The sequence below is a fragment of the Rhipicephalus sanguineus genome, chromosome 2 (assembly GCF_013339695.2).
Source record: "Rhipicephalus sanguineus isolate Rsan-2018 chromosome 2, BIME_Rsan_1.4, whole genome shotgun sequence".
In the NCBI taxonomy this organism is placed as follows: Eukaryota; Metazoa; Arthropoda; class Arachnida; order Ixodida; family Ixodidae; genus Rhipicephalus; species Rhipicephalus sanguineus.
The window spans coordinates 154,153,364-154,225,452 of NC_051177.1; the positions used below are offsets into that span (position 1 = coordinate 154,153,364).

Consider the following 72,089-nt stretch of genomic DNA (forward strand, 5'->3'; position numbering starts at 1 on the left):
ACAAAAATGAAACCTGATGCACTGTGCGGCTATGCCTGCGGAGTGATCTCATTGAGCTGAAACAAAACTCATTCCCCCTCCTTGCGAACTGCGTGCCCCTTGTTATGATGATGCCAAAAAGTGGCCTTTCCCAAAGAAAGCAACAAGTATGCACCTTAATTCGTGCGCCCATTAAATCAAGCCACCTGCATTTCCATGGTTAAATCACATGATCAACGTCTCGCACGCACGTAGAGCCACGCTAGCCACCTTAGCCACGGGACTAGGCTAGGTACATCTCGCTTGGAATTTCCTAGGGACAGCACCAAAAAGTGGTCTGGCAACGCGGGCGTGTTTTGGTGGCTTTTTAGTCGCTCCCGAGGAGTCGGCGGAGTAGTCCTAGCAGTCCTAGGCCGCACCCGGCAGCGTCACTTTGTTCCTCGAGCACGTTGTTCGTTCACGCCGTCAAGCCGTCTTATTCCGCATCGAAGTTGCAAGATGCCGCGAAGAAACTACTGCGCGAACACTGTCAAGGAGAAGGTGGAGATTTTGCGAGAGGTTGACCAAGGGAACTCGAGCAAATACGAAATTGCGAGGAAGCACGGCATACCTCCGAGCACGTTGTCAACCTACATACGCAACAGGACGGCCATTGAAAACGCCTATGAAGCCGAGGATTTTGGCGCCAGTCGAAAAAGGCTAAGGACAGCGAAGTTCCCGGAACTGGAGTCAGCTTTGATTATCTGGGTTAAAGAAATGAGAGCCCAGAGTATCGCATTGAGCGGCCCTATCATCATGGCCAAGGCAGCCGATTTGGCCCTGCGCTTGGACATTGAAGACTTTGTCGCCTCCGAGGGATGGTTTCATCATTTCAGGGAGGCGGCACAATCTCGTATTCCGCACGTTATCCGGCGAGGCAAAGGAAGTGGACGCCGAAACATGCGCTACTTGGAGAAGCGACACCCTGCAGCAGTACTTGGAGAGCTACTCACCACAGGATGTGTTTAATGCTGACGAGACAGCGTTATTTTTCAAGTTGCAGCCAGACAAGACGATCACCTACAAGGGAGACAGCTGTGCCGGCGGCAAGCGCAGCAAAGAGCGTGTCACTGTTCTGGTCGCCGCAAATATGACCGGTACGGAAAAGGTCCCCCTTTTTGTGATTGGCAAAGCACTCAAGCCACGGTGCTTCAAAAACATTCGGTCACTGCCGACGGAGTACGCCGCAAACAAGAAAGCCTGGATGACAGGTGACCTATTCAGGAAGTGGCTACTGAAATTCGACAGGCGAATGGAACTGGGCGGCAGACGCGTTCTTCTTGTCGTCGACAACTGTTCGGCGCACAAAGTCGACGTTGAGCTGAGAGCAACAAAGTTAGTGTTCCTTCCAGCAAATACGACTGCGGCCCTACAGCCTATGGACCAGGGTGTGATAAGGAACATCAAGTGCTTTTATAGGCAGTCACATGCTGGAGAGAATGATTTTGTGCGCGGGCGACAGGAAGGACTTCGGCATTACGCTGCTCAATGCCATGCACATGTCGGTGCGCGCATGGGAACAGGTGACCGCGACCACAATCGCAAACTGTTTCCGCCACAGTGGATTTGCAGCTGGAAGTGCGCAGGATAGTTGTGACGTCGACGTGGACGGGGCTGAGGAGCTCATGCCAGTGGCATTGCGCGACACTCTTCGGGGCGTACGTTTTGCCGATTATGTTGAAGTTGACACCGGTGCATCGTGTGTGGTGCCCTGACTGATGAGGACATTATCGCTCAAGTAGCCGGTGCGCAGCCTGTTGCTGAAGAGCCAGAAGGTGAGGAAGACGAAGATGACGAAGCACCTGTGCGCCCGTCAGCTTCTGCGGTGATGGAGGCACTTAATGTGGCGCGTCTCTTCATCAGCTTTGAAGAGGGTGAAGAGGATTCCCTGCGCCGCGTCCGCGCGCTGGAACAGAGAGCCGCAGCTGTGGCATTCAGAGAAAAGAAGCAGATGGTCATCACCGACTTTTTTGGCCAATAAATATTTTTCGTACCCTCACCCCCGAAATCCACCCATTTTTGCTCACTTTCATTATTTCGAATTTCGTTTAATTCGAAATTGCTCAGCGTTCCCGTGGAATTCGAATTAACGAGCTTTTACTGTACAATGCATAATTTGAACTTATAACAAACTGTTAAGCATTTTTTCCCAGGATTTTGCTTGATTTTACTACGAATAAACCATGTGTATGTAACAACAAAAACGATTTTTTTGTCCTTTTACGGTCACGAAAAAAAATTTTGACAATTTTTTCTCAAATAGAATCGTCTGAAGAATTTATTTCAGCAATAAAAAAATGACACATTTTTTAATTGGATTCGGCAAAAAAATTCGACCATCAAAGGGTTAAATATATAAAAGAAGTCAGACTGATTAGACCTAAACATGGTGTTAAATATTTCTGATGTGTACACATCACCCACACTCATGTACAGTAAAAAGGAAAGCTTATAAATGAACTGATGTCATCTTTAGTTCGCTTTTGAAAGGTATTCAAAACAAGAGATTCGCAGGATACGGCTATCTTCATCTTTCCTTGCTAAAACTTTGCCACCTGCTGTCCACACGCTGAGTTCTTTCTTCTTTGCTACTGTTGCTTCAAGCAACTGCTTGTTGTGTCGTGTCAATTGCTTATTGACGAAAATTGCATTGCTAACGCCATCCAGGCAAATATATTTTGTGCCAATTCTCACTTTCTGAGCATTGGTGAATGTCGAGTCTCTCTTTGCATGAATTACAAATGAACAAAAAATGTTCTTGGTTGTTGAGTTACTTGGTGCTGAGTTGTGTTACAGCTACTAGAGTGGCACACTCATCCGGAACACCTTTGTTCTCGAGGTTGTTACTGCACTGATGCTGTTCCAACTCTTGTAATTTCATATTCAACTGCATGTTTTCAGCTTTTAGCTTTTGATTCTCGGAGACCAAGCTTTTTAATTCATCTCTTATTGCCTTTAGGTTCCGTGTCGCATTTTTGGCATCGTCACATGTGTCACTGCAGTGATGAACCGACTTTTTTAGGCCCCCGAGTTCAGCTCGTATTTCTCGATATTCTGGAAATAAGACTTGCTAAATCTCTTTCTCTGGTGACATTGCACAGGTATCAATCCAAACACTTTCATTCAAAGAACACAGAAAAAAGTGGCGTGTAGGCAGCAGCACAGAGTTACCAAGACAATTTGAAAGCAAATCGACACTATTTCTCACCTGCAAAAAAATGCAGTTTGCCGTAAGCGTGCGCGCTGTTCATCGTGCTGCTGCCAAACTGGACGCCTGGGCTCAAGAGGTCCGTACTTAAGCCGTCGGGAGGTACAGCAATGCCCGCAGCAATCTTGGTCACGTGGTAGAGCCTTGGTGGGTGCAGCAGATTTAGTCTGTGGTGCTGCTTATCTTGGCTGCTTCTTGAGATGGCTGCAGAAAGAAGCAGTTGGCTGTAAGCGTGTGCACTGTTCAATGCTCTGCCACCGAGCACTTCATTCTACTAGCTCGGTGCCGCGTTTACCATGCCAATTCAAACCGCTGGTTTCCTCTAAGCACTGTAGAGGGCGTGCCAGCTTTAGCAATATGATCCTCAGGCCACCTGTAAGAGAGTTCCAGAGGATAGGCAGCAGGAGAAGTGAAACTCATTTTCACCACAGTGTCAGCCTCGCGATAGGATGCCCAGGCCACCACACCTGTGGCTATGCCAGAACAGTTTTTTTTCCTCACACTTCAGCTATGCTGCTGTGATTGGTTCGCACTGGAGATTGGGCTCAGGCGATGCAAAGCAACAGGTGTGAATCGGAGCACGGAATCAGCATTTGAGGGGGCAGTTCCTGTTGTAAGCAAACTCTAGCTAGAGATAAGAAGTGTGCCTATATTGCAAGTTTTATGGTTAACAGCTTTGTTCACACCCAAGAAACACAGCATTTGTGAAGACTCCGTGTTTGCCAAACCCCTCTCCCCCCTTTCTTTTCTATTAACAGTGGCCTTCAAATTGTCTCTGTTTGCATGGTGTGCCGGTGTTCTGCATGCCTATTTTTGTGCCACACCTCCTGTCATCGCAGGATGTGTGCTACAGCTCAACCGCATAAAGTTTGCACATTTTAAAAACTACCCAGAAAAAGAGCAACGATTCCTCAATGCATATGGAAATGCCTCCAGTGCTTGCAATAGACTTCAGCAGGCTGTTTATAGCAGTAAACTTTATTTTATATGCTAAAGTTCGTGCACTACAGCAAAAGCATCACTGCGGTAAAGGAACAATACGAATGAGTCAGTTTTCATTCCACAACAGCGTGCACTGATCAGAGACAGGTCGTGCCTGATGCAACCACAACAATGCATGAACACTAATGAGGAATAAACTGCGGCAACTGCCATTCGCACACTATATCATCATAATGAATAACAGCGTGGCTGTCGTGTCTGAAGTGAAAGATCACATAGTGCCATCAGAAAGAACACACAGACTTCTTTTCCATGCTTTGCCACGCAACAGAATGATGGCTTTAAAGGTTTCATTATTTACTTTAAACACTACTCAGTGAGATTTTTAAAACACTTAACGTCTCCCTACACTTAGTGCCATAAACGACGCTGCGTGAACACAAGCTGCAGCATGACAGGACATGTGCCTAAAAAAAAAATGGGCACTTCACATGCTGGTAGCGAGTTTCAAGACAATGGCATAAAGTATCAAAAAACAAATATCTTACACGTGCAAGACCATTCCATTGACTTTCTGTAAGTACACTTGCTTTCAATGAGCGGCAATTTGTACAGTACAAGCAATGCATAAACTTAGAATTACAAAACTATCAGAACCGGTCAAGCAGATCTGGCAAAAAAGCTACACAGTCTGCATTTAACAAGCAAAGATCATATCCTACGACTAGTCACTATCACAATGGCGCTACGCTCGGCACCTGAAACAAACACGATGCCATTCGATGAATTTCAACGTACACGAAGAACAAGTGTTTCTACCAAGCAACAGACGTATCCACAAGTGCTGCCACAAATGAGTGATGTTGCTGAAGCTACCACGATGGAAGCATCCATTTTTTTATCACAGTGGGCAGAAGAGAATTATGCGCAGAAATAAGGACTGCCAGCAAGAGAAAAGCAGGTGTAGTCCTAATTTCGAAGTTTCAAAGCCACTATGCATGCCACCGAACCTGTCACGGCCATTTAGCGAGGCTGTTGTGCAGCTTCTGTTTTCTTAAAAAAATGTTTTTGACGTTTAGAACGATAGTGAATTGAAGCTGTAGATCAAGAGCTGTGCTATAAGAACCCTTTTCCAAAGAACAGGAAAAGTGTTACCGCTTACAGAGTGGCTTCAAACGTTTCTACAAGGACATCACATAGAAAAAATGGCTTAACAGAGACACACACAACACATTGTGGAATGTGGCAAAACACGTTGACATTTTCAAAAAGAGCAAGGTAAATAATATCTGCATACGAATCAAACAGACAAGACATGGTTTAGCAAAGCAATTTGAGATGCACCAAATGGGGCAGAAAAATGGTGCCCTCTATCACTCCGGTGTGGAAATCTGCCTCCGTGTTTAATTATAGACGTACATAGCTCATGGCTTTCCACAGCAAAACACGAATACTGGGTCTGATAAAACTGCTTATTGTACGGTTAATGAACACAGCATGGGAGTGAAAAGGCAGTAAATCTACAAAGACAAGCAATCTCTATTCAATAGAAATACTTCTAGAAAAAAAGGGAGCTGTCAATATGACCTTGGCAGGCTGTTCTAGTTCTCATCAAGGAGAATGGAACAAGTAAAAAGGTGGCAAGGAAACCCCAACCAATGTTGGCAAACACCGTACTTCCCGTGAGCATAAGGAGTAGTGACGTAGCTCATGCCGAGAGAAAGAGAAGTGGCAGGGATTGTTTCTCTACGTGGGGTTCCGAGTAACAGGGGAGAACTACAGGTTTCACAGTGTGACTTAGAGACCGCCCCCACTTCTGTCAACGGTCAGTGTCCTCGAGTACTCCACGTCAACAACCTGGGCAAGCCGACTTCCCGCGATGGAGCCGGTCTTGATGGCATTCATCAACTCCAAGTACTCGCTAAGCTCAATCTGACCGTTCTTATTCAGATCCACCTCGTTCAGCATTTCTCGCAACTGCAGTTCCGACACGGACTCTCCTGCAGCCTTGAGGCTTCGACGCAGGTCGACCACACTAATGTAGCCCTTGCGGTCCTTGTCTATGGCCTGGAACTTCTGGATGTACTGATCCACCTCGGACGTCGTGAAGGTCATGGGGATCTTCTTCTGCGACTCCTTGTTCACGTCACCGCCCATCTCGATGTCGAGGAACTGTTTGGCCTTTTGTAATTCCTGCTCCTTCCTCTCCTTGCTCCAATTCAGCTCCTCAGCCATGATCTCGACGACCCTCGGAAGACACTCGTGGGCCGCTTGGACGTTGAGGAAAGAAAGCCGCATGCGGCGACCAATCACGTCAACAGCCGTGCAGGCGTACTCTCGCACCGCGTAGCGCACCTCCGCCTCGATGTATGGGAACTCTTCGTGTAGTCTCCGTCCCAGGACTGGCCAGCGCTTTCCCGTGAGCGCAGCCAGCTTTGCGACAGACACTGCACGGTCACCGTAGCTCCTGGACAGGTGTTTCGCAACTGCCGGTTCCAGCCCAAAGTCCTGCACGAGGCGGATGTACAATGTCGGCGTCCACGTGTGACCGCCCTCGAGCGTGAAACCCAGGGTCTGAGACTTCTGCTGGGGCTTCAGGCCGCAGGCCTTGATTGCCGCATCCATAGTGTGCTCAGCCATGACACGATACGTGGTCCACTTGCCTCCTGCGATAGTAACAAGGTTAGAGTCGCTAACGTATATTATGTGATTTCGCGCGATAGCCTCCGTCTTCCCCGGTACGCTCTTGTTCAGGTCGACAACAAGCGGCCTGATACCAGCCCACGCAGAGAGGACGTCCCCCCGGCGCACAACCACATCTTGGTTCAAGTAGTGACGAACTTCGCTTAGGATAAACATGATGTCGTCTTCCGTTGGCGCCGGGTTGTGCGTGACCGGACAAGGTCTGTCCGTTGTCCCGGCGATGGTCGTGTTCTCCCAGGGGAGGAAAAATATGACGCGTCCGTCGCTCGTGTCAGGATCGAGCAGGCCCATATTGTCGGGACTGTAGTAGTCGGGCAAGATTATGTGAACGCCTGAGCTGGGCTGGCAAATGGGCTTGCAGTTGGGGTCGTCCATGCGGCGTATGTTGTCGGTAAACGGTCCCGTTTTTGCGTTCACGACGCACTTGCGCCACGTTGAACTCCTCTCCCGTGAGCATGTCCCTCACCTTCGCCCCGCAGACCACCTGCTTCCCGTTCTCGTCGGTTTTCTTGATCACGCGACGGCGCTCGTGTGGTTGGCGATGCTGGCTCCGTTGCGCGCCGCCGTCAGCGCGATGCTCACGTTCATGCGGGCATCGTTGTGTTGACCGTCGTAGTAGACTAGGCCGCCGCAAAGGTGCTCCTTCTTCAGCATGGGAAACAGTTCGAGGCACCGCTTGGCCGAGAGGAAGTAGCTCTTCTTCAGGCACTGTTTCCCCGCGACCACGTCGTACATCTTAATGCCGACCCAGTAGTAAGGGACCTGCCACCAACGGTAGATAGGCAGCATGATGGGCAGCGGGCTGGACAGATGAGGCGCGATGGCGAGCAGGTTCGCACGTTCTTGGAGAGCTTCACGCACCATCCTGTACTGCTCGATGTCGAGGTTCATGATGGCCTTCTGGAGGTAGCGCACTCCGCCGTGGATCAGCTTGGTGCTCCGGCTGCTCGTGCCGGCCGAGAAATCGTACGTCTCCACGAGGGCGGTCCGGAGACCTCGCGTTACCGAGTCCAAAGCGACTCCGGCTCCGGTAGCGCCGCCGCCGATGATGAGAACATCGAATTCGGGCGTTTCACGCAGGCTCTTGAGCTGCGCGGCGCGGGTCGGCAAAGGGATGTGGCCGAACTGGCGTGTCCTTCGGATCCGCAGCTTCGACGACGGCGGCGGTGTCCGCCGGAGCTCGTTGTAGTGAGTAAGCCACACGCTGCGACGATTGAGCCTCCACCGATCCAGGCCACCGTTCGCAGACGTCTCGCTGCCATGTTTTCGAAGTGCAGCGAGCAACCGCGACCGCAGGCGAATACGCGTCCTGCAGCTTCGCGCGAATCGAGAGGCGCAAAAAAATGACCCTTTAAAAATGGCGTCCTTTTTCGTGATCCCATTAACAAAGCCGCGGTTTCGAATTTTGTGTTTAAATATTCACGGTTTAAACTAAATTGTATTTTTGAAGAGACAAGATTGTTTTTAACATATTATTACATAAAAGTTTAAAAAATATTTTTGATACTTCCGTTTGGCAAAGAAGGCGCGACGGTTGTGATCTTGTAGCCGCCATGTTTTAAAAGACCGCGAAGAGATACAGTGTACTAGAAGTACACTGTAGAAGAGAGTAGGGTGCGCATCAGCTGATCCTCCGCCTTGATAAAGGTCAGCTGTCGTCCAAACATAATTTCTGGCGTTATGCATGCTCTCGAAACGTAAGAAACTAATCGTGACGCCAATAAATCCATCAAACTAGCGCGAAGGAGCACTTTTTCGAATGCAGCAGAAAAGGAAATATTGAAGTTGGAGGTTGAGCTGTAAAAGAAGGTAAGTGATGGTTCGTTGTGGGTACAGCGCAAAAAGAGAGAGAGAAATACAGATAGAGTAAAGTGCGCAAGACGTTTTGTGTTCTTTACTTTATCTGGGTTTCGTCCGTATTTTTGCGCAGTACCCGCAATGAATCAATTACCAACCGGCCCAGTTAACCACGCTTGTGATAAGTGATGGTATTCAGTGCCAATCCTAGCTATCGTTGTCCTTCATAACAACCTGTTCTACTAATGCAGAAAGTCAATAGTAAGTCATAACATGAATTCTTTATTAAAATGTGTGTTATGTCTACTTATTGTTTGATGATCAATTAATTAATTATTGGGCTTTTACGTATTAATTTTGACCAGTTAATAATAATAATATGGGGATTTAACGCCCCAAAACCACGATATGATTATGAGAGACGCCGTAGTGCAGGGCTCCGGAAATTTCGACCACCTGGGTTCTTTAACGTGCACCTAAATCTAAGTACATGGGCCTCAGACATTTTCGCCGCCATTAATTTTGACCATTTAGGGTTCTTTAACGTGTACCCCAATTCTAAGTGGATGGATGTTCCTGCATGCAGTTGGGCTCCATCGAAATGCGACCGCCGTGGCCAATCGAACTCGTGCGCCCTCAGGTAGCGACAGTGAACTAATGCGTTATGAATGATTGGTACTTCGTTTGCAATTAATTTGTTTAGTTTTAGTAACTTATTGTTTATCACGCTGTCAGGACCTGCCACTCGGTAACTCACCTCCTGCGATGCGTTGTCACTCGGCAGTCGGGTCTCCACGAGGCTCATGCGTGCCGTGTTGCCCATGCGCTCGCCCTGAATAAGTTCCTGTACGTTCCTGTAATAAGTTCCTGTACGGGCTGCTTTCCCTAATCATCTGAGGGGGGCGCCGAGTCTGCCGCATACCTTTGCATTGTCGGACCTGCCTCTTCGTTGCTAAATGTGCAGGATTATGGCCATGGAGGTTTTTGACAAAAATGGCGGCCGCGAGGACTGATGTCGCATTCCAGGAGCTGCTTACTACACATTTTTACCCACCGGAAAGCCGGGGACAAAAGGCAGGCCGTTGTGGGAAGTATGTCATCGCTTCATTTTCTATCTTGCATCCACTGCAAAGCTTGTTTTCGTTCGCAATCGACCAACGAAAGGGGCGGGGGGGCTGCGGTGGCATTGCGCCCCCCCCCTCCGCCCCACTAAGGAGGAACCCTGCTCACGCCTATGGTACTGAACACATACTGAAGAGGGTACAATACTACACATACGATGACATAACCAGCCAGGACTGATAGCAGTTACAATCTCCTATTCCCGAAAAACCTTTCACACCTAATCCCAAACTGCGGCCCAGCGCCGTCCACTTACTTCCTTGAAATAAAGGCTTCATTAATTCATCCGCGGTAATCTAACCTGACCGCCCTAGGCGTTTTGGACTGTTCCCAGAAGGACTTTCAGTACGCTTGCGATCATATACCTGTACGTAGCGCTCCCGATAATTTCTTCTTGTTTTTTCTTTTCTTGTTTGTTTGGTGACTCGGTATTAATTTCATAATGTTGGAATAGCCACCTTTAGCGCAGCGTATACCTTCCCATGTTTTCACATCTTGATAAAAAAAAAAAAAACGCTCGCTGTGACCTTAGCGAGGCTTTTGAGACGCAGTCAGCCACTCACTGCTTATTGATAACCTTCTACACTTTGATGTTGACCCTTCAGTTCTTGATCTCCTGCATAGTAATCTCCTTGATCGACCATATTTTGTTGCAGTGAATGGACAAACGTCTTTCTTTCGTGGGGCAACTATCGTGAGGAGGGTAAGTATTACGACCCCTCCTCCTTTTCAATTGTGTTAATGAGTTTCTTTTATTATTTGGAATTATTCTTTCCTTCTACATGCCGATGAAGTCAAGATGTTCAGTAAATTGCATTCTCTTAGCGGCTTTCTCATGCCGAGGTCAGATTTGTATTTTATTTTTTTCTGAAAGGTCTAAGAGCAACAGCCTATCCCTCAATACTGCTAGGACCAAACTTATAACTTTGACTTGCAAAACTCCTATAGCATGTAATTTTCATAATCTGTTTATTCTGTATCGTTATGCAAGGTTTGTGAGACCAACTATTTCGATGTTCTCCACTTTTCTGCTCACACTAAGTGCGTTGCCAGGTGGAGTCTTCGCTCTCTCGGCTGCGTTTGCAGAATATCTAGACAAGTCAGCTCTCTTGTGCCCATCCGTTAGTTACGCACAACATTCTGTCTTTCCCAACTTCCACGTGCGTATACGTGATCTGAAATGGCATGTTCAATTCCAGCAATAACACCATTCTGCGTTCCCATAATTCCAAAGCATATACGTACAAGCATGCATCGCTAGAAATAACTCTAGATTTTGTTCTGGCACTGCACTCTAAGAAAAAAAGGAGTCATTTGACTCCTTTCGGGTAGTCCTGATTTGTCACGTATATGAGTCTATTTAAGGAGGCACATCAACTCTCTTTGGGGGTCATTAGACTCTCTTGTGAGAGTCGTGTGACCTACAAAAGAGTTAACGTGCCTCTTTGAAGAGTCATATACGCGGCGAGTCAGGACTACCCGAAAGGAGTCACACATACTCTTTCATTTTTCTTAGAGTGTGTTGGATTATTATAGTTGCCACAACTTCACTGCCGACGAAATCGCGTTGATCTGCTATTTCTTTTCAAGCTTGTTGACAGTATCATATCCCGCCCTGAACTGTTCAGCTGTATTAATATTGAAAGTCCACGCAAGATAACCAGAGAGCATAGCTCGTTTCATTCACCGGCCGGCTTCCTCCAACACAACCATACACAGGATACAATGTTTATAATGCTTATTTTCTTGATATCGACGTTATTAATATGTGAACTTCGTGCTCTTTTAACACAGTGTCGCAGATTGTACAAATCCTTTTCAGCTTTGTCTTTCAGCGTACCTTGTGTTAAATTCTGCGTGCGATTTGTATTTGTCATTGTCCTTCTATATTTCTCGTGCTGTGTTATACTACAGTATTTCTGCCCCGCTGCGCTGACCTTTTGTTTTTCCCTTCCTCCGCCTTTTGAACGCGTTGTCTACTGGAAACTGTCTTTATTGTATTTTTATTAGTATTTTTCTGCGTGCTCCACCACAAGGACTTTACGGCAGTTCCTGGTGTTGTGAACTTGCGATGTCGCAAGGGTAGCGTGTCGTAGTGCGACCCACAAGGCTAACGGGAGGACGTAGCCGAGGTGGGACTTTCGCTTAGTAGCCGGACAAGAAGGTAACCGCTTCGGAAAATGATAACAAGTATATAGCAAGTAGCGGTAACGCTGTACGTAGCCTAGCAGCACGACCGATCGTAAAAAAACAGCGCAGAAACAACGGAAGAACATACAGAGTCCATTGTTTCTGCGCTGTTTTTTAGAATGATGAATAACCATGTAGCCCGATTTACCGCCCTTGTGCAGCACGACAGAGCCAGTTGTTGTGACTGCCCTAACAAAGGGCCGGTACGGCCTTAAATACGTGCGTTCCATCTATTATCTCCCGTTCCCTCCACGGTGGTTCGGAAAGTGGTCCAGTTTGTGTTCCCCACGATAAGGAAGTGCGCCTACGTAGGCGGGGCGTTGACAGTTCGCAGTCATGGCGCGGTCGATGATAGCCCTGTTCCCAAGGGACTACAGCCTAATTGCGTTGGTCGGGAGACGAAAGGCTGGCGACTGATCGATCCCTCCGAGGGAAGAAGGGTTGCATAAAAGCAGGAAATGTGACATAACCTGGGCACGTTGAATAAATTATTGGCTGATTGATCGATTGATCAATATTATTTAGATGTCGATGTCAGTCAGCAGCACAAGTAAGGTTTTGGTGATGGCGCACTCTGAAAGAAAAATAGAAGGACAATTCATGGCAGAGTAAGCATGATACTGAACAACTTGTAAGAGAATAGATATAAACGTTGTCGAAATTAAAGCAGTACATAGAAAGTGAGCGAATTACACACGCGCACAAAAATACAGCGTTTAAACAGACACAGTCAAACACAAACCAAACACCCACCACACACACACACACACACACACACACACACCACACACACCACACACACGCACGCACGCACGCACGCACGCACGCACGCACGCACTGAATCTGTCTCGTAAACTTTTGTCACTGGGTGTACGCGTGCACGTCTTTGGAAGCGAAATGAACGGGAGAGTCAGCTGGTATTAGAAGAAGTTGTATACCTGCAGGTGTCCCCCGTCCGCATAACAAACAGAGGGTGCATCTTGTTTTCACTTTAATTTTAGAGCGAAGCTGTAAGTGGCTAGGCGAAACCAAAATTCGTCCCCCTATGCGCGCAGAAACTTCTAGCGTGTGTGCCACAGAAATTGGGCTAGCCCCACTACTCACCACTGGTTCAATAAAAATGAAGGAGAGCCGGTGCAAATGCGGAGCGAGTGCAAACTAATAAACGAGAAAGAAGACCGGGCAGTAAATCCAAGCCAAATATGCGAAATTGTAATGCGGCACCTTGATCTGCCAGTTACTTCAACTATACTGTTATCATTTGGGGCTTCTGTGCTGGGGCACTCGGACGGGAATATATGCAGTGCTATCGAGAAATTCATATGCGAGTCAAATCGTCTTATTCGACACATCAACCGCTAATAATTTTTAAATTGTCATAATGATATAAACAATTTGGCCATTTGGGAGGTTATGCAACATGGTCCAATCAAAAACTTAAATTCATTAAAAAAACGCTTAATTCTAATTCATACAGTAACGTCTATTAGCTCTTAAATTTTCAGACTTTATGATCCGCCCGACTCTTGGCCGATCCCCCTGAGTGGGTAGGTGCCATCATCCAAGGAGCATCATCATCATCATCATCATGTGTGCAACAACCTCATCAAGAAACACACAACCTTTAGTGAACCATCGGGATTAAAGGGACACCAAAGAGCAAAACGATTTTTCTCATATTGGTAAAGTACTCTTTCACGGCACCAAAAACACTATACGCTTGCTGCGAGAAAACGCTTAGTAAGCGAGAAAAACACGCAAAAACAAAATGTGGGTGGCTACGCCACCTTGAAGTTTTCGTACCATTCGCCGTGACGTCACATATTTTCAAACGCCTGCTAGGGACTACGTAGTTCCTAATCGGTAAAATGACGTACATTGTCCTCTGAGGGGGGGCATAGACTTAACATACCAAGTTTGGGGTAATTTTGTTGAGCCACTGGCGCCAAAATACGATAAATACACTTTGAAATCCGTGACGTGACGCGGGAAGATTTTGGCGCGAAATTTAATAATTAAATTTTGAACTTGATTTTATCCTCTATTAATAAACCGAATGGCTAAATTAACGACATTAGAGTTCTCAGAGCACAATTTATCGATTTAAACCGATTCATTGTTTCTCTTTAGTGTCCCTTCAACACAGTCATAAACACCGGTTCCACACGTTTCAGCTTAGTTGGTTAACCATCTGCACCGAGTGTCTGGGCGGTGATTTTTTTTATCATATCGTTCTGTTATATCGCCGATAGCGAGGAATAGCAAACATGCAGGATGAAGAAGCGTCCAGCGGCACGCATTGGCATTTGCTCCACTGTCCTCGAAACCAGTTCCATCCAAGGCCGGCACGGCTGCCGATTTCTGGCTGGAGACTCTACTCTTCGATGCCACGCAGTATATACCGGAACAGGACCTGCCGAAGATCCTCCTCACACTCGAATAGGCTCGATTCCGTTAAGAGTGTAAAACTATAAACGCAGAGGCAAGCGAGGTGCTCAAAGCGAAACGAATTATAGCTCGACGACCGAAGATACACCGCTGCCGAGAAAGAAAAGAGACAAGTAAGCGTGTTACATTTCCTTTATTTAAGCGTGATTCGTATCTCGTCTGATAACGCGGTGCACGCACTTAACATTTCGTCGCCTGCAGACGTACTTTGCGAAAAACGCATTTCTTTCTTTCAACGTATTTCTAAATGGAATGGCTATAGCCTCTTAGAGACATAATTTTAGAAGACGAGACTCTGGTAGCTGCTCTTAGTGATTACTGTGTTGTTATTATTGCGAGTAGATATCTTTTCTTATAGCCGTTGCTAGCCCCCTGCATTTTGCAGTGCGCTGGAATATTTAGCACATAAAATGAGGCAACTGGAGATTAACAGGTGTCGCTATGCCTTGTAAAATATTTCGTGGCCAGCCAAATGGTAATTTCTGAAAACATAGATATTTTTAAAAAATTTATAACACATGCAACTAAACTGGGATGTATATCCTTCTTCGAAGAAACTCGACGAAATATGAGGTCAGGAGATGTGCTACGGGACAAATAGCGTTTTCTGTATATTTTCTCTATGAGTGGAAGTTATGAGTCAATTATGGCAATTATGACTACTATGAGTCACAATTTCTCCAATTACACGTACGTGTTATCGAGAAATTTTATCAGCCTCACGAGACAGCTTTGAAAAGAAAAAAAAACCGGCAGACCTGAAAGAATTTCAGGAGCTTTTACTTACACGTGGAAGTGCAAATTTTATAACTTTGCTTACTGAGATTACGTCAAAAAGCGCTACGCTGCTTGGTATATGCGTTTTGAAATTAAATTCGCAGATTATAAAAACTGGTATTTTTTCGTATGACATAAGTGATCGTATCTCCATATTCTTTCTTGTATCATTTCTTCCTCACTTCTCTTCTTTTTTTTTAGAAAACACAAGCATTTTTCCATCGAATTAAAAACAGCCATTCTCGGGAAGACTTTTTTTTTCATTTATTTCAGAAAGGGGGTAGATTGGCGCATTGTTTACAGACGAAATAACTCTGACGAAGCTTATATCACACCTCCCTACAGCTCTTACATGCTAATTATGACGCAGAATTTCCACCAGAATTTCTCACGTGATGGAAATAAAAAAATTTAGAAAGCCTTGGATAAATTCTGATCTCTACAGGCACATTCCAATAAAGAATAAGTTGTACCACGATTTTTATCCACTCGCGGGACACAGACGCGGTAATTGAATGCAAAAAGTACAGATATGTTTGAAATTCAGACATAAGGAAACCTCGAATGTCCTATGAAAGCCTATTCGAAAGAATTTACAACGACCAGAGGGAATTATGAGACGTCATAAATGGGCCTACGAACAGGAATAAAGGCTGCCATATTACGCAGGACCTAACATTTAATGGTGAAACACTCAGTGGCGAAAGGTTGGCCCATGTTATGAATGAATACTATAAACGCGGGCTCCTATGTCGCAGCTGATGGAAATACGAAAAGTGTTCCAATTTCTGATAAGTCTACTGCGCCTTATTCTATTTCCAGATTCAGTTGAAGTATAAAACTAAATGAGAAAGCGCAAAGAAAAACTCACAGGGTCTCTTATGCACTCGCGTAAGACGACTCGAAGGCGAAAGCAATCTTCTTCTCCCCTGTCGATGTATTTATTCCCCTCGTCCCCCTCCCAAAGCTCTCTCCACCCAACGTGGTTTTACACTGCCTCCAGGATCGGAGGCATTGCAAGCTTTCTGCCTTTCATTCTTCTTTTCTTCTCAGTCAATGTACTGATCCTTCCACGCCCCCTCCGAAAGGTCTCTGCACCTAACGTGGTATTTCACTGCCTCCAAGATAGGGGGAATTGCAAGCTTTCCGCGCTTCACCTTGTTCTGCTCTGCCTCCGTGTTCGACCCATGTTTGACCAAGCGACGATGTCGTATGATGACGTCTTGTGACGTCATGACGCCGTCATGCATATTGGCGATCTGTGACGTCATGACGATGTCACATGGCGACGTCATCACGTGATGATGATTTTTTGCATCACTCGTGTTGATGTCGCCGACGGCGACGGTCAATTTTCGTGTTTGATGAGGCATCTAAGGCTCTCACTTTAATAATGCCGCATCAGGGACTGATGAAATAGGCCCTGCTCAGTTGAAATTGATCAGAAATAGTGTGTCGTGCGTTGGACTTATATTATCACCTCAACCTCAATAGGGGCATATTTCAGGAATAGGTAAAGCTCGCAAAAGCCACTGTGGTACGTAAAGGTGGTGACATCAATATTTTAGTAATATCCACGCTTCCTATCAAGAATATTTGAAGGAGTAACTTACAATAAACTTGCATCCTTTTTTGGTAAAGGGTATATAATAACAGAGTCAATATGAGTTTCAAAAACATCAACAGAACAAGCTCTACTGTATATCAAAGATAAGATAATCGAGAATATGGAGAAGTAAATACGCTCTTGAACTCTTTCTTGATATTCCAAAAGTGTTTGATTCCGTACCATTCAAATTATAATGCCATAAATTTCCGAGATAAGGAGTGCGTCGAGTCGCATTATAACTCTTCAAAAGTTACATTGAAGATTGTTATCAGTACGTACAAAGTGATAGCACAGTGTCCACAAAGATAAAATAAAAGCAAGGAGTCCTCTACGGGTCTCTACTGGGGCCGCTGTTGTTCTTTGTCTATACTATAAAGGACACTGTCAAAATACTTTATTCCTCTCAGCTTATTATGAACGTCTTCTTTTCATGAGACAATTTATCGCTTGAAAACAGTGTGAATAACAATCTAAGGCATCCTTCAAATTTGCTAAGGCAGAATAGGCTACGCTTGAATGCGAAAAAAAAAATAACAGCAAGATAAGCTACGCCTGAATGAGAAAAAAATACAACAACAAAAGAAACCTACATGATATTCCGACGTATGAACAAGTGAGATAAGCGTGGAATTTGAATGAAGTTTTATTGCACGCGTCAGGGAACAAAAATTTACTGGTGTGTGGTTCCAGGATGAATTAAACTGGAACGTACGTGTGGATAACCTGATTATCGCATTAGCACGAATGGTTAATCGCTTTTTGAGAACAGCACAATTAATCCCATTAAAGTTAAAAATAAGCACGTACTATTCACTCTTCCATACTAAGGTAACCTATGCAATACTCTGTGGAACGACAACTCAAAGGAATTACAATAGGCTAATTAGCGTGCGAATGAAAATATCGCGTGGTTTCGAAAAGTAAAGGGGAGAATTACAGGACGTGCCAACTGCTTCATTATTCTTCAACCATTTCATGCTCAGGTGGATGAACTTTACTATTTTAAATCGCGCCAGTAATTTCCACAGAATAATCTTTGGTAAGAAAGTTGCACCGAAAGACCACACTATTGTTTACGAGAACAAAAACACAAGCTCCTAAATAAGAACTAATTATTGAAAACAAAGTGCTATGTACCAGATACCTCACGTTTTCAACATCGTTGCAGATAAATTGAACTTTAAAGGTAGTCATGCTGCCTTTAAAAAGCGAGTAAAGAACTTATTATTCACCGGTATACAGTGTCGACATTTAACTATGGGATGTTTATGTCTCGAGCAATGTTTAATATTTAACGAATTTGTATTCTGATTACTTCAACGCACAAGTCCCCACCCATATTGCGTTTCTCAATTCTGAATTTTTTTTTTTTTTTCATTTAGTTAATTGTATGTTTTGCCGAAAGAGGCCTCTTCTGTACGACTGAGCGACTGTACGACTTGCAAGTTGCTAGTGATCCATTTTCCCGAAAGTGATGTATTGATGTATATTTTTTTTTAGTGTGCTGATCTCGCGGGTGCGAACTGTCACAAAACTCACGAACTGCGGAGGGACAGGGGCCTTTGTCAAGCTTGTTTACATTTAGCCCTTGCCCATGCACTGAGCCCTGTATTGTTTGCCTACTGTAGAGATAAAGAACTTGGGCCTAGGAAGCGACGCTAACGAGTGACACCGATACTAGAAAAGCTGCTGCTTTTAAAAGCCATATACGCCATAAAGTATTGACGACGACTGCAACGACGACGGAAAACAACAAGCTCTGTTCCGAACGTTTACGTTATTTTTTTTTATTGCGACATAGACTTTCCCTTAAGCCATAGTATTTTGTGTGTATTTGTGTATTAGATGTGCGCCGTTAGGCCGGTGTTGTGTCTTGTGGAATCTGTTATCATGTATCCAGTGGTCACAACTGGTCATGTCACTGTAGCGAAGGCCGGCTTGCAGAGGGTGACGAGAGCGTTGCGACTTGGCATGTCCATATAAGATGTTATGCATCTGCTTGCATCACTGGAATAAGGCAGTACGGACACGTAGCACCTATTGGTAAATGCGACCAGTTGCACGTTTAGAAGAGAGCCGGTGTAAGGGACACCCCGGTCCGACGCATCATGAGGACGACTTCCTCCGCCCTAGTAAGGTGAAGGGGGAGGGAGCAGACACACGGTGGGATAAGAGCGCGTCTATCCTGCCGGAGAAAAAAGTCATGACGCGCATACCAATTTCGGAGTAGATCAAGCTAGCGAAACGGCCGCCAGCGCCCCATGAGCGTGGCACGTAAGTCATGCTGTACATGACTGCGTGTCATGATTTCATGCTAACTCGCGTTTTTATGTTCGTCACACAGTCACGTCACCCAATACAATTTCGGGGTAGATCAAGCCAGCGAAACGGCCGCCAGCGCACCATGAGCGTAGCACGTAGTCATGCTGTACATGACATGCGTGTCATGATTTTCGTGTTAACTCGTATTTATGCTCGCCACAGTCATGTCGCAAGATACCAATTTTGGTGTATATCAAGCTAGCGAAACGGCCGCCAGCGCACCATGCGTGGCACGTAAGCCATGCTGTACATGACATGCGTGTCATGATTTTCATGTTATGACTTGTCATTTATGTTCGTCATACAGTCATGTTACACCATACCAACTTTGGTGTACATTCGATTAACCAAGCGACCAGGAGAGCCAAAGTCGTAGGCGGCTAGATAGATAGATAGATAGATAGATAGATAGATAGATAGATAGATAGATAGATAGATAGATAGATAGATAGATATAGATAGATAGATAGATAGATAGATAGATAGATAGATAGATAGATAGATAGATAGATAGATATGATACGCTCAAAAGTCGCAGAAGTTCGCTAAGAAATGCTTCGCATTTAAAATGTTTAGGGGCTCGGAATGAGTTGAGGCGTTAGGTGGAAGGGGAATGCATGGAAGATATTGCGAGGGCAGTGTGCTTGCTGGTCAGAAGCAATATTGTGTGTTTCGGTATTTGCACATCAGTGTTGTTCCTGGACACACGAAACCGATCGATAAATAAGTCACCGATGCCCGAAACAAGGAGGATAGCATGTTCATAAAAAAACGCATTGTTCGTTTTTGTATGCAGACATGGCCGGCACCGTAATGCGTACCGTCGTCCTCGCCGGTCTGATGGGAGTGGTCACGTTCGGCCAGCAGTCCTGCGTTCCGCCGTCCACGTCGTGGGCAGGCCGCCGAGTGGTGGACTTGTCCTTCAGTTACAACGATCGCACAGTCTACTGGGACGAAGACGGACGCTTTCGCATCAACGCCACCGTGCAGTCCAATGACGTCGAGGACTGGTGCGTCGTGTTGGCGACTTCTAAATCCTTGTGATACAACGAAGCATGAACTAGCGTCTACAAAGGCCAGTTAGTGGTAAAAAAGACCTCAAGCCACGCACTTCTATAGCGGCACACGTATTAGCTCTGTATACCGGCATAATCTATCGGCCATCTCTGATAGCACTAATGTTAGATTATATAATCCAGTCCTTCCTAAAGCTACTTCATGAGGCAGAGGAAAATTCTGTCTGATTTGACTGTCATATACAATCAGCTGTGGTGTCGACTGAAGGCTCAAGCCCCCGCCCACGGGCTTAGCCGCGCGGCTCCCTACGTGCTAAGCTGCCATGGCCGGCATGGCTGATTACAAATATTAAGTGGGGTTGTACTTATTCAGAAACGATCGATGCGGCAGATGCATTGGACAAGTCACATATTATGAAAGTTTTTTGCGCGCGGCGAGACTGCGTCGTTATAATGTGAGTACCTAGTTGCAAGATATAACCTTGAGAGAAAACGTCCTTGGGAGCCCAAGGGATGGATTTACAGCAATGATAGACCTCTCTTCAGTCAAAAGAGATTAAGCATCCATTTCCAATGTCTGACGCTGGAGCATTAGATTAGCGCGCACTCGTATTTTTTGTGCCAACTCGTCTAGAGACAGATTTAAGCAGCGCCGTATTTTCCGTTCTTTTTCATTTCCTTCTTTTTATTCGTCTATCATTTCTTTTCAACAACTCTTTCCGACTCTCCTTTATTCCCCTTACCCAGCACAGGATAGCCAACCGGTCTGAAAACTAGCCAGCTCCCTGTCCTTTCGTCTATTTATTCCTCCTTCTTCTCTTGCTTTTTGCAAGAGCACGCCTTGGGAAATATTTGATCCATTATGTTTCGATGAAGGAAAATAGACAAAAAATCATATACTTCTCGTTTGATGCGTGTGAATGGATCTCGGGTGGTCTAAAATAGAAAATTCTTGAGCGTGCAGCGTAATCATTTTGTTCATAGAGTTAAAACCCCGGAATTCATTTACTATGTAATATCAATTAGAAGTACAATGACAATGTTTTCTCGTTGTCGTTCTTGGAGATGATCATAGAATTCGCGTAGTGCGTCATCTGTCTGGCTCAAGCTTTGCGATACATAAGCACTACATTCTATAGACTACAGCTGAGGCAAGTGCAGTATTTAGTTCTGTGAAGGGCTCGATTAATGTTTCTTCTTTTTTGTATATGAAAACACCGATTCACGGAGACAAAACCTTTCATTAAAAGGTGCTTAAACATAGAGTATTTTTTTTTGCTGTGATATTTCAGTAAAATTCAACCACGAGTTATCTGTCAAGTGTGCTTACCCCAATATGGGTTACACTGCCCGCACTTAAATATATTTACAAAGTCATAAGCTTTATCGTTATCTCTACAGCGTAATCCGCGAGATTAACAACGAAGCTCTTATATACGTACGGGAAATGTTGTGATAAGATTTCACGCAAGATAAACCTCTGGAAAATACAGAGAGGGTGAGAGAGAGAGAAAGAGAGAGAGAGAGATGAAAAAGAAAGCAAACAAATACAAACGCACAAAAAAGCCGCAAGACGCTTGTTTACAATTTCGCAGGGCTCGGCAAGTTGTACTTTCGAATCATCCAAGAACACCTCTGCAGGGAAAGTAAAGTGTGACTCGCGCTTGGAAAACAACCCTTTCGAATGCGCCTTCTGCGTCGTTCTTCTCCGAAGACACCTTGCGCCGTACAACTGGCACGCCGCGCCCTGCCGCCTGCAGTATAAGACGCCGTGAAGAAAATCTATGTTTAGCCGCCCGGCTTGGTCGCGTAATCCTTGACACAAAATATCTGGACAGCAGAAAGGTGGCGAAACTATTGTGTCCACAAAATGTTCTCAATGTAAACGTCCGACCAATGAAAGCGCCAGAAAATGTAAATAAACATATAGGCGATAAAAATAGATTGCGTGATTAGAAATCGCGTTAAGCAGGAGCGAAGTTATTAATATCTGGTGTTTTACGTGCAAAGACCCCCATATGATTAAGGGCCAAGGCGTATAGTGGAGGGCTCCGGATGCTTGGACCATCCGTTCTTTAACGTGCGCTGACATAGTACAGTACACGGACCTCTACCATTCCGCCTTCACAGAAGTGCGACCGCCGCGGCGGGAATTGAACCCGCGACCTTCGGGTCAGCAGCCAAGCACCGTAACATGATCCACCACGGTGGACAGGAAGCCAAATCGTTCTCTTAACAGATGCGTGTATGTGGAAAGAAGAATTTCCGACAAGAATTCCAATGTCTGTTTGAATCCCAAGAACGAAACATTCGACTTCGACTTTACTGGTGGCGCTGTCGTATTTCGAAGAACCGTTGTGCGGTGAGGCCATTATATGCGAGGACTTCGATATTCGCGTTAGAAGTATAGTGATGCAGAACTATCGGTAAATTGACTATCGATAGTATCGACAGTTTTTTTGAAACTATCGATAGTGTAAACAAACTATCGTAGTGCTACTATCAAGAAACTATCGATAGTGCAATCGGTAGTATCATCGTTAATATTACTATAGCGATAATACTGCCACGCTTGTTATTGCTTTGTTTTGACGTATTCGGGTTTCGCCCACAAAGACTGCTAGCAACGTTTGACGCAGACCGCGCCGTAATGTTTGAGAAGCTTTGCAAATGTTTGCGATCATTCTGTTAAGATTACGCGCTGGACGCGAATAGTCAAGTTTATTCGAGAGCTGACGCGAGCACCAGCGATAACGCTGGAAGGTTTGATGACTGATGTACAAGTCCGCCGCGGTGGTATAGCGGTTACGGTGCTCGGCTGCTGACCCGAAGGTCGCGGGTTCGATCCCGGCCGCGGCGGTCCCATTTCGATGGAGGCGAAATGGTAGAGGCCCGTGTACTTAGATTTAGGTGCACGTTAAAGAACACCAGATGGTCGAAATTTCCGGAGCCCTCCACTACGGCGTCTCTCATAATCATATCGTGGTTTGGGACGTAAAACCCCAGAAAAGAAGAAGAATGACTGATGTACAAAGGATGACACGTTCCACCGATGATCAGATTACTCAACGGCTGACGACTGCTCCCGCCGCTATCAGTGTACAGCATGTATCGTTTGCATATTGAGTTTTGATTTTCTGGGCGCAAGATCGCTCAAATAAAGAGCTCCGTATTTCCCAATCTTGCTGCAGCATTCTTTGCCGTCACAATCACGTGACAATACTATCGATTGTGGTGGGAATAATGATGCGGTTGCTGGCCGGCCATATTGTCAAAATATTTGCGATAGCCTGCTACCATCTCGATTAATTTATGAGCCATTTTGGCAGAGAAATTAATTATTTTCGCAGTGATAATGGTGGAATATATGCATCAATAAATTCGTATCCAAAAGCAACGAGTAACCCCTTACAATTAACATCTTGATATTTTTTATTTTGAAATCATAAAATGCAATATCAATTTAGAAGCCACGCAGTCCCACCACATGTGAAGGCTTCCTTTCCACTACAGCTGAACAGTTTGACTATGATCATGTGTCAGCAAAGCACTCAGGTGAAGAACACAATTATGTCACCTTTCTTGCCCTTCAGCCTGCTCCTCCGGCTCCACTATGTACCACGCGCGCGGGGAAGCAAGTTTATTGTGCAGTGAGTCCGCGCTGTTGATTTATACCATCGAATTTTTTACTCTCGATAGCGCTATCGATAGTATTTTTCCCCATCGATAGTTCAATAGTGACTCAGCTATCGATAGTATCGATAGTATCATCGATAGTTCTGCATCACTAGTTAGAAGACTTCGAGGTGCCCCGCCGCGGTGGTGTAGTGGTTATGGCGCTCGACTGCGGACCCGAAGGTCACGGGATCGAATCCCGGCTGCGGCGGCTGCTGCATTTTCGATGGAGGCGAAAATGTTTGAGGTCCGTGTACTTAGATTTAGGGGCACGTGAAAGAACCCCAGGTGGTCGAATTTTCCGGAGCCCTCCACTACGGCGTCTCTCATCATATCGGGGTTTTGGGACGTTAAATCCCAGGCATTATTATTAGACTTAGAGGTACACATTCAAATGTATCTTAGCGAATGTTATCCTTATCGAACAGGTCTAGGTTAGTGTGTATGTGCGTGTGCGAGCGCACATAACGTACGCACGGACACGCTCATTCCCATGCACGCATGAGTAACCTTGCTATATGTTCATATGATTTCCGTTGTGTAGGTACGTGTAGGTATCATTCACTTCAGGGCTTTCTTTCCGATTCTTTCGTACAATATCCCTCTTTCCAAAAATAACATGTTACTTTTAACCTGTGCCATATAACTCTTTTTTTATACCCTCTTCGCAAACTTTTTTCGTATTGAGATGCAGACTACACACTTAACATTTTTACACCCTTAGGGGTGTAAAAGGGTGTTAATGACATTAACACCCTTTTATCCATTGCACAACACCCTTTTTTCTTATATACACCCTAAGAAGAAGGGTGTGCGCGGAAAAAGGGTGTTAATGTCTTTCATAAGGTGGTTAATGGAAGAAGTGAAGGGTACACATGAAGCACTAAGCTGCATCCATGCATGCATATTAAAATCGCGTGCATTGGCGTAATGCAGTCTGTTGTTGTACTGCCTTTTCTAAGGTTACCGATGTCATGACATTACTCGGAAACAAGGAAATGGTGGAGCCATTGGCACATGTTAATTCTCGTATATTTTATTTTCACATACGGTCCCTATATTTCATTTTCACATACGGTCCCTACGTGGGAGCGGCCCGCTGCGTGTTGAGACACGCCCTGCAGGGCCTCAGTTAAGTTTACCATCCATACCATAGACAAATGACGAGTATCATTGCTTCACAAAATACTACAAGACTCGAGAAAATGCACAAGAAAATCAGCAAACACTTTTTTTTTTGCATAGGCTCGAGGTGTGCCCTACCGTTTCATATTTTCCACTATACATATCAACCGCATGACATTTATACGAGGGCACATATAAAATGTAGAAGCAATTTAGAATAAAAGTGAATTCATTACAGAAACTTTCTGGGTATAAAGCTGCAAGTGGGACAGAAAGCATCCCGCCGGCATGAACACTTTTTACAAGTTATGAACACTTATAATTGTTCGCTTAGCCAATAAGACGGACAAAAAAATAATTACTTTGATCAGACCAAGATATAGGCTAATATATATAGTACAATTGTACTGTGGAATGTATGCAACATAGAGCATGCAATTCTGACATACATAAATATGCATACATTACACACTGATGCATAAGTTTCACGACCCACTTTTTACGCGCGTGCAGTGGAAAATGTATCTGTGATATGAATTTTTCGTCCACAAACATTAGAGTAAGCCGAGGCCTCACTGAGGTCCATTAAACAAGATGGGACACAATGACACTTGCCTTGTGGTACTAATTAGCCAGCTAATGTAAAACATTACGGAAGCTAACACTTCGACACCCGAATTCGTACCACTCATCCATGCAAGGGAAACCTGCAGGGAAATCATTATCGGTTCCATATACGATGCAAAACTGGCCGCACAATTTCTCCACGTTATTTCCGCACAGAAGCACTTGGAAAAGGTAAGCAAAGACTAGGAAGGAAATCAATGTCACCTTAAGGGGACACACATGAGTAAACAATAATGTTAGCACCTCGCTACCGAACGAGGAAAATGAGGACATAGGCGTGCTCAGATTTCTCCATCAGGGGGGGGGGGGAGGGCAAGTCTCACTGCAGCACCCACCCCCTCCTTTGCACTTTGTCGAGTCCGAAAGGAACAAAACCAGATCAACCATGGATGAACCATGAATGCAAAAATGAAAATGAATCGATGGCGTGCTTCTCCCGACGGCCACCGGGGGTAAAGGTAGGAGGTAAATTGTGCTTCGTATTCACCATCGAAGGTCCTCGGTTGACATTATGTCGAAGAGCATGCGCAGCCATAATCCTGTGCATTAAAGATGACGCGAGAGGTTCGACAGAGTAAATGTATGGGGCAGAAATTGGCGCCCCCTTACGGATTACTTGAGAAAGCGGCCGCACCCCCCCCCCCTCTCCCTGCGCTCACCTTGCATAAGAGAGTTCCTAGGACACCACGAACTCCATGCATGTATACATGTCGCCTCACATGCTGCGCCGATTTAGCGCAGCGCGTGCATGACCGCGCATGCTCGTAAAACTTACGGCATGGACAATAAGTGCACGTCATATGCTGTAAACCCAATGATGGCTGAATGCACGGCACGGCGCACGCACCTGCCATAATAGCTCCCCATCCCACTGCTCAAGGGTGAGAAAAGACGAAGTACTAGGGCAACTGCGGGAGGGAGCGAGAACTACGCACGCTATGACATCGTATTTGAAGTCTAAGGTACACACACAGAGCGCCACTTTCAACAATGTTTACTTCGAAAACAGCACAGTTTATATTCCCATCACGCGCTGTCACAAGCGTGTGCGTACTGTCCGTCGTCGTTACCGCGCTTACCACTTCAAATATGCTAAACCAACACGCCCAGTCTGCCATCTTACAAAACTATGCATCGCCTACGAGATAGCGCACCTTCCATTCTCGGAAGCCAAGGCTGTGCGCTGCTCGCTCCTTTGCTCCTAGCGCTCCTGGCGATGGAAACAGTCAGCAGTCACGTGATAGCGCGTAGAATCACGGGGGTGCTTTTAGCCTGGAAAGCCAGGGGAACAGGGTTGCCAATGGTGGCTACTTTTCGCCAAATGGCGAATTGATGGGCCCGTGGCGACCTAAAATTATGAATGGCGACATGGCGAATTTTTGGCGATTTCGGCCTAGGTCTCCGCTGAGTTATACATCCTAAGCTCAGTGTCTTCGCAACGAATGAGCGGCAACATTCTCTGCATTTTTTCTTGGTTTTAGACCTAACAGTAGAGTGTGCACACTACGCGTCATTCCGTATGTCCGTCCAGTAACTCGTGTGTATCTCCTCAATTCATCTAGAGGCAGGAGGCACGGGAACGACCCCCGGAGACATTCTAGCAAATATGTAAACCCGCGAGGGGACAGTGTTTGACTGTAAGTTAATAGCTTTCGGCGCTTTAAGTTCTCAAAAGTTTCGCTTCTGAAGGGGCTAGGCGGACGGGTTGGCCGCGTGTTCCGACCATTTGTACCGCCAATGCTCCAACTGTTCTGAATAGCTTGGCGACCTTATTCACTGTTGCAGTTCCCCCAGTTCAGCTGGTAAAGACTGGGAATAGCGAAGAGAGGAGGATACGCGGCTATTTGTGCAATAAAAAAATATTTATTGAGGCATTTTCCACTGTTCTCGGTGAGCGTGTGCAATGACAACAATTGCTATACAACATTTTACATTGCCTACCTGTTCATTAATAACGCATCGGATTGACACGTGTAGATATAAGTGACTGTAATAAAGGGTCGGTAGCGTCCGGTATCATATTAGTTCACACTGAAAAGGTGTAAGACTCACTAATGATCGGTTCCTGTAAGACTTCTGTCGTGTTACCTTCAATAAACCTTTTATAATCCTTTTAATTCATATAAGGGTACGTAAAGCTGTCTGCAAACAACGCTTTCAAGGTTTTCGCCCAAGGTTTACGACACTTTTACGTTTTGAAACGAGCGGACAGGGATGGAAGGATATCATGAGCGTTTCATTCATTCACCCTTGCGCCACCACGCACATCTTGCGGCTAGTCGGAGAAGCAGCACCATGCACTCCCATGGTGAAGCGGGCGATACGACTGGCATTGAGAAACGTCAATGTAATTTAAGGGTCTTGGATGGCACTGTATTCTATGGGGCTATACGTGAGAGGAAATTTTTTATTACTAGGTATGATGCACATATCTAGAATGGCGACTCTTTTGGCGAGGTTTGTAAAAAATGGCGACTTTTGGCGACTTTTTGCTCGTCATTTGGCGACATATACTCGAAAGTGAGTGCAACCCTGCAGGGGAAGCCGCGCCGGCCGCGCTGTGCTTCGTTCTCGCTTGGCTGTGGTTGTGCGTCGTCGTGCGGTATAGTTTGGTTTTCGTTCGCGTACAGCGATGTGTTAACTTATATGTTGTGCAGCTGTGATTGATATGCGCGTGGTGTGATCTAAGATGTCGCCCGTACGTTGTGCGTTAGCCATACGTCTTCTCAGTGAAAGTGGCTGTACGCTGTCAAAAATGGATACGTCGAGATTCAGCCGTGCCATTGTGACGCCATCGTTGGCGGCATGGATCTTATCATCACGAATGTTCCAGGCGAGTACCTGCTTTCTCTTTTATGTTGTTGTGGTTAGCGTTTGTGTCTTGCGTGAGATGTCATTGTACGTACGGAGCGGTTCACTGCTAAATGGAACAGGGAAGCTTGGCGGCCGCTTCCGCCTGCGACGAATTTCGCGCAGCGCAGCACCCGTTGTTCTGAACTCTTTCGTCCTTTCTATGTTTGCTGTCGCGCCGGCCGCGCTTCGAATCCGCGCCTTGTTCTCTGCCTTAGTGAAGCGAATAGTTTCAGCGTCGAAAGTGCGCCGTCCGCGGTGACGGGCAGCGGTTGTTACGCGCTTCATGTTACATTTGGCTGTGGACCGCTGCGCACAGCCATTTTGTCACTATACCTCGAAGCGCGTGTGTAATACTCGGATGTAAGTGAATGTCTGCCTGAGCTCGTACAATGCGGCGGGACACTACCTAGGTTATATAATGCAACAGGGTCGACAGTTGGGCTACGTTGGGTCTCATAACGCCCGTGTTAAGCTGCACACGAAACAAGGAAAATACGAAAAACTTACGTAAACGAAACACTGCATTGTGCTGTTTCGGGGGCCCTCCCCCCCCCCCCCACACACACACACACACATACACACACATCATGATCTTGGCACGTGCAGTTTCACGTTTTCCAACCGGTTTGATCCTCCCTTTCGGCCTCTATCGCGCGCGGCGCAAACTTATTTTGACGGTCCATGTTCTCAGCGTTATGGACGGTTTGCAGTCAAGAAAAACAAATTCGTGGAAAGAACAATAACGTACACAACTGGAATGGAAATCACGTTTTGTGTTTAGCACGCATCTCCTAAGGTTGCAATTTATAACAATCGTTGTAATGACAACTGCAAGCAATTTTTGTTCTTGTCTAACCCCATTTGAGCTCAGAACTGCCATGTCGGTCTTCAGATAGGTAGTGAAAAGAGGAGGGGGGAGAGGTCCTGACGTTGTGTGGGGGGCCACATAATACTGCCCGCGGGCTTCAGGTTGCCGATCCCCCTGTTGTAGAATATTCTTCGCACCCGCTCCTCTCCTATCAGAGCGTATCAGAGCGCAGGTGCCGCGTTTAAGTAAGATATCACTAACACGTAATGGTTCCAAGCCTGCTAAGGTTAAGACGTAATTGCTACGATTCGCCCCTGTCGTAGTGGCTGGCCATATGCCTACCGGTTGGCGCATGCCGCGATCACGATTTGTCGCGGAAAGATTAACCGTGTCCCTCAACTCTTGATATGGCCGACGCCACGCAAAAGGTATTTCGGCCTTTGGGAAAGCGAAAGGCCTTGCGAGGGTCAGCTGTTTTAGTTTCCGCGACGGACGCGTACTTCGCGGTTCATCACAAGGAACGAAGGTGGCAGCCAATGGCGGCCAGGCGCGTTTGGCTCGTCACCTATTTAATCCGCGCAGCACGCATACAACAGCGCTGTGGCAGATGGCTTCACTTTCTTTATAGGGCTGTGCCGTACTGGCAAGTTCATAGATGGCCGTAACCGCGTTTTTCGTGCTTTCCGGTGTTTATCTGTAAAGGCTTTGCCGCATGCATTCGCGCTGAAGTCAGACTTATTGATAGGCCTTTCGATTTCCCAAAGGACGAAATACCTTTTGCGTGGCGTCGGCCATATCACGACTTGAGGGACGCGGTTAATCTTTCCGCGACAAATCGTGATCACGGCATGCGCCCACCGGTATGCATATGGCCAGCCACGACGACAGGGTATAGTCTTGGTTGGCGATTCGTCGCAATTACGTTTTAACCTTAGCAGGCTTAGAACGATTACGTGTTAGTGATATCTTACTTGAAAGACATGAATGCGTAGCACTCAAGTCTTCATTTGTTCGAATTTGTCCGAATGTTCCAAAAAGCGTGATTTCACATTTTTAGCCCGATATGCTAATAATTAATACATTATCGAAATACTTGATTCGTATTCGAAATTCTGAATACATGCACACACCTATGTACTACCGATCAAGTACACAACTATAATTGTTATTAAAGGAAGTAGTTGTTCGAGGGCTAGTTTTCTTTGTTAGACAGCGCTTATTATTGTCTGTTGGTTTCATTTGTTGCGTATATGACAGTTATTACAGCACAATATTTCGCCTAGGTTGATCACAGAGCTAGTAGGTGCTCCATATATTAACAATTTTTTCCAGCTCGTTAAAACAGAAGCAGCTGTAGACAAGGTTCACCACTGTGTGCGCCTTCTTTTTTTAATGCACAGGGAGACCAGTAGCGTCCATAGCATCAGCTTTGTTCCCTTTGCCGTTTGTTCCCTGCGCAACATAATTATGCAGGCAATTACACTGGCACTAAATTTTCTGCACTGTACAGGACATTATACTGTAGCGAACAATATACTGTAGCGAACGGGTCTGGGGAAGTAGGTGTGTATTCACGTTGTATTAGTGCTCGAACACACAAGGGACACAATAAATAGCGGGAACGTGTTTACGATTGTTTGCGCTGTAGTACAAGGTGCATATGCAGTACACAGTCACAATGCATTTTATTTTTCAATGCAGGGTGACATTCTTGCAATCCCTGTGCTCCATCTACTGACAGGGGTATTTCAGAGGTGCCATATGTTGCATCAACTAGACAGTGTTGTTCCAGTGGGTCCAAGTGCATCTACTTGCGGTTTTGCAGATTTCCCCTACCTCGAGCTCAAACATGAACAATTTCTGTTAAGGACAATGAAACGGTTTGCTGTAAGAAAGCGCCCGTTTAAGTTTTGCAATTTTTAGTACAACGGGCGATTTTCGGCATCTGTTTGCTTGAATTATATTTTTAGTGTTGATATTATGCATAGGTCTGTTAGTTTTCGAACACAGTAAGAATGTTTATTTTTTGACTATTCAAGACATCTTAATAAGGAATTCATTATTTTAATTTAACAAATCATTTTCAAGTATCAGGCATCCTCATTGGCAGGTTCGATCGGCTTATGTTTGTTGTCAAAGTGCACATCACACGAATTTTGTTGTACGTAAAAAAAGTTTGTTCATTACCCATACCTGTTTCTTACCAATTTTTTTATACCTTTCTGTATCACGGCATACAATAAATATGTTATATTTCTTGAAAATCAAGTGTTATGTTTTGCAGACCAGTTTGGATGTGGAAGCCATATTAAGCATTGCTTTGTACATATGCTCGTACATGATGTATATACATATTTATATGTGTGTACTACTTCTGATTTCATTTCATGATCCTTAATATGCAGCACAAGTGGGTGATGACCGAATTTGAAGCTTCAGATGAACACACGAGGCTTACGCATGGATCACTGCAGATTTCACTAATTCGGGGTGTCTTTCCAACCAAGCCCTCCTTATGTGAACACGACCTTTGCCAAACCAATATGAAGACGCGTTTGTGCAAATTCGGTAGTACACCCCGAATTAATGACATCCGCAGGAACACATGCATGACGCCCTTTGTGACCACCTAGAGCTTCTGTTTCGGCCATTACACATGACGCGAAAGGAATCGTGTACACCCTTCCAACACCCATACAAAAGGGTGTTAATACGAGCTAACACCCTAACACCCCATAAAATTTTTGCTGAACACCCTTTCTTTAGGGTGTTAAATTAACACCCTAATTGAAGGGTGTAGTCAATAACACCCTAAGGGTGTCCGTCTGGCGACAAACCGATTTACACCCTTAAGGGTGTAAAAATGTTTAGTGTGTACGTCCTAAGGAAAAGTGCTTGATGTTTGTGTATTATATATGAACTGCAAGGTCTGTGTCTTGTGTGAATTGAAGCCGTGTTATGTGGAATATGTTGCAATTTATGCAATGGCCATTGCTGCTCCTCGCTCTGTAGCGGAGGCCGGCTTGCATTATAAGATGGGAGAGTTCCGATTGAAAGCCCTAAAACTTCGCAAATATTCACCGTATTTGTACAGAATGTTTTCCATTGCTTTTTTTTTTGTGCTTCTAGTTATGCTGCTCTTGCAAAAGCAGCAGCCGAGCCACTAAATGCGCTAACCAAGCGGTACCTTAATTACTGAAAAAAAAAGCCAGTACCACGCCTGTGCAATCTTCGTAAACAGCGGAGCCGCATGCCAAGCAACCGCGACCACATGGCAAAAGCAAAGTAAGCTCTTCCTTCAGCTTTCTTCTTCATAATCTTCTTCTTAATCTTTCTGTCCAGTTTCTTTCTTTCTGTATCTCTTTCTGTATTGCCATCTCTTCTCCTTTGCCTCCTCCTGACCCTCACATCACTCCCCATCTCCCGCACTTCTCTTTCTCACCCTCGCTGTGCTATGTCTTAACCTCTCACCGCTTTTCTCCCCCTTTCCCTCACCCTCACTTCCCTTTTCCTTCCCCTTGCCAAACTATACTACACAAGGCTATGCCGTGATTTACACTCTCTCCTCCTCCTCACTCTCACATCACTCCTCTTCGTTCACTTCGCTTTCCCGCTCTCTTGCTGTACTATAATATGTATTCCTTTCTCTCTCATTCTTTGTTTCTCTCTCCCGTTCTTTCTATTTCTGTCGTGCTGTTTTTTTTTCATGTCTTTTTTGGGTCAGTTTCTTTCTATTTCTCTCTCTGTCAATTTCGTCCTCTGTCTTTGTACCTTCTCTCTCTTTCTATCTCTTTCCCTTGCATTCCTTTCTTTGTCAACTCTTTCGATCTCTCTCTTTCTCTCTCTTTTATTGCATCCCACTTCTGACAAATCCACATAGCGCGCGTTGGGTGCACATTTTCGGGGAGCGAAGAACAAGAGGACGAAGAGAGCGCGCCGTTCATGATGATGATAATTTCTTGCCGATGCGGCAGGAGTTTGTTAAGCTTAAATAGCTCCGCTGTAAAATAGCGGCCCTGTTCTAGCAAAGCTTGTACGACGTGTTACGATGGAACACTACTCCGTTCTCTTCAATACAGTCAAGTCAACAGTTCACGTTGCAAAGCTTTTTCGCACGTAAAGGTGTAGGACAACACAAATTTGACTTGATGGAGAAATAAACGAAAATAACGAAAACGGAACTTGATAGGTTTATTATGGATCCGAGAGCACTAGACCCATGTCGCAGAACTAATAAAGCGTCAATAAAATATAAGAACGCAAGACACTATCGCATACTGGTGCCTGTTGATGTAAAAGGAGATGCACGGACTACAGACAAAATCAGTAAAGTGAAGTTGACCATAACTGTTACGGTCCTGCTGAAGGAACTACTTTGACGCTAAACGGTATTGGCATAAAACCCGTTTTACTAAATGCAGTTTGGCGTGAAAGGAGTTCTTTTAGCAGGACCATAACAATGACATATGTCTCCCTCACAGGCACATAAGAAGGCAATGAAAGCGCGCTACTGAAATACCTAGAGTCAACAGATCTGTGGGACTGCCTGTAGGCTTGACGTGCTCCCCCAAGTGCGCGCGTGATTCTGTCCATCTCTCTCTTTTTCTGTCTTTCCTTTCACCCTTTTACACCTTACCGCAGTGCAGGGTAGCAAACCGGACGGGCGTCTTGTTAGCCTCCCTGCCTTACCTGCTTCTCATTCTCACAGGCATGAAATCGTGGTAGGCATAGGAAGCTTCACTATTAGAGCAGTTTAAGGGCCCGCATTGTCGTCCATCCACTGTGTCATGTCGCATGGTCACGCAGTGGTCAATAGAGGCATAAAACAAGGCTAACATGGCTCAAATCAGAGCACACTATACTAACAAGGTCTAAGATAAGGTCTAAAATAACATAAACTACATAAATAACGAAGAAATAATCGCAATAACTTACCAGAAGTCGCGAAAAACGCTTCTGATACATCCAGCTGATACCCACGTCGCAAAGAGAGGGCGCCACCGCCTCGATAAACGCGCGATTGCCGAGGGAATCGCTGGGTTGCCCCGTGCTACGCACTTCCTCAGGTTTCACGGTAGTGGAGCCGTGGAGCTGCGTAAAGCGCAGGATTTATAACTACAACAAGACCTATAGAAGAACGACATTGGCGCAGGATATAGAACTACACCATGGCCTACACAAGAACGCCATTTTTTTTTTTTTGGTTTAACGTCCCAGGGTCTTGCTCGACGAATTCTCGACACCCACTCACGGAGGCACGCACATGGACGCTCCGCGGCACTTCAGCAAGATCGGCTGGTCGGCATCCGAGATACCTCTCGACCGGCTCCTCATGGTGCCCATCGCGCTCATTGACGTGCAAGCCGAGGCGGCGCGCAACGCCAGCTACCTCATGCCCGTCGCCGAGGTCCTTCGCTGGGAGGCGCAGAACGGTCCACTGCCGAACAACTGCCTACTCCTCATCCGCTCGGGATGGTCCAAAGTGCGTATCACTTGTATATACATGCACTGTCAAGCATGATTACCTAGCGCGCACGTGTGTTGAATATGTCTTAGGAAGGCTTTTGATTCTCTAGAAATTTCGAGGACAAAAAAGTAAACACGAGAAACGTAGTTTTTCTTCTGGAAACAATGTATATATAAAAAAACGAAAAAACAACAACAAAAGGTCCTCTGTTATATAAACCTCGTTATATCGAAGTTGAAGGGACGCCGCGATTCGCTCGTTACGACCAATATCTCGTTATAGCCGCAGCTGGCATTTACTGCAAATATTACGCAGTTTACTTACCCAAAACAAGTGACGGGCGAAATAGCATCTCGCCGTACGGCGGTACGCAACAAAATAACCGCATTCCGGAGATCACGAAAAAAAAAGTAACGCAACTGTTTTATTGCAGTTCAATACACGTGACTCGTATTTCAAACAGACTTAGACGCAAAGAAGTCTGTAATTTGACGTTGATGCATGCTAATGAGTCCGTGTTAAAGGTACACTAAAGGCAAATAACAATTTATGTCAGAGTGAAAGCTGAATGCATGACAACGTCTAAAACGGCAATATTATCAACACCTGTGCCCTACTTACCGAGAAATTAAGCTAAATTGTCACACGACGTGCGCCACGAGTGGGACATTTTGGAAATGATCCCGATGACGTGAGAGCGTCCGTCTACAATTAATCGCTAGTAATCAAACTAGCTGCAATAAAAAAAGGACCTTCAGTGCATCAAGAGACGTAATAAAATGCTGCTTGTTCGTTTCTGTTTGATTCATGGAAAAAAGAACCTCTTTGGAGTTGCCATGGGGAACGGCGCGTGGTTCAAAGGTTCCGTTTTCCCCGAACTGCGCTTCGTCCGGCGCCCGGCTTCGCTCACGCGGTCACGTCTCAGTGGTAGTTTCGGTATCGCGTACTGCCGCGTGTGTTTTCCACGCTCGTGGAAGTCGCTCTGACAGAAAGTTCGACAAAATGCCGCATGCATGTGATGTTGCCGGATGCCCGAGTGGTGCACGCCGCCAGTGCACGCCGCCGCGCAGTAAAGGCGGGCAACGTTAGGCACGGCAACAGTGACGTCAGAAAGACCGCTTTCAGGTGGGTGATTTGAAGTGTAATAACGCGATGCGGACCACTAAAACGTGATTTCATTTCAAAATAAGCACTTCCTTGGCACAAAAGTAGTACTACGAGGTTTCTGGACCGCTATTTCAACAATCAACATCGACTTCATATTTGCCTTTAATGTCCCTTTAAGCTACGACCGAGTTAATTAGTACCATTCTAATTAACACAACGCTAGTTAGGGACGGGCTAATTAAAATCACGTTAATTAGGTACATTTTTAACTAAGGTCACGCTGATCCGGGTTGTGCTAATTGGAATTAGTCTAATCAGCTCAGTGCTACTTAAAACATTGCTAATTAAACCTGGAAAATTAATGTCGCGGTATATAAAACACTACCAGTTGAGACAGACCTCTGCAATATCATGTTAATGAAGATCTAGCTAATTAATACCATCAGAATTGAGACCAAATTGACGTGGTCTTCACTCCGAAGCAGACTGAATAGACGAGCCATGTAAAAAGCTGAAAAAACCTAGGTGATCACAACCTTCTCCGATGGCTCCCGCCTTGCACAAGTAGTGCAAGCTGACCAAATCATTATATATGCAAAGAAGCTGCTGCTTAGCGTCCACCTCATGAAACGCTTGACAGACACACCGGGACTATGACAGTCTCAACTTGAACTGGGGCCTTTTCGGAATCAACGAGTTTGTGCCCGAGTTCGCGCGTCAATCAGTTTGATTGGCAGATGCCCGCGGCGAAGATCGGTTCCGCCCACCACGTTTGCTCTTGCCGAGTAGCAGTGCTCACGCCTCAACGCCAGCGAGCGGCACGATTCATCTATGAGCGTAATCGCACAGACTATACACACACGCACGAAGAACTAAAGGATATATCATCACGTGTCTACATGTCTCGCATTCAATTCCACCGCTCTCACGACGTACCACTCACAGCTATGAAGCAAGCGCCCCTGGTGGCAATTGTGGCGAGAAATGTTACTATTTACTTGTTTGTGGAGACATTGTTTCTATCGGCTCGTTACTGCAGAAAAATCTTCAGAAGTATAATGTAAGTAGCAGTAACCTGTCCGTTTGTTTATCTGTAATATTCGAGAGAAGCGAAGCGAGCTGCACGAGAGTGCTGCATGTGCGCCCTTGTTATCTTCGAGAGTGGAAATTTCCATGCGGCCGGTGGAACGAAAGAACTTGCCCGAAAGAGGACAAACGGCCACGAACACGCCTGTATGAGGCGCGATGTTCAGTTGGCAAAAAGATAGCGCGGCAATCACGCTGACGTCGCTGCACTGTGGAAATGTGGACTAAGTGGCGGCGCTGACGCGTTCGCACACGTAAGGTCCCTAGATAAAACAACTTGTTTTATCTAGGGACCTTACGCACACGGTGTTCCTTTGAAAACCGCCGCAAACGCTGCACATGCGCTTGTGACGCCATACTCGTTCTTGCAGCCGTTTTTATCAACGCTGCAATCGCGCGCTCCACACTGTCTTCCTATCATGACCACCGTAGTGCGAGCTCGGAGCAAATTCTTGTGCCCAAGAAGCTCGGGCCATCCTGCTTAGCACCCCAGTATTGCACGTGCCCTTTGGCCCTTCGCTAGCCCTAACAACTTCGTCCTACCAAAAATGGGCTTGCACTTCTTGGCACATATTCTACAAGGAACTGTCATCTTCTAGTGAGTTAGAGTGTTCCGTTAAACACTTATTAATGCATCTCCCGGACGACACCACATATCCCATTCCACAGGTCAGGCCATTCCTTTGAAATTCATGTGCACGTCTAAAGAATTCCCTATTGTCAATATTAGTCCGCAGTTCCCCGCTACGGCCTGCCTCATGATCGCATTGCGCTTCTGGCGTGGAGTCCCCAAAATCAGTTAAACTCGTGTAAGCCCCAAACTCCGGGATTCGCACTCGGTTTTTGTGACTGGCATTTTCTTTTCAATTTTTTTCCCGGTATCGCGCATTGTTATATTTTAGGCGTTTATAGACGCCACAAGGGCAGAGATGAGACACAAAGAGCACCTGTGACAAATTTTATTGCAGGAAGCACACAATGTATAGAAACAGGAAATGCATGCGCGAAGGACGCATTTCTGTGCCTGCGCTAGGCAAAAGGCTCTAAACGCTTTCAGAGCATTTCGACAGTTTTTCTCCACGTGCATTGATGAATGGAACTGGCTTTGCGCAAGTATTTCATGTGCCCTTACACGTGCTGCTTTGTGGAATAAAAATAGCTTATCATGATGTTTTTTAACCTTGTGCCAGCCTTCGGTCATAAGCTTTGTCGTAGCCTTCTGGCGTGGTGAATTGAGCTTTGTTATCGTTAAATGTTGATATGGAATTTCTTTTATTTATCTGAGAAAACTTTGGGTCCTTTCTTAAATGCTTTTCAAAAGAGTGATACACAGAAACGTTGCATTCTCAAGCACGCATACTATATGACAGTCAGCGAAGTCGAACTATACTTGCGCCTGCTTTCATTCGCTCAGTTGGGTTTCTGAGTAATCACCTGGATTACCACACAAACTGCTGTTTTGTTTGCATTTAAGGGGGAGTGAGGGCTATACAATGCTGCCATCCTGCTTGCGCTACTTTTCCGAAGCATTTTCTGATGACTCAGTCTCCTTTACTACGTGCTGTGTTCATGTTGCGGAGACTCGAGCGTGTTTTAATGACAATAAAGGGCAAGGTTCAAGCAATGATTATTCCGCGGAATCCGAGTTTCTAAGTACAGCTTGCTTATGCTTTCACGTTGCAAGATAGTGAACGTACGTACAGTCGTCAGCAAGCTTAACTCGAACGCTCCGTAGCGTGTCCTGAAACTGTTTGATTGACGCCAGCGCCGCGTAGCTTTGGGTTCTGTTGCCGAGATGTTACATGCATGCCGAGATACTATCCAAGCATACTGAGGTATTATCTCGATAACAGCGCCCAGCACTTCTCGGCTGGCATCAGTCGAACCAGTCCAGGCCACGCTGCGGAGCGTTCGAGGTAAACTTGCTGACGACTGTACATTATCCTCTGGCCTTATCTATATAATTCAATGATTTTTCTAGACCATCATAAAGAAAGGTAGTGCATGAAATTTATTCTGGAGGCCAATATGTTGATGTACAAAGGTGGCCGGCCATTTTATTCCAGGTAGCCGCGGGCTTGCGCTGTATTGTATATATCAGCCCACATTATCGACAACTCGATCAGCCAACGTTATCCAGTGGTAAGCAGTGCTGATAGCTTGCGAGTAAACACGGTAAGCCAGGACACCGTCCCCACTGTGCACCATCGGTTTCGTTCAGAAACCGCGGAAGAGGGTGGGCGGGTGTATACGCATGGATATGGTCTTCCGTATGAATTCCAAAAGTGCGGAGAGCTGGGCTTGTTGGTTGTACATGATTAGAAAACCAGCGCAAAACCACAGGACACACAGGAAGGGGACGCACACAGCGCTGAACTCTCAACAAATTTATTGTGAATATTGTGAATTCACAATAAATTTGTTGAGAGTTCAGCGCTGTGTGCGTCCCCTTCCTGTGTGTCCTGTGGTTTTGCGCTGGTTTTCTAATCAATTCCGTATGAAATCTGATGCACCACGTTTTGGACTTATACTTCGCAGTACTACAACAACCGGAACGCTTTCTACGGCACGGACCAGTACGGCCTTCGCCGCTTCCCGGCCATCGAACCGGCAACCGTCGAGTTCCTCACTCGGCAGCGCAACCTGGCGGGCGTCGGCATCGAGACGGCTTCGGTGGACTTCTACGGCGTCACTAGGTCGCATCACTTGCTGGCGGCGGCCAACGTGTACATCCTGGAGAACCTGGCCGACTTGAGCCTCGTTCCCCCGGTCGGCGCCCACGCCATTGTCATGCCCATGAAGATCGACGGCGCCGGTGGCGCACCCACACGTGTCGCTGCACTGTTGCCTTGAATGCGGAGCGAGCGTTCTTCGACGTTTAGCGGCATCGAAAAAGAAGTGCGCAGGGTGAACTAAACGAGTTGCGTTCGCTGTTACATCGGTGGTGCCAATCCACTCATAACAGTAAAACAACTACGCACCGATCGAATAGCAGCCGCCGTGGTCTTGTGTCGAACTCACGCCCTCCAGCTTATCAGCGCCACACTTTCGCTGCTAAACCACTAGGATTTCTGTGCCGGGTACATGGAAAGCCGCAGCAATTAGGCACGGGAGTGCGAAATGCGGCGATGTATTCGTCCCGACCTCTGTGTATTTTTGCTGCTGTATACGGGTGGCAGGATCTTAGCCGGGCAGCTATAAACTAGCTTTTTTTTTTCTCTTACCAACTATTTTAGTTGTATCGCGTGTGCGTAAGACGCAAATAAACCGGTTGATTCATTGATTCGCTGTCTGCAGACGACAGGGGCTGCTTGCGTCTCAATTTCCGATAATAATTAACAACACGAAAGCAAATATAACCAATTGTGCGATAGAAACTTTCTAAAATGACGACTTAGCAGTAGTGATGCAGAACTATCGATGGTACTATCGATACTATCGATAGCTGAGTCACTATCGAACTATCGATGGTGAAAAATACTATCGAAAGCGCTATCGATAGTAAAAAATTCGATGGTACTATCGATAGTGTAAAACCAACAGCGCGGACTCACCGCAAAATAAACTTGGTTCCCCGCGCGTGTGGTACGTACATAGTGGAGCCGTAGGAGCAGGCTGAAGGGCAAGAAAGTTGACATGATTCTGTTCTTCGCCAGAGTGCTTTGCTGACACATGATCATAAAGTCAAACTGTTCAGCTGTAGCGGAAAGGAAGCCTTTACATGTGGTGGGACTGCACGGCTTCAAACTGATATTGGATTTTATGATTTCAAATAAAAAAATATCAAGGAGTTAATTGTAAGGTGTAATTGGTTGCTCTTGTATACAAGTTTATTGATGGATATATTTCGCCATTTTCACGGCGGAAATAAATAATTTCTCTGCGAAAAGTTGCTCACAAATTAAGCGAAGCTGGTAGTAGGCTATCGCAAATATTTTGGCAATATGGCCGGCCAGCAACCGCATCCTTATTCACACCACTATCGATAGCATTGTCACGTGGTTGTGACGGTGAAGAATGCTGCGGCAAGACTGGGAAATACGGAGCTCTTTGTTTGCGCGAACTTGTGCCCAGAAAATCAAAACTCAAAATACAAGCGATACATGCTGCGCACTGATAGCGGCGGGAGCAGTCGTCAGCCGTTGAGTGATCTGATCATCGGTGGAACGCGTCGTTCTTTATACATCAGTCATCAAACCTTCCAGAGTTATCGCTGGTGCTCGCGTAAGCTATCGAATAAACTTGACTATTCGCGTTCGGCGCGTGTCTTAACAGAATGATCTCGAACAAATATAAAACTTCTCAAACATTACGGCACGTCTGCGTCAAACGTTGCTAACAGTCTTTTTGGGTGACTGAAACCGAATACCTCAAAACAAAGCTATAAACACGCGTGGCAGTAATATCGCTAGTAATATTAACGATGTCACTACCGATTGCACTATCAATATTTTGTCGATAATAGTACTATCGATAGTTTGTTTACACTATCGATAGTTTCAGAAAAAAACTATCGATACTATCGATAGTCAATTTACCGATAGTTCTGCATCACTACTTAGCAGACACCTTAATACTTTTATTGCGATAGCAATTATATGGACAGTCTCGGCTGGTTTTTGTCCGTACCCGTCGCCGCCGCCGTCATGCACCGTATATGTATAAGTATGTATATATATATATAAAAGCCCCAAAGAAAAATAATTCAGAAAATTGCTCCCGAAGCGCGGAATCGAACCAGGTACTTCACACACCGCAGCGCGTGGCGGTAACTACTACGCCACAAAAACGCAGATCCTCCAGGTATCTAACAGCGAGCGTTATATACACACCCTTTACCGCTGGGCGGACTCAGAGACGGCAGGCGCTTATAACCATTTCTTCATTACCAGCGAGATGGCGCGATGTGCGTGCTGGGCGCACTTTGAAGGTCGTCGCCCCGCTCCTGCGAACGCCGATGCTCTGCGCCCTACAGGGCGTGGTCGCCTTCGTGCGCTTATCTCAAGGAAAGAAGGGGGGCGGGGGGGTTGTATGTCTTGTGCTTTCCCCCTCGATGTCCGCGCTGAAGTCACAGAGCGTACGGAGGTCACTTCGCTCGCTGCAGCAGCCGCGTTTGCGAAAGGAGCGCTCTGTTCAAACAGAAATAAGTAACAACTGCGACATTTAGTTCGCGCTGGTCCTGTGTGTACCTGTGCGTTCGTTTCGTGCGTCCTGGTTTATGTTTCAGCAGTGCGCTTCAAGTATCGAGCTGTGACGCATGATAGTTCGCGCTCGTCCTGTGTGCGTTCTTTTCGCGCGTCCTTTGGGCTCGAGCGACGCGCTGGCAATTTCGAGCTGCTTTGCGTTCTTCGCGTTACATTCCAATTTGTTGCTATCGCATTCATTGCTTCGCCGTTGCGGCGAAACTGTTGACTTTTTTTAGTTATTGAAAGATAAGAAATATAGGAAGCACAAATGTCGTGGTTGTAGTCGAGAGATGGACGTGTGGTAAATGGAGGGACACAAAAAACAACAACGAGAAAACATGGTTGATCCTTCCTTTATAGGAATCGGTATAACAGCAAAGTAAAACGTGCCCTTACCGAAGTATACTTGAACGATTTCTGTACATTGATATAACAGAGCTCGCCCAATGTCTATTGGTGTTTGGCAGCTATAGACATAGCTCGGCAACCTTACTCATAGGTCGACTCACTCGGACTTACTCCGACTGAGATCGAGCCGTAAGTCCGAGTCTGTGTGAGTCCGGGTGAGTAATATTTTGGCGAGTTTGAGTCCGAGTGAGTACGCTTGAAGAAACATTTGGTGATTCCGACTTCGAGCGAGCCCTAAGCGCAAAATATATTGGGGGAATTTCAGTTTTTTTTTGCCGACCTATAGTGATAACTAAAGACCGAATTTTATGCAAATGCCTATTTTGTTCCTTGCGCTCGTGTCGCCCCGCTTCTGATATGTGAGCATGAATTAGAGGTTAAGAAGGGCTTCTATAGTGTTTTTATAGTGCCTATAAATGCCTATTTTGAGAGTTTGTGCCTAAATGCCTCTAAGTGCCTATGAACGCCCATTTTCAAAATGTAGACCTATATGAACACTATTTCGCCCCAAGTTTCGCTTTCGAGTGCAGTTTGAGACTGTTGTTCATGTTACCGGGCAACACTGGCTGTTCGGAACTCTATAGGGTTCAACCCAGTCGTACAGGTTAGCGAATTCCAAAAAATAACCGGTATTTTGGCGAGTTTGAGTCCGAGTGACTCCGGCTGAGAAAAATTTTAGTGGGTCTGAGTCCGAGTGATTCCTGTCAAGAAAAAGTTTGCTGAGTCTGAATCCGAGTGAGCCATAAAGGCAGCATATATTTCATGAGTGAGTCTGAGTGAGCTCCGCATTTTTTTGCCTACCTTTGGCTATAGCACCGTTTAACGTGGATGCATCCACATTGGCGCTTAGTGGCACATCTCCATACCGACGGCTAACGTCCATTATCAGTGCTTAAACCTTTGTGGTATCTGCAGTAGTTAATGGTGAAATCGTAATAAAAAAAGTCACAGTTTCGCCGCAACGGCGAAGCAATGAATGCGATAGCAACAAATTGGAACGTAACGCGAAGAACGGAAAGCAGCTCGAAGTTGCCAGCGCGTCGCTCGAGCTCAAAAGAACGCACAAAAAGAACGCACACAAGTCGAGCGCGAACTATAATGCGTCACAGCTCGACACTTGCAGCGCACTGCTGAAACATGAAGCAGGACGCACGAAACGAACGAACAGGTATACACAGGACGAGCGCGAACTAAACGTCGCAGTTGTTACTTATTTCTGTTTGAACAGCGCGCTCCTTTCGCAAACGCGGCACTTCAGCGCGGACATCGAGGGGAAAGCACAAGACATACAACCATGGAGGAAGGAAAAACGAAGGAGGGAGCATGACGTCACATGATTGAAGCCCACCGTGTCGGCCCGTCAGAGCGCGCGGGTAGGTTTTAGTACTACCGGTGGAGTTCCGTTTTTGAACGTCCTCTGTGAGCCGGCCGGTCTGCGCCGAAGAAGCGCGCTTCGATTAAAAGCTACCGGGTGCCATACCCGAAATCTCGGCAAACCTCATTTCTTGCGTGATCTTGACGCAAAATGTCACGTGTTGGGCCGACGCTGCTGGCTTCAAAGCGAGTTGGCTTGCCAAGGCTGGCTGCGTGACGTAATGCTACCTCCTTTCTTTTTCTTTCCTCCATGCATACAACCCCCTGCTCTACCCCGCGCCCGCCCCCCTTCTTTCCTTGAGATAAGCGCATGCGACCACGCCCTGTAGGGCGCAGAGCATCGGCGTTCGCAGGAGAGGGGCGGCGACCTTTGAAGCCCAGAGCCTAGCGCGCTCCTCGCGCCATCTCGCTGGTAATTGAAGAAACGCTTATAAGCGTCTGCCGTCTCTGAGTCAGACCAGCGGTAAAGGGTGTGTATATAACGCTCGCCGTTAGCTACGCAGACGACCTGCATGCGTTTCGTGGCGTAGTGGCTAACGCCACGCACTGCCGAGTGAGAGGTCCCTCGTTCGATTCCGCGCTTCGGAAATCTTTTTCTCAATTATTCTTCTTTGGGGCATGTAAATAACGAGGACCCGTGGTCGTAGATCAGGAACACGTCTTTACTTCATGAAGGCTCGCTCCCTCTTCGTTCCCCTCCTCCTTTCCTCCCTGTCCCTACCCCCAAGACTATGACCCACTATTCTATTTTCAACATCCTCCGAGGGGGAGAGGACGAAAACGTTACATCAGTCATTTGCGGCTTCCATTACACACAGCTTTTGCACCGGCCGGTTCACCACGTGGCCCGTAGCCAAACGTACGGAGCAGGCTCTAGCTACCCCGTCTCGGCCGGGATGCAGCGACGTCACTCGCCCGAGTTTCCAGAACATCGGAGCAGTGTTGTCCTCGTTCACTATCACAACGTCGCCTATGTGAATCGGTGAGGAACCTTGTTCTTGGCGGCAGTGCGCTGATCGCAGCTGTAGTAAGTAGGCATGTTTCCATCTTCGCCAAAGCTCTGTGCTGATCCGCTTCCGGTACTGCACTCGTCGTTGTAGCTCAGCGTGAGTTGATGTCTCAGCTGTGACACCCGGCTCCGGCATGGCGACCTCCAAAGCCGACACTTCATACCAAGAACGCGCGAGGCACTGACTGACTTAACAACATGCAAGCAGCGACTTCATGCAGGAAGAGCGACTGTAATTCGAGATCGTTCCAAACACTTCAACATAGATGGAAGAGAAAAGGTCCTCAATAACAACCAGATAGCTTTGACTTGATTGCACGACTACGGACTGAACTGGGACTATTGCGAACTGCGTGTGAAAGACTACGCCGAACTTTATACTGGTGTGCGTGACTAATCTGCGAGCGCTAAGTGATGGGTAGTGCCGGACGTTGAGTGCACGGCGAATCGATATTTCTGCAGCCAGCGAACGAAAAGATAGCGCAACATGTTACGAGTGACGTGAATTCGAACTACCGCCCAGCCAGTGCGGTGGCTCGGCAGTGTTTTGTTGTATTGTGCCATCCTTTCCTTTTCACTTCTTTGTCGCAGGCGGGAAGATGTTGAAAATGGAAGACGATGACGGTCTCGCACCGTGCGCCTACAATCATCATGAGGATGGGTGTGGTATTAAAGGGAGAGGAAGAAGGCAGCCATGCCGTCGGTCTCTGTTCTTTACAGGGCATATATATATATATATATATATATATATATATATATATATCACTTAGATCACTTAACTCGCTACGCTGAGACGGCAGCTCTTCCTTCTGGTGCTGCCTCCGAAGTCGCCGACTTTGTCCTGCGTGCCATTATCTTACGCCACGGTGCTCCTCGAGTTCTCCTTAGTGACCGTGGCAAGACGTTTCTTTCTCATGTCCTCGCTGAAGTCCTACAGGCCTCTGACACCATCCATAAGACCACCTCGGCATATCACCCGCAGACAAATGGTCTCATCGAGCGTTTTCACCGAACTTTGTCCGACATGATCTCTATGTATGTTCAGCCCGATCACAAGAACTGGGACACAATACTGCCTTTCGTCACGTTTGCCTACAATACGGCCATACAACGCACTACAAGCTACAGCCCGTTTTTCCTCGTGTATGGCCGTGCACCGTCTTTTGTTCTGGACACCAGCTTCTTCTCCGCGCTCTCTGTCCCATCAGCGTCCCTTCCAGAAGAGTTCGCTGCCCGCGTCGCCCGCTGCCGTGAAATTGCCCGCGCCAACACCTCTGCCATTCAGGCCAAGAGGAAAGTTCGCTGTGATGAGACACGTAGAGTTGTGTCCTTCCACCCAGGCGACGAAGTGCTCCTCTGGACACCTGTTCGCACACCGGGGCTCTGTGAAAAATTCGTTCGCAGATACCCGGGCCCTTACACCGTGCTTGAACGAACGTCTGCGGTGAATTACCGCGTCGCTCCTGTTAGTTCGGCTTCGGACCGCCATCGTCGCGGTACCGAGATCATCCATGTGTCTCGCCTGAAGCCCTATATCCGGCGTTCGTACCCTTACTAAATGGACGTCTTGCTGACCGCTTTCGTGAAGGGGGAAAATAGTGTGAGCGCTGACTGTGTCGGTCATCATCTTCACTTGTGCATACAAATCATCGTGATCATCATCATCGTGTTGGATCGCCGGTGTTCGGTTTTTGGTTCGCGCGCCTTTGCTGTAAATACAACAATCGTTCCGTCGTACCTGACGTCGTCTCACAATATATATATATATATATATATATATATATATATATATATATATATATATATATATATATATATATATAATATATATATATATATATATATAAATGTATATATACATATATATACTTATACATATACGGTGCATGACGGCGGCGGCGGCGGCGATGGGGACGGACAAAAACCAGCCGAGACTGTCCATATAATTGCTATCGCAATAAAAAAGCGGTGTGACAGCCAGAAGAGCGTCGCTGATTGGACGCAAAACTTGGGTCAAGGTTAGCCAACCGGCGGCATGTTAAGAATTAACGAAAGAAATCACACCACGGCCGGGCAGTATCCCACTCCTCGGTCCCTTAATAGGATAGACCCCGACCACTTACAGTCGTGCCCCAAATGCGGCCATGACTCATGCTCTTTAGACCACATGCTCTGGCTGTGCCCAACCCTTACTGCCTCTCCACCCTTCTCGAAGGATCAATGGGAGGAATCCCTGAAGAGTAGTGATCTCCACACCCAACTCCAGGCCGTCCAGAGGGCCCACGACATCGCGACGGAACTTGGACTTCCAGTCCCATCGTGGGCGGAGCCACCAACTTGATCTGGGGGCCTCCGGCTCCCCAGATTCGAGTTCCTCAGGTCTCCAATAAAGTTCTTGTCATGTCATGTCACGGCCGGGCAGAGCGAAACTCAACGCGCGTTCTGTCTCCCTTCTAGCCCGGCCCCTATTTATCTCGGACGTAAGCGGGGAACGCGGTGTTACAGCCAGGCGAGGCAGGCGAGTGTCGCAGAGCTATTTTAATATGAATGGTTGCTATGAGTGAGGCCGAGGCTTGGGCTAAGATTGCCACTTCGCGGTGCGTAAAAGCGTTGACAAAATTGCACTTCTCCTATTGGAAACGTGCCGAATGGGACTGACGCGTAGCAACGGAGCGTTGCAGGAGCTAATCGCGGAGGCCACGGTCATGATGCATTATACTTCCTTTTACCGCTCCCAGACGGCGACACCACCACGCCGACAAAGATCACTGCGAGGGGAAAGTGGGATATACATAAGGCGCGCTTGCGAAGTACCCTGAATGTGTGACGGTGGCGCAGTGGATAGCGCGCCCGACATCTATTGTCGTGGGCCGAGAAGTCGTGGGTTCTGCCACCGGTGACGAAACTTTTTTCTTTCAAGTTTTCCTACGTCATCTGATCGTGTGCATATCTGGACGTCATTTCCGTGACGGAAATATGCCACTGAACCTTGGTGAACCCCGGTATAAAACGCTTTCGTGTTTAAAAAAGGAGTATACGTGCTATGGCGCCATGAGCGATGCGAATCAAGGCGGTAAACAGTAGAAACGGCTGATAATTTGTAATAACTGAACGAGCCGCGTTCAGTTATTATGGGAGAAAATTATAAAAGCTTTGCGAGGAATGCCAACTTACAAAGATGAAGATTCCCAATGAATAACGCGACGGGCAGGGCTTCCTAACTATAGTCGGTTATAACCTAACAATTAATGTAATCTCCGGCCACAGCCGTCGCTGTCACACCTCGAGAGAATTCGCATAGGTGCCCTGTGCAATCGCATTTGCTTATTTCCGTGACTTCAGGCACTCTTAGCGTATTTTAGGTAATCGTATTTGCTATACGGACACGGGTTCGTGTCGCTGGTTTTCTGTCGAAAACTTGAACTTCCTGCCCCAATTTCAGCAAGTATTCCGACACCACAGCTCGTGGAAACGTATTTTAAGAAGGGACGACGAACATATAATTCTTGGTATGCGTAGCGTTTAGGTTAGCAGTGAAGAAGTACTTACGGTTAGAACGTAAACCACTTAGCACGATTCTCATACGCTGATGAATGGCGGGCGCGCCGCTGCTCTGGGGGCGGCGCTCGTATTTATTCTTAGGTTCTAAATGACTATAGAGCCCGCTGCCATATGAATTTTACTAGAAGCACAGTCCTTGAGCATCAGCTTCCATCCGTAACGCCACGCCCGTGTCTGTTAAAGGCGCACTCGACAGTCTTCCGCCATCAATTCTGAAGGCGTCGCAACCGCGCCAAACATCTGCGACTAAACGAACCGTGGCTTCGCTGATGAATGGCACACGTCCGCCGTTGAGTCTGTGACAAGGAATTTTTTTCCTTCCTCGTACACTTGTTATTGCGTCAGTCCATTGTCGAGTTTGCGAAAGCAAGCTCAGCATTCAAATCATTTAAAGGGGAGCAACGAAACCGTTTAGACTGATAAATTATTGTTTCAAAACTCCACTCGTAAATTTCACAAATATAAGTTTCTGCATATTAGAGAAAATCAGGGTTTAATTTTACATTTCTGAGCCGAAACTTCTCCACATCATTGTCAGCGTGACGTCAGATATTTGGATATTTTTTTTTACATTGTGGCCACATTAGCTCAAGAGGCTCAAAAATTGTCTTGAAACTTGGTACGCTTAATCTCTGGCTCCCTCACAGGTCGATGCACTTCAATTTTACCGATCGAGTACCGTATACTCTGTATTAATTCCAGTTAGCAGAATACGTTGTAATTAGTTTTAGGATTAAGGTAGTTTGCACATGACGCGGCTGTAAGCTGAACCTACAGCCGGAACAACTAGAGCGATTACATTCTGGCATGATTCTGCACCGTTTTGCGAGCATACGGCGGGAGCCATCTTGCCGCCGCCGACGAAACAAGAAACGCGCTTGAAGTCGTTCGCAAATAACCCTTTCGGCCGGAGTCTGTTGTCGCCGTGGCTTCTTCCTGGGACACCGCTTGGCGGTTTAAACTTAGCCTGCAAGGCCTTTTCTCCGCATAGTGAATGCGCTGCTACGAAGAGAGCCTAAGATTAGAGGCCGGGCCCATCGAGTGGAGGCGAAAACAGGACAATGCGTTGCAGTGTCAAAATACCGGAGCGATCTCTAGCAGTGTGCTGCTACGCAAAAATTGGAAAGACGCTATGACAGGATGCCGCACATTTTAAAGATGCATATAAAGATGCATCCTCCCTTCCTTACACCGAGTGGGGGTGACATATGCCGGCGCCTTCGCTACAATGTGTCAGCTGACACAATGCACTATTTCATATAGTTATAAGTAACGATCGATTAACGAAAATAACTGGCATTTTTGACCCCAATGTTATGAATGTTTCTGTTGCCCAACTTGTGAGCATTGTGGTCTACTCTCCTTTACAGTCCTTCGATAACATTTTAACAGTCTCGATCGAAGGCCTTCAGCAACCTCCGTTGTTGAATTAAGAAGAGCAGCAGCAGCGATGGTGATGGAGTGGCCGATGAAAATACGCATTACAAATATGGAACCAACCATATAGCAGTCGCCACATTCCTGGAATAGCTGGAGAAGTTTTCTAGATCGCAGTCTCTAGCAGGGGCGTAGGCAGAAGTTTTTTTCAGGGGGGGGGGGCACCTCCTTGATCTGTAGTGGGGGCCGGGCAGGCAGATGTGGTCGAGTGTCATTTTCTGCTCCGTATGCTATGACAAAAAAAAACTTGGGGGGGGGGCACGGGCCCGGTGTGCCCCCCCCCCCTGGCTACGCCACTGGTCTCTAGTTAAACCTTCACAGTGTACAACACTACACTTCCTATTTCCCTCCGCTAAATTCGATGCCGGACAACGTGTTTAGGCGCACTATATGTTGGTGCGTGCGTACAGCGCGCGAAGCATGGTTGTACGTATACAGGTAACGAGGGATAAGAAAACAAGCGAATTCGAGAATCATGCCTTGCAATCGTAGTTGAGGGCAGAAGGTCCATTGGAAACCTGTGGAGCGCAGATTTCCCGAAATACATGAATTTCTGGAACTTCCAAATGTAGCGAGGGTTCTTACTTTGTATGAGTGCTGTTTACTTTTAGTTAGCCCGCCAGGAGGGCTTCAAATATTCTCAACACCATTAGAAAATTACGTGCGAGTTAGAATATTTTACGGTTGCAGCGATTTCCTCATAGAAATAACGCATATATAAAAACGACACGATTTGGACAAATATACATCTGTGGTATCTGTTGTGCATCGCGTCGGTGTCCACTACGAAGTTTTCGTTGTATGCGAGTTTGTGTAGACACTCTACCAGTTTGAGCCACCTTAAGGCGTTCCAGCTGGCTGGCTTTGCGAGCATCTCATTTCTCCCTGGACGTTATGGAGGCCAGGATTAAAGAATGTCGTGGTTGAGGTCACACTACAGGGATATCCTGGGGCGCTCCTGGTAGCTTTTCTGGTCATATATTGAGTTCGACTTCGGCTTGCTTGTGGAGTAGACACGGAGTGCCAAATGTGACCCCGGCTTATGAAGAGGGCTTAAAATACTCTGGTGGTTTCTTGCTGTTTGAGATTAGTTTTCTTCTTTCGGTCGTTATGTGTTCAATGAGCTGAGTGACGTGCTAGGCTCTTCTGAAGCCACGGAATCACCGAAGAAAAGAATTTTCACCACTGGAAAGACATTTCGCGAGGTTTTGCTTTCAAGATGCGCTTGATCTCAACCATTTCTCCTGCAACTTGGTCGTTTAGTACGTGTCGGAAGAACGAGACAATACATATGGATTGTAATGTAGAGATTAAGTCGCAGAACTCTGCCCACTGTCCAGGACTCTCTGTGTTTGTCATCTGAGGAACATCGTGGAGAGCCGGGAGTTCTGCAGCACTAACGTTGCCCCATGGTAGTTCTTGAAGCATTTGGTTAGTCATCTTCGGAAACAGCGCGAGCACACGGGACAAGAAAGACAGACAGTACTTTGCGCTGGCTAACAACATGAGCGTTTATTTCGTGCGAACACATATATACGTAAGCCGGCGAAGCCTCGGGCTGTAGATGACAGGGCAAGAGTGGCGGTCATACCCTATCTGCACGGTGTTTCGCACAAAATCAAGAAGGCTGCCGCACGTGCCAGCGTGAGGGTGGTGTTCTCTGCGCCAATCAAACTAGGATCATTGTGCAGAAGAGTGAACGCCCCTCTCCCAAATCCTTCCATCAAGAAGCAACATGCGACGCGGTTTGCCCTGCAGGACTGAGGTCGTCGATGAGATACCAACGTCCTGCGGTGGCCGCTACGTTGGGCAAACAGGGCGTTGCGTTAATGATCGGCTGCGAGAGCACAAGAACAATCTCAAGGACAAGACTGGAAGCAATCTGGCAATCCACTGTGCCCAGTGCGGTTGCACTCCGAGTCTCGATCACGCGTATCTTACGCAGATATCGCGACTGCCAGCCCGGGAAATATATGAAGCGTTCACGATTCATTCCATCGGGCCATCATGTGTAAGCGCACCGTCCATCGCACTAAACCAACAAGGAGATTAATTACCTCCGTGATTGATCTTTGCTTTTTCATGCATTAGTCACGGCGCAGGCGTAGGGCTTCCCCTTTCCCTTTCCCTCTCCTCTCTGTTTATCTATTTCCAAGGAAGCGTATATAGTGTTCGCACGAAATAAACGCTCATGTTGTTAGCCAGCGCAAAGTACTGTCTGTCTTTCTTGTCCCGTGTGCTCGCGCTGTTTCCGAAGATGAAGCTATGCCAACAAGCTCAAGTTGACACCCTCCTAATTTGGTTAGTCCTTTTGTCGGCCTAACTACAGCACCGCCAGAAACGGTCGATGTGGTTGAACCATCAGCATAGTTGTGTCCTGGTGAACATCATGGCAGAGCCAACGAAGACGCCGTTGATCCCTTCATGGTGCGTGAGCTTCTCACTTACATTGGTCGTGATTTACGCCATGCCCCTACACCTTGACTCTTCAGATATAAGGAAAATCTCCACTTCTCAGTTACCTTATGTCACTGTGGCAGACGCCGATTGGCAAAGCCAAACCAGGAGGACCATTATGTAAAAAAATACCGTCACCCTTTCACGTGGCGACCGCAGAAATTGAAACATCACCGCGTTGAAGGTGGGTGACTGTTCAATAATTTTTCTTTGGTTTTACACCGGCCGAAGAGAGTGTACAGTAAACAGGTGAGTAATATTTCTGAAAGCACGCTGCAGCTGTGAGCTACTGAGCTGGTGAGTTTTAAATGCTCGTAAACGCAAGTGCATGCTTCTGGGAAGCTGTTTCTCACGTACGTTTGAAGCACCAGCTGTGCGTTGGGTTGAAATTATTTCACTATGATTCGTAAAGCCTACGGAATTTTTTTTAGATGATGTTTTCCCGCACAGAATTAGCTATTAGTGGTACTTTCCGGCTGTGCTAGTCGTGTCGCAGTTTGGTTTTCTTGTAGCGATTATGAGTCATGGGATCATGCATACAATATTTCGTCGTAGGAGCTTGAAATAACTTTGCTGTAATGGAGTATTTACTGCACTCACACATTCAGCTAATTTTCTCTGAAAAAAGACGTGGCGCCTTGACAGGCAGGGTATTATGACCAAGGACAAAAATTATTTTGAGAAAGGAGCCGTTTCTTGTTTTTACTTATACATTGCTACTTCTCCCTCACTGCCGTCCTCCGAATACCTCTCATTCTCTCCTCTATTTGTGCATATCCAACGCCGAATAATAGGCTAGAACCTATCAACTGCCGTCTTTTGAAATTTGTTATCTTCTACTGTGAAATTCATTAATTTTCACACCACGTTTCGTGCTGTATAGGAGTGAAAAGAAAATGAAATCTCACAAAGGGTTCTATAAAAATATGTAAACGTCCCTATCACGCGTACTCAACAGCAAGTCTTCAGAATGCGAACAGACTGCTCACTCGTCCTTAACCTTGTCTTTGTACTATACCGAGCTCAGTAACTTGGCACGGAAATGACGGAAGCTTGCTAATCTTGCGAATATACCAGAATATGAAGATAAGTTTGCATATACAACGACGCAACATCGTGTGAGGCATGCTTGTTATACGAAAGCCATTCAAAAACATTGCACACATTATTCCATCAGCGACTGGCTCTAATTGATACACGTTCGATTCAGCTTCGAATATTCTTAATACGCGGAACCATACGCAAGTTGGCGACGGGAAAACTGCCACAGCTTTGCCTGAAAGGTGAAGCACTCATCGCGATATTCTTTCGTTCAGCATCTATGCAACGTAAAAGGTTCGTTATTAAAGCTGCTAGGCAACACTGCAACCACAACTGACGTTGCCCCGACATGAAGCCTGTATAGGATCTTTTTGCGAAGGAAGGAAGGAAGGAAAGCAGAAAAGAGGGAGGAAAGACGGGGATGTTAACCAGTTTAGCTCAGCCGGTATGCTACCCTACACAGGGGAAAGGGATGGGGGATATTAAAAGAAGAGCAAAGAGAGAAGGGGGCAGCTGATGCACGACGTCACAGAGCAGCAGTCTTGTGCGGTACATTTTTTTATGAGTCTACATCGCTATGAGTCTACAGCCGCTCGGGCAATTCTGTTTCCTTACGAATTTCAGCAATGCATTCGTTCTTTAATTTTCGATGGCTTTTGGGGACAACATTCGAGTAGATACTAGCGACATCAGTCTCTGGTCAAGGCGAGTGAGAGTACTGGTGTAGCTTTGTGGTAGAACACTTCACTGCCTGAGTTCGATTACGGCTGAAACTGTGATTTCAATTATTGCGCCTATCGAGTTTTTCTGCGACGAGGACTCCTTAACGCTATCGTGTGAACATTTCAAAAGTCTAATCTCGCCGTTTATTGTTGATATAGAAGACTGAATCAGTTGTGGCGCATACCCGTATTCCATGGGCAGTGGAATGCGGGTATGTGCCGCATATGACAAAGGTAAAGGGTTTCGTGACGTATTCAGCGAGCATGTGACGCTATTTAAGTTATAACTTTTTTTCGTGTTCGTCACGCTCACGTCCTGCTATGCTAATTTTGGTTTATGTGGAGTTAAGGAGACGACCGTGAGAAAGCGCAGACGTATATAGGCGAATAGATAGATAGATAGATAGATAGATAGATAGATAGATAGATAGATAGATAGATAGATAGATAGATAGATAGATAGATAGATAGATAGATAGATAGATAGATAGATAGATAGATATAGATAGATAGATAGATAGATAGATAGATAGATAGATAGATATATAGATTAGATAGATAGATAGATAAAAACGGTCGAAGTGTCTATGGTCTGCAAACAAATGCTTCGCATTTAATATCAGGGTATGTGGCGGATTCGAACCAATACTTATTGCAATACAGAGCCGCGCCAGTGCTCTATTCTTCTTCGGAAAAGGTCCTATGCAAGCGTCGTGTACAGCGATGAATCACGTTAACAGATGTAATATTGCGCGGCAGGAGAGTAGAATTGCGGCAGGCGTCGCACCTTGTGAATTGCGCAACGAGTGGGTGGTCTAAGGCATCCCATCCATTAAAAATGTCTCAGCAATTATTCTCATCATGCTCATCATCCTCCACCCAAGCAACAACAAAGTGCGCAGCTACGCAAGTGCGCATGTTGCCTTAGGCGCATAGCTGGTGCTACGGTACTTCGTAAAATCGGTTGATTTACTGCGTAGCGGTACCAGAGAGTTTGCAGCGAGCTCTACAAAGGCTGCTGCGCCAGCTGACGCTGTAACTGTGCTGCGAATGTCGGCGCTCTTTTTTTCCCCCTCCCTTGCGCTTCCTCGTGGAGATAACCAAGAGAGCAAGCGCGCAAAATATTTTCGCGTTCAGCTGTGCCACATATATGTATGTGTACACAAAACCGTGAATACAGAGCGCTTTGAGGAAATCGCAAGTAATAAAATTTTTCACATAATAAAAATAAATAATTTTCACGTAATAAAAAAAAAGAAAAAGGTACAGAAAAGTGCATTGAGGCAACAGCCCTAACGTACATTTATCAGGTGGTGTTCATGCGGAACAGAATATAGGGCGCTTTTGCTGCCTGACTGTGTCGCGCGTGTCTCGCTGCGCAGTTGCTGACTTCACATTTAACGCCCATCTACGAGCACGGGGAGAGCAGTTTGTTGAACAGGTTAACTGACCAAAGGTGAAGTACAAACGAGACCTGAATTTGCCATTTTTGAAGTTTAAATTTACTAGAAGTCTATTTCAGAGCGCCAGCCCCCAACGCGCCTTCGCCTTGTGTGCCGTAAAATAAGAAACGTACCAACGTTCTAGTATAGTTCCTCTTATCGAGTGAGTGGCAGTTGTGCACGAATACTTCGAAATTGAGAAATACGAACTCTGTACTCCTTGCTAATCATTTGAAAGTTTCGAATGTAAGAAATTGTATAATCGTAGTTCTCGTTCGAATACGAGAATAACAACACTAATCTAGTCAGGAAGGGGAAAATCGCCGAGATTGAGAAGCATAGAGAAGGATGCTGTCGCAGAATAACGGTTGTTGCTTAGAGGCGCCCGTTCCTGAGCAAGTCACTAAGACGCACAGATCACCATAATTAATTATTAAAGCAAAAACTTTCTAAGCGCACATAAAACGAGGACAAAAGAACTAAGATTTTGACAGGATAGCGCTGTCCTGTCGAAATCTTAGTTCTTTTTTCTTCGTTTTTGTGCGCTTAAAAAGCTTTTGCTTTAAACATGAATGTTCACCAACTAGCCCATCTCGCCGTTTGATTAATTATTAGTTCCTTAATGAGAGTTCCTGAGTATTTACAACCCATATGAGAACCTGTCTCGACTTAATCTACGCAACTGAGTATTTAACAAGCCTTACATGATTTTCGCACGCTAGTACGGGAATTAACTGTAAGGGCTGTTTTTCTTTTGCAAACTATATGTGAGTGGTTGTTACGCTGGCTACTCGAATGTTATGTAAATAAGCGTAAATTCACGATTGTAAAATGGGGCGACACTTTGTATGGACCACATGATGACGAGGCATCGTTAGTTGAAATTTGCAGCGCGCTTCGACGCGATGAGGGGCCAGAATGGTCTGACAGAGGCCTTGCGTAAAGGCGTCAAAGAAAGTTTGGTGTTTCATTAAAACGGTCAGCAACGTATCATTCTGCGATGTGTTAGGATATGTACTCAAGGTAGACACGAGGGCACCAGAAAACCTTCCACGAGCGTACGTTGTGCGAAGAATGGGGACGGTGAAGCACAAACAACACGCACCTGTGATACGTCGATGAGGCTGGCAACTGTTGAACCCTTGAGCAGCAGCAGAGACTGCGATGTCGTGTTGTAGGCAGTGAAACTGTCCATGCCTCACGAGAATGGCATTGGACAAGAGGTGGTAAGGGGTAACGCTTAGCGACAGGTAGCGAGATACTGGAGTGGTAAACGGATACGTCTACTTAGGACAGGCAGTGATCGCGGAGCCGAATCACGAGACCGAAGTAACTAGCAGAATAACAATGGAGTGGAGCGCAATTGGCGGGAATTCTCAAATCATGGATGGTAGTTTACCACTATCCCTCAAGAGAAAGGTATGTAACAGCTGCCATCCTACCAGCATTTACCTGCGGAACAGAAACCTGCAAGCTTACGAGGAGGGTTCACCTAAAATTGCGGACGATGCAGCGAGCCATGGAAAAGAAAATTATAGGTGTAAACTTAAGGGACAAGCGAAGAGCAGAGTGGGTAAAGGAACAAACGGTGTTGAGGACATCTTAGTTGAAATCGAGAAAAATGGGCATGGGCAAGGCATGTATTATTATATATTATTATTATTATTTTATTATTATTATTATTATTATTATTATTATTATTATTATTATTATTATTATTATTTCACATCCGTTTATAAGGCCCAGACTCTAGCACTGATATCAGACAACAGCCCAAGGCAGTTAGCTCATCCAGTGCTTTGTCGCTGGATGAAAATCTCATCAGCGAATGCATTAAGCGCTTAAAACCATCCTTCATGTGGCCCAGATGGCATCCCCTCCGCCATACTAAAAGCTTATGGTAGTATATTTGTCCCAGTACTTACTACGATATTTAATAACTGCCTGGACACTTCCACATTTCCTAGCATGTGGAAAACTGCTCGTGTTTTGCCAGTATTTAAGTCGGGCTCTAAGACAGATGTTTCTAATTATCGCCCGATTTCTCCACTATGTGCCACATCAAAGATCTTCGAACTGGCTCTTCACAAATATTGTCTTTTAGTGTGAAAACTCATTGATTCTAAATCAACATGGTTTCTTGCCGCTCAACTACCACAAATCTTGCTAGTTTCATGACGCAGATCTCCACACCTATTTCTCAGAGAGGACAGGTTGACGTAATCTACTGTGACCTGAGCAAGGCTTTTGACGTAGTCAGCCACACTGATTATGGTTAAACTTGCGAACTTTGACGTTGACTTGTCGATTGTGAATCTCTTGCACAGCTATCTGCTCAATAGATCTTGTTATGTTGCCGTAAATGGCCAAACCTCTTCTTTGTATAAAGTGACTAGTGGTGTCTTCCAAGGGTCGGTATTAGGCCCACTCCTATTTTTAATTTACTTAACGATGTTTCTTTTGCCATTCGTAATTCTTCTTTCCTCTTGTATGCCGATGACATCAAGATATTTAAGGAAATTCATTCAGTTAACGACTGTCACTTGCTGCAGTCAGATTTGTGTTCTTTTTCCGAATGGTGCAATGGCAGTAACCTTCTCTAAATACCTCAAAGACAAAATTTCATTTCTAGGCTATCACTCGCAAACACTCTAGCGTGTCATTTCAATACTCTGTCATTCTGTGGCCGTTATGCAAGGTTTATGAAATCAGTGATCTTGGGGTTGTTGTTGACAGCGCGTTAAACTTTTCTTCTCACGTTAAGCGTGCTGCTATGCGGGGCCTTCGTTCTCTCGGATTGTTTGTAGAATATCTCGAGAATTCAGTCTCCCATGGCCCTACGCAAATTGTACACGGCAATATGTCTTCCCGCAACTTGAGTATGCGTCCGTGATATGGAATGGCATCACTCAATCCAGCGGTAACACCATTGAACGAGTCCAGAAAAAATTCTTCAGCATATATAACCATCGCTTTGCTAAAATGACTCTGGATCTCGTTCACATACTGCTGAATTATTATCACTGCCATCACTTCACTGCCGACAGAAATCGTTTCTGATCTCTTATTTCTTTACAAGCTAGTCCACGGTATCATATCCTGCCCTGCACTTCTCAATGTGTTAATTTCGAATTCCGCGTAAGTTAACCAGAGAGAACAGACCGTTTCATGTACCCGCCTGCTGCTTCTTCCAACACTGTACCGTTCACAGAATACAAAGTCTTTTTATAATAATTTTTCTGATCTTGACGTTTTTCATAGTCCACAATCATTGTTTTTTATCCGAGCTTTGCACTGTTTTGACATAGTATGGCACAAGTACAAAGTCTTCCCTTCTCCATCTTTCCGCATAGTTGTATATGTGCAATCTAATTTTTTATTCCCTACAATATTTCTCGATTGTCTAACTTTATCCTCCCCTTGCGTTCATTTCTCTTTGTCTACGTGTTTTGCTCTTTTTATTTCTGAAGACTGTCTGCATTGTATTGTTTATTTTTGTTATTTTTTTTGCGTGCGCCTGCACAAAGACCTCACGGTTGTTCCTGGGCACGTTAACTAACTGATTGATTGATTAAATGATTGATTGATTATTATTATAGCCCTCTGCAAATTGTACACCGTAATATGTCGTCCATAACTTGAGTATGCGTCCGTGGTACGGAATGACATTGCTCAATCCAGCGGTAACACCTTTGAACGAGTCCAGAAAAAATTCCTCAGCATATATAACCATCGCTTTGCTAGAAACCACTCTGGGTCTCGTTCAAATACTGCTGGATATTATCATGGCCATCACTTCACTGCCGACGAAATCGTTCTGATTTGATAATTGTTTACAAACTAGTTAATGTTACCATACCTGCCCTGTACTTCTAAATTCTGTTAACTTTCGAATACTGCGTAAGTTAACCGGAGAGAACAGGACGTTTATGTACCCGCCTGCTTCTTCCAACACTCTACCGTTCGCAGAATACAAAGTTTCTATAATGTTAATTTTCTTGACCTTGACGTTTGTCATAGTCCGCAGTCATTGTTTTCATCCGAGCTTTGCACTGTCTTGACACAATATGGCACAATGTACAAATTTACCTTGTCTGTCTTTCTGCATATATGCAATCTAATTTTTCATTTACTCTTCAATATTTCTGTTGTCTTATTTTACTCCTCCCCTTTTTTGTTCATTTCTCTTTGTCTACGCCTTTTTGCTCTTGTTATTTCTGAAGACTGCATTGCACTGTTAATTTTTATTGTTTTATTTTTACGTGCGCCTGCACAAAGACCTTACGGTTGTTCCTGGGCACGTTAAATATACGATTGATTGATTATTATTATTAACGTGATGATGATCATGGTAAGTAATAGCCACTGCGTCACTGTCTATATTGTGTCCTGGCCTAGTAGTAAGAAACATTTTTGATCTGGTGGTAAAGTAAACCACGCAGCCTGTGACATGGTGGTGGTGCAGGTTTCATGTGCGATGAGTAGTACTTTTGCGTACGGACCTATTTATACTGTTGCTTTCGAAAATAAACATCAGTTCAAAGTTAGCGCCTGTCCTGTTGTCTCTTCCTCGTCCGCGTGTGTTAGCGCTATGCCCCATTCTGATGCAGTTTCTAGTTTTCCGAGTGGTTGTTCAGAGAATAGGATGCAAGACGCAAGAGCGAAGAAGTTATGGAGGTAAGGTGATGAATAAGGACGGCGAAGTTATCGGGAATGCCGAGATATACCTTGGCACAGCGGAGGTGATAGCGAGAGACGCGACGAGAATACTTATGTTCCTGGAAGTAGGTATTATATGTCGGAACAGCCTCTGCCAAATTGAGAACAGCCAAGTGTCCCGTTTTGCTGAAGCCAACGGAAGAAACGTTACATAAAGTCGCGTATGCCACAGCAGAAACAAAGCGGGCGTGAGGGATGCCAGGTAACATGATTGCTTGTGCAAGGAGCACGGGTGCCATCGAGGGCAAATGCTCGTAGTAGACATCCACTGGCACAGTTGGGATTTGCGACGGGACCGTGAATCAATTTCTGCGTAAGAAGGGGCAAAAAACAGGCACAGGAGACCTGGCAAGTGCGACGCTTGTCATCGATGCCGGTTCGTAATTAAATGAGGCCGGGCAGATTAGGGGAAGAGTGAACGGACGCGAATGTTGTGGGATCCGAAACCTGGACGTGCGCTACCTCTCTGACAATGCAACGGGTGAGCATCGCAATTCATTTTCGGTAAGGCGAGTGTAACAGGTGCTGCGTGGAAGGCGAAATGAATAGAAACACATCAACGCATTGACACGTTGGGTCTCTGATATTTCACTTCGTGCGCTGCGGCAGAGAGGTAGGACTTCCTCAATATACCATGCAATATACATGTCTAGTCCTTGGATGCGGGGAGAGGAAATTCCTTCGAGCTACGCCAGGCGTCCAGCAGACGCAGAATATCCGGCAGCAGTTATTGAGGGAATGCTGGCCAGAAAAGTCGGGTTCAAGGTTGTAGAACCACGTCTAAGATACTCCCTTTATTTATAAAGCAGCAATGCGTAGTTTGTGTTCATCGTTCAAGTGGTTTTAAAAGCTTACTATAGGTTGTAATTGTCGAGCAACTCTTCCACATATTCGCCTTGAAGGCCGGCAAAAATCCCAGTATCTCACTAAGATGTGTTGATGGTACAAGTAGGCCTAGCTGGCTGGGCAGGCATGGCAACAGCACCTGATTATCGGCACTGGGGTATACAGAGCAGAGAAGGACGCACGATGATCTTGAATACGTGAACGTAAGCTTCCTCCTTTGTAAGCTTCCTCCTTTGTATGCACTTAACCAATCTCGGATAATAAACAGAGATATTTGTACTCTTTTTTTATCTCATGTTACGAGTGCATTCTGCCTGCAATCACCGATAAAAAGTAGACTGTGGTATCTAGGCTCACTTGTTTTATGCCCCGCCACGGTGGTCTAGTGGTTATGGCGCTCGACTGCTGACCGAAGGTCGCGGGATCGAATCCCGGCCGCGGCGGCTGAATTTTCGATGGAGGCGAAAATGTTTGAGGCCCGTGTACTTAGATTTAGGTGCACGTTAAAGCACCCCAGATGGTCGAAATTTCCGGAGCCCTCCACTACGGCGTCTCTCATAATCATATCGTGGTTTTGGGACGTTAACCCCCAGATATTATTATTATTACACTTGTTTATCTTATGTGATGAGTGCATGCTTTCCCAAACTGTTGAGCGGCACGTTTTTTTATCATATTGCGGTGGAGTTTTTCACCTGTTTTCTGTTGTATGGCTGTGCCTACTAAGACGACATGATATACTTGTCTTAGGTGAATAACTATAGTCCGTTACAACTTAAGAAGTCCAGAGAAGCCCTAACCAGATGGCCGAAGCACGGCAGCCGATCGCCTCCGCGACTAAACAAATAGTCCCGCTCATGCACTCGGTGGTGTTCTCCGAAGGCGGGGTCACCTTCCGTCCGGCTCATGACGCCGGTCTGCAGTGGGCACCCATCGGTGAAGGCTTTTTGCATCCGCCTTTGAGGAGGAAATGCCGCAGGCTTCTAAAGTTGCATCTGACTATAGTGATAGGAAAGGTTTCTGATAAACCTTGAGGTTTCTGATAAACCTTGAGGTTTCTGATTTGAGGTTTCTGATAAAAGGTTTCTGATAAACCTTTTGCCTTGAGGCAAAACTTGATAGCCGATTGACAAAGCTCGTGGACAGAGTTGTGGTTGACGTCACAATGAGGCTTCGAGAATCGGGCTTCGATCTCGGTGCTGTAAATTCAGAGGTCAAGGGCATGGATGCTGGCCTGAAAATACTTAATGACATTGTAGAGGCAGTCCGTGTTCAACAACAAGAGCTCTGTTCAACTAACAAAGCTCTGAAAAATGAGAACGAGACTCTAAAAAAGAAGGTGGCTGACCTGGAGCAGTACACTCGGCTGAACAACGTCGAGATCAAGGGAGTGCCCTCTTCCCAAGGGGAGGACTGTGTTGCCATAATGCAGTCAATTGGCAACAAAATCGATTGTCCTGTATCAGGCACTGATCTTGACGTTGTTCACAGAGTGCCAGCCAAGTCTGGACAACAGAATATTGTGGCCCGTTTCTGTTCACGAGAGCAAAAGAATGAGTTTGTTAGGAAAGCACGCAAAGCTCGCTTGAATACACGTGCTCTTGGGTTTTCTGGAGAGGGTACCCATGCTGTCTTTGTTAATGATCACCTCTCGCCGGATAACAAGAAGCTTTTTGCTAAAGCACTTGTTCTCAAAAAAGAGAAACAGTGGGCGTTTCTTTGGACTGATAACTGTCAGATAAAAGCAAGGAAATCTACTGATTCGCATATCTACTGAATCTACTGGAAATCTACTGATTCGAAACATCCGGTTTGCTACCTTTTACTGGCAGAGAGCTAGTGCGGGTCTGAAAAGTAACGGTGTACGCGTGGTAAGTCGGCTCTGCGAAGGCACGTAACGTGGAAGCAGTATCATGAAACGGGAATATCATTCGTCTCTAGCACGAGGCTCCGAAGGAAGGCCACATGGGCTTCCCAGAAAGAAACCTTGCTAATTGACGAAACAAATATCACCATTCGGGATTGAAAGCAGGTACCAAATCCTGTCATGTTGACCGCTATACCATTAGGGCTAACCAGTGGGCTAGTAAAACCAGTGGCTAGTAACCAGTGGGCTAGTGAATTATGGGACAACTCGAAGCGAACTGACACAAAAAAGCAAATCTATTTGGGGAAGCCCGCAAATGCATGGAGGTTCATGACAACTGAAAAATTACGCATCATCTCCCCCTACGGGCAATTATGATGGAATGCGATTTCTGTTTCTCTGATGTGACTTATGACACGGTGGTTGTCGAGGCAATTGAGTGAACGCTTGCCGACGCTGACGTTTACGTTCGGCTTCCCGAGCCTTCCTCTGCTCCGCGGTTGTGGCGCTGCCGCTGCAACTAGCGCCAACGTTGACGTTGTTCATGGCGTTTCGCACACAGTTGCACAGAGAGAAAACGACGGAAGCACAGCGAACGCGCGCTTTCGCAGCCTCGCAGCTTCGAGATTCGCTAGCCGGCGTTGCCGTTTACGTTCAGCTTCGCGAGCCTCCATAGCGCCGTCGCGAAGGAGAGTGCAACGGGAGCGAGCGCGCACCACATTATATACGAGCGCACAGCTGTGGCGGGAGAGAGAGAAACGGGAGAGGAGAAACGAAGCGGAGGCAGCGCTCACGCCACCTCCTCCACCCCACCTCCTCGCGCTCACGCGAGGAGAGGGGGGAGAGTTTGCGCATGCGCAGTATGGGCGCAGACGCCACAGTACGGACACTGCCCCGAGCATAAGATGCTTTCGCATCTAAAATTATGATTCAGTCGTTCCAACACACCTTCATGGTCCTTCCTCCCCCGTGCGGACTTCGGCAGAACATATTCAGAGTCAGCGTGCTTCGAGTCTTTGATTAATTGGCACTTGCGCTGGGTCTATTAGCATCCTCGGTAAGACCTCGGATTATAAAGTGCGCGAACCGGGAAAGCGTCAGTCCCGGTTTTGGGGCCCATGTCTGCACTGGTGTGCCAAGGAGCATAGGCGTGCGCAGAGTTCCCCTTTAAGGGGGCGAAGGCTCATCGCGGCGCCCGCCCTCCCTATTAAGTCAATGTAGGGGCAGACTTTGCGCCTCCCTCTTCTTAGGTGACTAGGCGGGGGGCGACCGCGCCCCTGCTTCCCCCCCCCCCCCCTCTGCGCACGCCTATGCCAAAGAGCAGCACAAGGAAAGCTTTTGCGTGTTCCGTTCTACCCGCCTTAAACAATTCACAACAGTCGAAATAACGCAGTAGTTTACCAATTTGGCTTCTGTATTAGCTTCACAAACCTTATTGAGGCCCCTCTCACTATATATGTAGGAACCCTAGACGAAAAACACGAAGTGTGCTCTTTCTTTTTTTAATTTCGAAAAGCGTGCCAATTGCGCAAGAAGAAAGTGAAAAAGCACAGCACGTTTAGAAGAGAATGATGAAATTCGAATTCTGAAACGCAGTTTTAAATAAAATAGCTTGCGTGGTGCCAAGGAATACTTCAATATGAGCAAAAAAAGACTGTAAATATAGGCACGATTTATATTTTCCGTTTTAATTAGGCAGCAGCTAGCAAGGGCTCACCCATACAGCTCAATGCGCATTGAACTTCAGGTAGAAGCAATCAGCTGTATGCATGTGCGAGATGATCTTTGGATGACAATAAATGAAGACGACGTTGCTGCTATAACAGCGGCCGGGTAGACTACGCTAGCCAGTATTAGAAAACGCTTACTATCTTTTAGCCAACAGGATCCATCCTTTAGCCAGACTGGCAGGAATGAAGGTGGCAGCGTTAAGTGACGGTCTTAAGTGAACATATCCGCACAAATAGAATCGAGAAACACGCGTATTATTCAGGATGTAGTCGCCGTACTCCCCTATATTCTTTAGTGCAACTTAAGGTACATTCGCTTAAAATATGGAGTCACTGCGGACGACTTGTTTGTACGATTTATTCCACTAACCCTAGGAAGAATAAATACGCATGATTTTAGATAGAAGGTTATCGGAGCAACATGTAATACAGCAATACAAAACACAGCAACTCTGCCTAGAAAAAGGACTCAGCACACGCTTCCTGAATGTGTTCTGCGAGCATATTGGAGCCGAAAGCGTGTCTTCAGCCGTGCGTCTCTGTGCGCAATTGCAGACCAAAGGAACAATGTAAATGAAAAATAAAGACGAATTCTTTCGGTTTTCATGTAAATATCAAAATATGGTTATATAAAGCATGCCGTAGTAAAGGATTCCGTATTAGGTTTCACCAGCTAGGCTTCTTTAATTCACATGAACGCCTCACATGCATTCACGTGCACCGTTCTTCAGTGTTAGCGAAGGTGACCCCCATTGTAGGTATGCTGCGTCTGCGGTGACCATTGCGACGATGGTTTTTACGCAGGGTAGCCCTGAGAATTGGCTAACCTCCCTGTCCTTCCATCTTCCTCTTCCTCCTGCATGTCTGAAGCAGCGCTTATAGTCAGTGGAGCATCAAAAAGAATTGTGCTTTTCAGATGTTGGGGACACTGCAAATGTGCTTGCACTTTTCCCACTTTCGAGCATACAGAGTGATTCGTTGCTTTTACAGGAACCAAGTTGACAACATCTCGGAAGCAACACATGGTGGTACACACATTGATGCACCACTACACTTCCACGAAGGCGGCTGGTCCGTGGCAGACATTCCGATTGAGCGTCTTATGTTCCTGCCCATAGCGAAGCTAGACATCCGGTCAAAGGCGGAAGAAGACCCTAACTACATCACCACTGTATCCGACGTACAGGAATGGGAAAGCCTCCATGGAAAAGTACCCGATGGAGGCTACTTTATTTTGCAGACAGGGCAATCTAGGGTAAGTTTTTTCGGCTAGTAGTTCGCACTAAATAGTTTCTATTGCGTCAAAACAGAAACTATTCCTTTGCAAATCTCGGTGACTTTAAGAGGGACTTTCACTGTACTTCATTTCGTTTTAGCCCGTAGGTTCAAGCTTAAAAAACTCTGTCAACATGCACCAGCCACGGTGGTCTAGTGGTTAAGGTACTCGACTGCTGACCCGTAGGTCGCGGGATCAAATCCCGGCCGCGGCAGCCGCATTTTTGATGGAGTCGAAAATGCTAGAGAGCCGTGTACTTAGATTTATGCGCGCGTTAAAGAACGCCGGGTGGTCAAAACTTTCGGAGCCCTCCACTACGGCGTCTCTCAATATCATATCATGGTTTCAGGACGTTAAACCCCAGCAATTATTATGATTTGTCAACTTGCACATGCTCCCCTGTCCCAACCCGACCAGAAGCAGCAGCCAGCCCACTTCTGCCCTCACGTGACGTCGTAGATTGCCACACCTAACTTCAGACCACAATTCAGCAGATGTGCGGAGCAATATTGTTACGGGGATGATTATTCAGTTAATACTGATCGAGTTAATGCTGCACAGAGAGGACAGGATCGTAGGACAACAGGGCAGCCTCAGACTCAAACCCACAACAACGTTGTCGTCTTCCTCCATTGGGTGTCATTTCAGCGCCCGTGCCTGAGTCACCTTTGCATACCCGTGACAATATTAATAAAGAAAACTTGGAGGGCCCTTGAGCTTCGCCTTCAAGAGTGGAACGCAATAGCTCAATCGGGTCCTGTGCGCATCACTTTCTCAATTGCTAGCCTGCTTTCGGTTCTCGGTGCTTGGCTCAACCGTGCCATAAGGAAACGAACGACTGCGCGTAACATTGGCCGTTTCAAGGTATCCTAGAATGCCTACTGCAAGTAAAGTTGTTTAGTGTCCCCTACGTCGTAATTATTGCGTTTGCGAATCAGCAAAGGGCCCACTACGCGTCCGTAAGGCAACACGCTACCTTATACGCAGATGTTCACTTTCTTGATGCTTTTGCTGCTGATGATGATTAAGTATGTCTGAGCGAGTTGTAATGGGTGGGTCTTTAAACGACCCATTCTTTGCGCAATTCACATGTTTTGATGCCTGGCGCGATTCTACGCTTCTGCCACGCAATATTACATGCGTTAAGCAGACTCCTTACACTGCATGACATTCATATAGTTTTTTTCTGAAGCAGTTTCAAGAAAAAGCGTGGCCCTGTGGTAAGCACACATCTACCATGAACCACTGGATGAACAACATTGTGATCTCAAATTCCTTCATAGTAAACAGGGGTTCTATCCTAGCTAACTATGAAGGAACACATTATTTTGTTTTTCCAAGCTCAATAAATAGGGATGTAGTTTCATGAAAATGCTGTCTTGCTGGTCTTCTATCCGAGTCACAGTAAAGTCCAGCCATTCATGAGTGCCATATACTCTGAACGCCAATCATCATGATTTGGTTACATGTTTGTGGTGTCTTGTAATATAATTCTGTTGTCCCCGTTTGTGTCACATACAACCAGGAATAAAGGAAACAAAAAGCGTCGCTCTGTGGTAGAACACCTCCTTGCCACGCAGACAGCCTCAGTTCGATTCTCACTTCAACCAATTTTTCGATCTATTAACGCGATAGCGTTAAAGAGTTCCTTTCGCAGAAAGTGGGGTGTCGCTGGTTGTGAGCGAAAAACCATGATCTTGTCCGTGACCGATAAATCGAGAAAGATGCAAATAAAATCAATATTAAAGATCTTGGGTCTTAGTGAGAATCGAACCCAGGCCGTCAGCGTGGCAAGAAGGTGTTCTACCACAGAGCCACGCTATTGCTTGAAACTGTTCCGAACAAAAAAAAAAAAACCTATATGAATGTCATGTAGTGGAAGGAGTCTCCCTAACGCATGAAAAATGGCGTGGCAGAAGCGTAGAATCGCGCCAGGCGTCAAAACATGTGAATTGCGCAACGAGTTTGTGTTTTAAAGGCCCACCCATTACAAAGCGCTCAGACATTTTAATCATCATCAGCTGCGAAAGCATCAGCAAACTGAGTTGCTGCGCAGGTTCGCCTATTGTCTTACGGACGCGTAGTGGGCCATTCGCTGATTCGCAAAAGGACGAATTGTGGCGTAGTGGGCACTTAACAGCTGTACTTGCAGTAGGCATTCTAGAATAGTTTGAAATGGCCAATGCTACGCGCACAGTCATTAGTTTCCTTACGCCACGGTTGAGGCATACACCGAGTACCGAAGCCAATTGAGAAGGCGATGCGCACGGGGCCCGATTACGCTATCACGTTCTACTGTTGAAGGCGAAGCTCAAGCGTCCTCCAAGTTTTTTAACACGAAAGTGTTTTATGCCGGGGTCCACCAAGATTTCAATCACGTATTTCCGTCACGGAAATGACGTCGAAAAAAATGCACACGACCAGACGGCCAATAAAAACTTAAAAGAAAGATTTCCTACGAACGGGAGTCGAACCCACGACCTCTCGGTCAGCGACAACGGATGACGGGCATGCACTACGCCACCGTGACATACACCGAGGGCTTTAAAAACGCGCCTTTTATATGTCACACTTTCCTTTCACAGTGCCCTTGGTCGGGGGGTGGTGTCAGGATAGCTAGGTGGGCTAGGTGGTATCACCTTATGATATAAAACATTTAACGGAAATAAACTTCTTCGTCCTGCGTCGTTTATTTGCGCTCAAAGTTTTATATAATATTGGAGTGCTGTCGCCACTCCATTATTATTATTAGCGTTACTCATCATTATTATTAGCGGTATAGTGAAGTAAAGCGTCACGACCGTGACCTTCGCGATTAGCTCCTGCAACATGTCGTTGCTACGCGTCCGTCCCATTCGGCGCGTTTCTAATAGTAGAAGTGCAAATTTTGTCAATGCCTCAACACACCGCGAGGTGGCGACATTAACCCAAGCCTCGTAAGGGACCTTAAAGCCTCGGCCTCCGTATGAAAATAGCTCTGCGACGCGCGCCTGCCTCTGTAACAACGCGTTCACCGCTTACGCTCGCCCCGAGCTCTGCGAAAGATCGCGTCCTGGCTATGCTCGCGGACAACTTTTCATGCCAGTGAAGCGAAGGCTACAGAGCCACGACGCACGTATCCTACCGCTAATGAATGTAGTCCCACAATTGCGTCCGTATTTTCTGCGTGAGATATAAAATACTCCTTCATTTTCTACATGTAGCTTTTGAGACGGAACGCCATGCACACAAGCGAGATATTTGTATTTATTTTACTTTATACGTTGTCACTCTGTGTTTTGCGTGCTTGAAAAAGTCGCGCCGTTTACCCGTACCTTAGACGCTAAGCAGCGTTTGCGTCGAAATGCAACGCTAGCCATCACTTTCCACGGCGTTACGAGACGCGCGCCAAACCGGATTACTTCGCGTAGCAGTACATGTGCAGACGCTCCGCCCCCGTAGCTTTCCCTTCATTGCCAAGAAAATTGAGACACTACGGGCGTTGCGTTTCCCTCTAGTTCGGCCGTGGTGTGCTGTTTTACTATTTAACGTGCCGCGGAATGGTGACGAAATGGACCTTAGTCGACGCTCTCCTGGATGTCACACCGCTTTCTCTGATTGCGCTCTCGCCGTTAACTACTACAACCACCACAAAAGTTTGTCTAATTGTTATTCATGGATGTTAGCCGTCGGGATGGAGTTGCACCACCAAGCGTAGACTTGGGTGCTTCCACGTTACGGCTCATTCACACTGGGGAATCCGCCGGCCACAGCGACCGGAATTCGCGCGCCGCCGAAAGTCAACATTGTTCACACCGCTTAGCAACCGCACCGCCGAAACTAGGGCGTCTAGTTGTCATCGTCCCTTCGCGCGAAGGAACGCTGGCATCGACGCGCTCTGCGTTGTGTACGCGTTTGGTTATGGCGAAGCGCATAAACAGGAGCAGGGTCGTGGAACTGCTGGGCCTGCTGCAAAGCAACTTTCTGGCGATGTCTGACGAGGATAAACATGCATTCGCCGAACAAAAGAAACGACGCAAGCACTTGTGGTTGGTTGGTCCTGATTTGCAAGACGCGAGAAGCTTGGTCGAGCCGAGGTGATGCTACCTGTTTTGCGAGATCGCGATGATGTATTGCAAAGATGCTAATCGCGACAACACTTGGCAGTTGTCGAGAGCTACAGGATCATTAGGAAAGACTTCGCTGTTGCTGCGGGCTTCGACGACTGCGATATCACAAGCGCGCCGCCATTTTTCGAATGTTCGACTCGCGTTCCGATTGGTTCGCAGTGAAGGAATCCGGCGGCAGCTGCCGCAAAAATCGGTCCAGGATTGATCGACGCGGAATGGCCTTTTCCGGCGGATCTCGCTGCCGCCGAAGCGGATTCCGCGCGCTCTGGCCGCCGAATGTCTCAGTGTGAACGCGCCTTTAAACGGTGCTATAGGCACCGTACAGTCGAGTTTTCCAGTGCGACTGCAACGCCAGAACGCAAAACCTAGCGGACAAAAAACGCAATGAGACGGGGTTGATCAAAATGGAACGCGATGTGCGCGTCTCCCTCTCTGAATGAGTGGGCGGACTGCGGCCGGGATACACGGGGGACGCGTTCGCGCGTCTGTTTTCTGCGTGCCCCTAACGGCCAATGCCAGCGAACTTGGGACGGGCCAGTGCGAGCAACGCAGCTCCCTCTGGTCAGTGTACGGTGCCTATAAATGCGAAACACCAATATACATTGAGCGAGCTCTCTTATATCAGTGTACAGTAAATATTCAAATACTTCTGTAAGGACACGTTTTACTTTCGCGTTATAACGATTCCTATGACGGAGGGATCAACCATGTTTTTTTATTTGCATTTCTCGGTTTTTCGGTCACGGACAAGATGATTTTTCGCTCACAACCAACGACGCCGCCACCGACGCCAACATCGACGCAGACGCCGATGCTAAGACGGAATTTCTGCGAAATGAGCTCTTTAACGCTGTCGCGTTAACATTCGTGGTGCTGCAACATTCATGCGGGGGACACATTACCAGCGTAGCTGCATTCGAGTTTCTGCTGCAGACGTTGTACACTCGTTGATTCAGCGTGAGCGAACGCAGACGGTGATGTTCTTCAAGGATGCATGTTATTTCGACGAAATCTCCGCTTTCGCATGGTCAAACTTATGCTGTCTGCAATTGCGTTGCTGCTGTCGACGCATCTCCACTTTTTAACACGAAAGTGTTTTATGCCGGGTCCACCAAGACTTCATGAGGTCATTTCCGCCACGGATATGTCAGTAAAATGACACGAACAGATCACAAAGAAGATACAGAAAAAAGAAATGGGGCAGCTACGTACAAATGGTGCGAAGACTGATGAAAGAGCGGTGCCGGTGGCGTTTCCCTCCTCCTTTTCTTCCTCCTCACCCTCACTTCCGCACTATGGTCGAGGCCGCATGCCTCATAAAAATTCGCATCCCGCTCTCGTTACAGATTTGCGGATACAAGCCCTACCATTCTGTGCACTGCACACAATTGTATAGATGGAGAACTGCGTGCATGCAGTGTTCGTGTGCGCGCGTGTGTATGTGCCAGTGTGCGTGTGTGTGTGCACATGCTTGTGGGTGTGGGTAGATGAGTGGGTCTGTTTTGTTTGTATACGTCCTCTGCGCCATTGCCACCTCCCATCTTTCGTATCCAGTTTTTCAATTTCTTGGACTGAAATGAGTATTGCCGGTCAGAATAGTTATACGTTGTGTCGTGCCTTCATAATCTGCATCTATGTATTCCATTCGTACGTATAACCATGTATATCATCTGTGCGCTTCTACAGTATAAATTCGGGTGTGATATTCTGATTTGTTTGGTCATGTCGCGCTGTCCGCAGGCGTAGGCTGCAGAAGGAAACTGATGCATTACGATGGCGTGTAGATCCACAAAATAGCAGATTACAACACAGACCCGTAAACTTGAAATAAAGAAAAAAAACTGAGATAACACCTAAAAACGCTTGACTGCGCAGAATATTGACTCCTAAATAAAAAAGCCGCCATAGAAGAAATTAAGCGTACAAAACTGAAGTGACGAAGAAATGTACTTTACATTTCATTCGACCTTGCAGTTCTGGCCCATCGTACAGCCTACATGGGACT

The 72,089-nt window shown here is 46.3% G+C and overlaps 2 protein-coding genes across 2 annotated transcripts; one reads left to right on the top strand and one right to left on the bottom strand.

Moving 5' to 3' along the window:
- Nucleotides 1-5,447: 5,447 nt before the first annotated feature.
- LOC119383819 (glycerol-3-phosphate dehydrogenase, mitochondrial-like) lies at nt 5,448-8,209 on the bottom strand. The gene is given in 5 exon segments (XM_037652108.2): nt 5,448-7,301; nt 7,303-7,390; nt 7,393-7,985; nt 7,987-8,045; nt 8,047-8,209. Coding segments are annotated over 5 exon segments (2,163 nt in total). The 5' UTR covers nt 8,134-8,209; the 3' UTR covers nt 5,448-5,965.
- An 11,726-nt stretch (nt 8,210-19,935) lies between these two features.
- LOC119383820 (isatin hydrolase) lies at nt 19,936-40,107 on the top strand. The gene is made up of 3 exons (XM_037652109.2): nt 19,936-20,146; nt 34,458-34,722; nt 39,439-40,107. The coding sequence occupies exons 1-3, from the start codon at nt 19,950-19,952 to the stop codon at nt 39,751-39,753; spliced, it is 777 nt and encodes a 258-aa protein (XP_037508037.2). The 5' UTR covers nt 19,936-19,949; the 3' UTR covers nt 39,754-40,107.
- The last annotated feature ends 31,982 nt before the right edge of the window (nt 40,108-72,089 follow it).

Bases quoted from the DNA above. Each gene is read 5' to 3' on its own strand.
- LOC119383820 (XM_037652109.2), top strand. From the start codon at position 19,950: ATGCGTACCGTCGTCCTCGCCGGTCTGATGGGAGTGGTCACGTTCGGC. The intron at 20,147-34,457 runs GTGCGTCGTGTT...TTAACGTCCCAG, and splicing joins TCCAATGACGTCGAGGACTG to GGTCTTGCTCGACGAATTCT. The intron at 34,723-39,438 runs GTGCGTATCACT...TATACTTCGCAG, and splicing joins TCCGCTCGGGATGGTCCAAA to TACTACAACAACCGGAACGC.